Source organism: Papio anubis, chromosome X, assembly GCF_008728515.1.
Source record: "Papio anubis isolate 15944 chromosome X, Panubis1.0, whole genome shotgun sequence".
NCBI classification, from domain to species: Eukaryota; Metazoa; Chordata; class Mammalia; order Primates; family Cercopithecidae; genus Papio; species Papio anubis.
The window spans coordinates 129437342-129499887 of record NC_044996.1 but is presented as its reverse complement, the minus strand read 5'-3'; the positions used below and the strand labels follow the sequence as shown (position 1 = coordinate 129499887).

General features: G+C 40.1%; 1 protein-coding gene across 1 annotated transcript; it reads right to left on the bottom strand.

Annotated features, from left to right (window-relative positions):
* Nucleotides 1-2019: 2019 nt before the first annotated feature.
* On the bottom strand, nt 2020-34070 carry GRPR (gastrin releasing peptide receptor). Its single transcript, XM_003917445.4, has 3 exons — nt 32315-34070; nt 5073-5424; nt 2020-3488 (listed from the first exon to the last, which is right to left on the bottom strand). Exons 1-3 carry the CDS (start codon nt 32725-32727, stop codon nt 3099-3101), a joined length of 1155 nt encoding a protein of 384 aa, XP_003917494.1. The 5' UTR covers nt 32728-34070; the 3' UTR covers nt 2020-3098.
* Between the last annotated feature and the right edge of the window lie 28476 nt (nt 34071-62546).

Genomic DNA, 62546 nt, shown 5'->3' with positions numbered 1-62546 from the left:
ATTCACAAAATTGTTTTACCAGTCCTTGGTCACTGGCTGGCAAAGGCCTCCTTCAATCCTTTCATTTAAGAGTCTCAAAGAAGTAGTAAGATTCGGCCAGGCACGGTGCCTGTAATCCCAGCACTTTGGGAAGCCAAGGCAGGCGGATCACCTGAGGTCAGGAGTTCGAGACCAGCCTGACCAACATGGAGAAACCCCGTCTCTACTTAAAAAATACAAAATTAGCCGGGCATGGTGGCGCATGCCTGAAATCCCAGCTACTCAGGAGGCTGAGGCAGGAGACTCCCTTGAACCCAGAAGGTGAAGGTTGCAGTGAGCCCAGATAGTGCCATTGCACTCCAGTCTGGGCAACAAGAGTGAAACTCCATCTCAAAAAAAAAAAAAAAAAGGTAATAAGATTTGCCTAAGGACACACAGCTACACCTAGACCTCCATCTCCTCACTCTTTGTCCAGAAGCTAGGAAGGAGACCACACACAATCTATGCCATGATGTTAACTGAAGGAGACATGAAGATGAGTTCTGCTCCCAAAATGTCCCTGGAAGCAGGTGGATCAGAGATGCCTGAACAAGTTATGCTAGGTATTCAAAAGGCTATACATGTTAGCAACTAACTAAGTGTAGAGTCATTTATAATCAAGGGTTTTGAAGAAAGCCAAGGGCAAATTGTGGAACACTAGTTCAAGATAACAGATGCATGGAGGTTGAAGAAGGGAGAATAGGAAGAGTACCCTTTGTATAATGAGAAGACTCAGCAATATGTTTTCTTATGTCTCTTTCGGCTCTAACTCCAAAACATAGCAAGCTTGCGGAACATCATTCATGCAAAGTATTCCAAGGGGCCCCTTGAAGCAACAGAATGGCCTGTCTCCTTTCATACCACTAATGTGAACACGAATATAGAATAGTGGTTGAAGGATTTCCAAAGAGTTGTTGTTGCAAGGGTAGCAGAAGTGAGGCTACTGTGACTAAGTGGGCTACAGAAATGCTGCAGAGACAGAACTGGAGATGATGAAGAGACTCAGAATTTTAGCGATAGACAAGACCTTAGCACTGTCTTCTCAGTCTAGAGATGAAAACATGAGTCTAGACAAGTGAAATTGATAGCCAGAGTGATATAGCTAGAGGCAGAGTTGGACTGTCAAGCTAGAAATCTTGGTTCTTTAAGCTGTACTATCTGTCTTGTTTTCAGACTGTTCTATGTAATTATGGACTACCAGGAAAGCAGGCGTGTACAATACAAAAGAGCACGTAGCAAGCAGAATTGACGAAGTTTCACCCCGTCTTGGTCCTAACTCCTAAAGCTCAAATAGACAGTGGGCACTTCTTCATATCAAGAGACAAGAATCTTTTCATATGTGCCATGTGAAAATGAGAGCCAACTGTTTGTGTCTCATCTGGATAGAGAAAACCTAAATTAAAATTGTCTTAGGATTTTAATGTGTAAGGGCACATTTGTAAAATTTGAATTTATTTGAAAGTGGGTTAATATGTTTGCAACCTGTCAAAATTGCCCTCTCTTTGAGTGAAGAAAAACTTCATTCAGAGTTTCTAAAGTAAGGGAATCAAATCTTTTTAAAGCCAACTACATTCACTTAGAAAAAGAAAAATATTTCAGCCAAGTCTTTTTCTGCACATGGGCTCTTTCATAAATACTCTTCTTAAGTAGAAACAAGTCTGTAGCTGTTTTTCAATCAGTTCTTAAAGACCCCTGTGACTTTCTTATACATATTCAGACAAAAAATACTTGTTACTGAAATTTTATTCACTTCCTCCCACAAACGTTAGCAGAACCATACACTAAATATAAACGTGTTCCTATTTCTACTCAGATACAATCCCTTCTTTCTTTTTATTTTATTTTTTATTATTTATTTATTTTTGAGACTGAGTCTCACTCTGTTGCCCAGGCTGGAGTGCAGTGGCGCTATCTCAGCTCACTGCAAGCTCTGCCTCCCGGGTTCATGCCATTCTCTTGCCTCAGCCTCCCGAGTAGCTGGGACTACAGGTGGCCCGCCACCACGCCTGGCTATTTTTTGTATTTTTAGTAGAGACAGGGTTTCACCATGTTAGCCAGGATGGTCCCGATCTCCTGACCTCGTGATCTGCTCAATCCCTTCTTTCTTAGAGTGAAACTACTGATTCAGTATAGCAGTCAAAGACAAATCTAAGTAAATACACTTGACTCAAAACCTATGTATCAAGAATAAATACTGTACTTTATGCATTTATAGATATTTGATTAATTAATAGCATGATTAATTTTTTTCCTAAAAGTATTTCTCTTCTATGGTGGAATGGCACCCTGGATGATTAAAACTGTAGCAGCAAACAAGACCTCCATCAAGTAAGAATTCAGAGTGTGAAATATCACACATAGCCACACGTGGATCTTTATATATGTGTCAATGTGTTTGGTTGTATTTTTGCTTTAAAAGTACGTATTTAGCATTTCTCCTAGGTCCTCAGTAACATCTTTTTTTTAAAAATAAATGCTTAGAGAATTGTTTTATATTAAGCTAGCTTCCATTGTTAGCAACTTGGAGAGTGTCCCTCATACGTGGAGCTCTTTCACAGGATTGACTTTTCATATTAGGAGTGCAAATGAAAGTTATTCCTTGGTTTATATATTACAGACATTCCTGAAAACAAAGTCAAGTCATATTTCTAAAGTACTAGCGTCGGCTTAAAGAAATGACAAGGTGAAGTCTTTCACAAAGTAAGAATTCAATGTATGATTTCTCTGCTATATAAATCTGGTTGTTCATACAGTTTCTATGACATAATTGGTCACAACCGTTTAACAGGGCTTGATGCTTAAAACATAATTTTCTACTTGTTCCCTTTTCTAAAAAGGGAAGGTTTGCTTCACATCAGAAGAAACGTTCACAAGTTGAAATGAAAAACTTAAGACTTGATGGCTTCTTTCGAAATATAATGGTGATCCATCACTTGGGTCTCCCCACCCCTACCCCCACCTACACCACTCACGAGCATTCTGAAGGGTCTTTGGAGGGCACAGACACAACAATGGATGCAAGGGTTACTGTCTAGCCATAAAGCAAAACCGTCCTTCAGGGCGCGAAGTCAAGGGTCAATCTAGACATACCGCTCGTGACAGATGTTTCCATTGATGAGGCTAAAGGTGGCCACGGAGGGGTTGGTGCTCTTGAGGGAGGTCATGCAGGTTGTACTCCTTCCAGTGCTGTGAGACCGGATGATCAGACCAGGCTGGCAACAGAGGAGCTGAGTGTTGAACTGTTTCCTGAAACTCTTGCTCAGCAGATAGAGGGCAAAGGGGTTCACGCAGGAGTTGGTGAAGGCCAGGAGGCGGGCACAGATGCTGGTGACAAAGTGGAGCATGGAGGTGTCCACCTCAGAGTAGTGGTAGGAGCGGTACAGGTAAATGACGTGATTGGGGAGCCAGCAGAAGGCAAACAGGCCCACAAACACCAGCACTGTCTTGGCAAGTCGCTTCCGGGATTCAATCTAAGGAGAGAGTCACATGGAGAAAGAAGCAGCAAGGGACAGTGTCAGAAGAATGCAGAGAGACAAAGATTCAGGCAGAGAAAGAGACAGGGAAAAACAATTAGGGCAATAGATGAATTCACAAAGCCACAGAAAAAGAGTTCAATAGGAGAGGGCAAGAGAGAATCCAGTAAAATGAGAGAAAGGCAACAGAAACAGACAGAAAAGGAAAAAAAAAAAAAAAAGAGTCAGAAACACAGAAATGGATGAGCCAGGAAGCAGAAACCCATGAGGAAGAATAGAGTTAGAACACACCACTGAGAACAGATCTTTAAACAAAGTTGATTACATATTTGACTGGATTGCAACATGAAATTCTAATAAGTGCCCCCTTTTTCCTCAGGAGAGCATTGGTGCAGTTTATCAGCCCTATGACTTCATGTCTTTCTTTTCTCCACAGTTAATAATTTTTTATTCCCTCTGATGCTCAAAAAGAGCAGCCAGCTTTGTTCTTCTTCATTGGCTAAACCAAGATAACTCTCTATTATGATTTTAAAATCTTGAGTTATCTCTGGACTATAGTCTATAGAAAGGGACTGTGGCATCTCCTTTTTCTCCCAACTCCATCCACTACCTCAAGGGGAAACATGTTTCTCCATAAAGAGTTTGGGGTACAATGGATGTTGGCTAATGAGAGGTTTTTCAAGTAGGAAGGTAGTTTCATTGGAAATTGCCACTCTTCCCCCACAATTGAGACAAATACATAAGTAATGAACTTTAAAGGGTAAGGTCTTTAAGTGAGTCAGCTGTTCACTGAAATGGAGTGGGGAGTGTTTCTGCTTTTCCATCATAGATGCTACATGATCTACACCTGGGCTAGAAGGCAAGCCCTGACAAAGAGGAGGAAGCCAGAGCCCTTGCTTTCTACCATTTGTTTGTACCTCAAGGATGAAATTATGGGGTGTTATAGGGAATAAGAGAGAGAGTCTAATCATATGGAGGGCATCTTGCATGCTGGGCACTATAGGCCTTACATATACTCTCTCTTGTAATCTTCCAGTAGTTCTACAATGTAGGGATTATAAGCCTATTTGATAGGTAAGAAAACTAAGTCCCAGAGAGGCTGAGTACATCATGAAGCTTGGACTTGAGCCCAAATCAGTGTGAGCCCATCCTAATCAAACTACTTCTTTTTCTTCAACTGACCTCACTTTCCAGCCTCCTCTGCTTTGTCTCCATGTGGTAATCCTCTTTCTAGGCAAACAATGTGACTGGAGTTTAAAGAAGTCACATCCCATGAGCCTCAAAGCTTTATTTATTTATTTTTAAAATACAACTCTTTTTCAGATTATTTCTCAAAAAGAAACCCACACTGGAAATCTTTCAGGTTCACAACACCTCCCTAGCTTAGGTCTTTAACAGGAGAATAAGATTATAAAGAACATCTTGGGTTTCCATGGCCAGGCGTTTCCATTTAGCATCTGGCCGCACATCACCCACCTCATCTAATTGCAGATTCAAGTGTCATGGCTTGTCAGTGGGGTCCAAAAGAAATGCAAGGGATTATATCCCCAAGAAGGAAATGAATCAATCCTAAGCACCTACCTGCTTCTTGACATGTATATTCCCTTCCACGGGAAGATTGTAAGCACTCTGGATCAGATTTTTAGCAATGAAGTAGTAGTAAACAGAGATGATTGACAGTGGGATGACGTAGAAGACCAGAAAGGAAGCCATGGAGTGGATTTTGGGGTGAAGCTCATTAGAGTGTGGGTATGGGGCACAGCTAATGAAGGTCTGGTTGGTGCTTTCCTCATGGAAGGGATGGAGGTCAGAAAACACAGCCTCTGGAATGGCCAGCAGCATGGAGATGATCCAGATAAAGGCAGCTTTGAGGCAGATCTTCATCAGGGCATGAGAGGCCTGGATATCCATTGGCCGGACAATGGCTTTGTATCTAGGGCAGGGAAGAAGGATCTCCATCAGTTGCATAATATTATTCTGAATACCAGAGCCAGGACTAAGTTGAGGCAAGCGAGACACCCAGGGTACAATATTTAAGGAGGTGCTCACTTTCAGGTCCTGAGGGTGCCGATATTGAGCTCTATGACCCTAAGAGTGAGTGCCTCCTTAAATTTTGTACTCCAAATAACCACTTGCCTCACTCTAAACTAGCCCTGAAGGATGCCTTCTCCTCTCTCCAGAAGTACCATTCCGCTGATATTCTCTTTTCATGTTAATTTAATTTTTAAAAATTAACATAAATTGTATATATTTACTGTATATATACACAACATGATGTTTTAAAATATGTATACATTGTGGAATGACTAGATTGAGCTGATTAACATATACATTACCTCACATATCTTTTTTTTTTTTTTTTTTTTAAATTTATTTATTATTATTATACTTTAAGTTGTAGGGTACATGTGCATAACATGCAGGTTTGTTACATATGTATACTTGTGCCATGTTAGTCTGCTGCACCCATCAACTCGTCATTTACATCAGGTATAACTCCCAATGCAATCCCTCCCCCCCCCCCCCTCCCCATGATAGGCCCCGGTGTGTGATGTTCCCCTTCCTGAGTCCAAGTGATCTCGTTGTTCAGTTCCCACCTATGAGTGAGAACATGCGGTGTTTGGTTTTCTGTTCTTGTGATAGTTTGCTAAGAATAATGGTTTCCAGCTGCATCCATGTCCCTACAAAGGACACAAACTCATCCTTTTTTATGGCTGCATAGTATTCCATGGTGTATATGTGCCACATTTTCTTAATCCAATCTGTCACTGATGGACATTTGGGTTGATTCCTCACATATCTTTTAAAAATGAGAACAGTTAAAATCTACTCTTAACAATTTTCGAGTGTGCAATACATTGTTATTAACTATAGTCACCATTTTGTACAATTCACACTCTCTCTTGATTTTAAGAATACCTCTTAGAAAAGCTGAAATTCCCTTTGTTTTTCTTCTTAAATCATAGAAATTAATAACAAGGCATGTTGTTGCTTAAAGGACACAGAGACAAGGAGGCTGGTTTTTTTTTTTTTTGTTTTTTTGTTTTTTTGTTTTTTGCAAAACCTTCATTTTGAGTATTCAGATCCACTTCAGGGAACCTTAAGTCATTGAGTATTTTAAATATTCCTCTTTTCTTTTTCAAAGTATGCATAATAAATGGTCCCCTGAAAAAGTACAGGAGAATCCCTGTAATTTTCACATTGATTTTTCCCTTGCCTTCCTAATCTCAACTTTATCTTCTCTTGAAGTATTTAGGTTCTTCCTGGTTTGTGAGCTATTTGTGCCCATGTCTTGGGTTGAGTATTCTGGGAAGCAGACACTGAGATGAAGTAAGAAATGAAAGTTTTATTGAGGAGCAGTACCTGTGAAAGGAAAAAGGGGAGGAAGTAGGATAGGAAGAGGGAGCTTGTCAGGTCTATACCAGCGAGGATGACTAAACATCTTGGTTTGCCTGGAAATTTTCCAGTTTTAGCATGGCAAATCCCACATCCTGGGAAATCTCTCAGTCCAAGCAAACTGGGATAGCCGGTCATTCTACGCCAGCCCAACAGGAAGCTTAGGAGCAAAGATTACCCAATGGGGAAGTCCTGCTTTGGGCGGAAATTGCCAGGCCCATGTATAATCACCTTGCTTAGTCATTGCATGGGGTCACCCCAAGAAGAATGTGATCTCAGTTACTACCTGGCTCAGTCACTGGGCAGGAATCACTCAAGAGAACATGACCACAGCTTGAAAGCTGAAGTGGGCCCTGAAAGAACAGGTAGTTGGAGGTTTCAGCTAACCGCAACCCCCGCAGCTGGGCAAGTCTCTTCTTCAAGGGAGGTCTGAGCAGCACATCTCCATGTCTGCACACTCCCCATACGGTCTCTAGCACAGTGGGCGACAAGACAAGGGCACAGTTATCTTGTGTACACCTGTCTGAGAACCCACTAGAGCATGAGCCTTTGGTGGGCAAAGAGTATGTCTTTTTCCATCTTGGAATCTGCCGGCACTGTGATTTGCACGCTCCACACAAGTTTGTTCAGTTGAACATGAGCTACTATAATGTGGAAGTTGATATGAGTTGAGACCAACTACATGTGAGGGTGTTTATTGCTGAAAATGCTGTGTTTAAACTGGGTTCTACCTATGATACTCTTTTATATCATGGACTTCAGGGAAGGGGAATACTTATTTCCACTTGTTTTCATGTTGATTAGGCCTCCATTGGTTTACCACTCTTGGCTGCACCCTGACTCCTCACTTACTTTCCTCCTACCAGGGAAGGGGGAATGAATTATTCGGTGGCGAGTTTGGGAAAAAGAACCTGGCTTGTGCATTGGGCTCAGGGAGGACTATGGTTGTTTAACCGGCCCTGTCTAGAGGAATGGCAAGTGTAATATAGAAGATAAGAGAGTGTCTGCAAGTTCATTATTGCTATAGACCTGAGTTACATTCTCCAAACTGCTTTATCAGACATAGATGCAACTATTTTTTATCATAGTCTCTCTGATTTCTTTATCTGGCTTTCTGTTCTCAAATTAGGTAAGGAAGAGAGGGCTATAATTTATTAGACACCCCAAACCCCAAAATTCCAGAACAGTACTACAGTCCTGCTTCAATGTACCTGTGTTTGCTTTATTTTTAAACAAATACAAATAAAAGTTTAAAAGAAAGTTCTATTTTCTTCTAATATCTTCTTTATTCATTAGCCATTTTAAACATTTTCCTAGCTTAGAATGTAGGCAAGAAATTGGTATCTTTAATTAAAGGTATGTGAACATCTTCAGCCAAAGATGCATATGGCTAAAGATATCGCTAATACATTTGTTATAAATAAAATGATAACTAAGACTTCTGTCTGCATTTTCTGGCAGATAGTGGTCATAATTACCACTAACTCTCTGAGTAAAGGTGATTCACTTAGTCAGAAACCAGAGTAAATGGCTTACTTCCTTCTCTTTTAGGAATCTTGTCTTCCTAGATGCAAAATACCCTGGGAACTATGCTCTTTTAAATTCACAACCTTTAAAATATAAAACATTAATAGTTTTACCAGAAAATTAATTTGAATCTAAATCTAATTAAGCCTCTAGACTTATGTGCCAGTCTTCAGGAAATAGTGATAGAAGAACCTGCTAAATGATGCTATAAGGATACAATCAGCCAAATTCTGAATTGGAAAATCCAGGAATAATTACCCCTTTCTTTTCAACAAATATATGGCATAGAAAATGAGGGAGAATGGTTATAGACTGAAATGTATAAGACATATCAACCAAATGCAATGTGTAGACTCCTTTTGGGCTTTGAATCAAACCAAACAATGATAAAAAGATATTTGTGAAATCAATATTGAAGAAAATCAAATATAAATGTATTTTTGGTGATATCAAGGAATTATTTTGAATGTATTGAGTGTGATAACGGTATTGTGGCTGTGTGTTTCTTAAAAGACCTTGTTTATAAAAGACACATGCTAAAATATTTACCAGTGAAATAATATAACATCTAGTATTTGCTTTAAAGTATTGACATATTCATATATCACTTGTGCAATTAAAAATAAGTTAAAATGCATTGCAAACAATTTTCTGTTACGGTATGTTCCGAACATAGCAAATAAATTAAAGAAATCCCATTTACTAAGCTCTTGCCTTTTTCCAAGCAGAGAATAGAATCTATATTATCTCATTTATATTCCAGACAGCTCCAATAGGTAGACATTATTATCTCCATTCTGCAGATGGGAAATTGAAGCTCAGTTTAAGAGGTGGTAGAGTCAACATTCAATTTAGAACCAATGTTTTTTAGAACCCATAGTTCTTTCAGAAGAGAGCTTTGGGTAAATTCTTCCTAGAGGGAGAGAAATAGACCAGATGTTTCTCAAATGTATATAGAACATACAAAATGTTTCCTGCAAGTCTAATGGTTCTGTATAGCATGAAGCATATCAGTCTATATCCTATTCTGGCCTAGATTGCTCTGCCCAGAGCTCCCAATGCAGGGAGACACCACTGGGTAGTTCCTGTTTAGGAGAGATGGCTGGTTGGATTGGAGTGGATACCCGATCTAAACCAGTCAATGAACTGCCTGGCTAGCTACTAAAGAGTTTCTCTTTCTCTTTCTCTTAAACATTTAAACAGAAAAATAGAGAGAATATAGTTAGTAATAGATGCTGGAAATACAAGATTTTGATGTCAAGGAAAAGATCAGGGCAGCCGTATTTAAACATGTAGAAGATGAATAAGCCGAGTAAAGGGACTGAGAGAAAAAGAATGAAGCAGACATAAGAGGAGAAGCTGAGATAATGTGGCCCTAAGTCGTATAGAGGGTATGGTTTCTGGCTTATGTACTAGTTTTGAATGTACAAGAGGTCTCCTGTTATAATTTTACAATACTACCATCCCCTTTTTACTTGAGTTAGTTTGAGTGGCTTCTGTTCTTTGCCAACAAAAAGCCTTATCTAAAACAATTAGATGTGATAACTCTTGAAAGTTATCACCAGACTTAGTTCCAAGATCATTTTGCATAGATCATTCCCCATTTGCTACCCTCTGAAAGAACAAGCTGTCAACTTTCCATTGTACTCAAGAGATAGACTAGTCTATGCCTCATTCCTAAATTTTCCATTACTTTCCTGTTTCCCTCCTTCTGTCATGCCCAATTCCAGATTCTTGATTCATTTAAATCCAATCCTTCCAAATTTCACTTTAAGTATCATCTTGATGAAACCTGTGCTGACCAATCTAGGCCTTAATAGTTCCCATTCTTTCTCCCAACCTGTCTGACTTTTATGACAAGATTATCAACTCCTCTCATTTTCTGCTTATTATGCACTATCTTGAATTGTTTGCTAGTTTTCTATGGGTATGTCTTTTCCTTCTTTTTTTATGTTTAATTTTTGTAGGTACGTGGTAGGAATATATACTTATGGGGTACATGAGATGTTTTGGTACAAGCATGCCATGCATAATAATCACATCCTGTAGCATGGGGTATCCATCCTCTCAAGCATTTATCCTTGGTGTTAAAAGCAATCCAATTATACTCTTTAGTTATTTTAAAATGTACAATTAAGTTATTATTGACTACAGTCATCCTGTTGTGCTGACAAATAGTAGGTTTTATTCATTCTTTCTAACTACTTTTTGTACCGATTAACCACCACTGCCTCCCCCTATCCCACTACCCTTCCCAGCCTCTGGTGGCCATCCTTCTACTCTCCATGTCCATAATTCAATTGTTTTGATTTTTAGATCTCCCAAATAAGTGAGAGCATGCAATGTTTGTCTTTCTGTGTCTGACTTTTTTCACTTAACATAATGATCTCCAGTTCCATCCATGTTGTTGCAAATGACAGGATGTCATTCTTTTTATGGCTGAATAGTACTCCACTGTGTATATGTACCACATTTTCTTTATCCAATCATCTGCTGATAGACATTTAGTGTGCTTCCTAATCTTGGCTATTGTGAACAGTGCTGCAACAAACATGGGAGTGCAGATATCTCTTAGATATACTGATTTCCTTTCTTTTGGATATATACCCAGCAGGATTGCTTGATCATATGTTAGCTCTGTTTTTAGCTTTTTGAGGAACCTCCAAACGGTTCATGGTGATTATACTATTTTACATTCTGTGGGTATGTCTTTTCTACCTGACTTTGTCTTAAGTTTCCTGAGGTCAGAAGCTTACATCCTCTCCTCTTCTCTTTTTCCTGTCTCCCTAAAAATGTTCCAGGTTCCTTGCTCTGCTAATCACTTATTTCAAAGTAGGGACTCGGCAAATACTTGCTAATTAGTTGATGAATAGTATGTGACTTGCCGATGTGTCTCTTATTTCCAGCTTCTCACAAATGAGTGAGAGAAGTTTCCCTTTTACACATTAAGTCAGTAAAAATCATTCTTCAATAGACTGACAAATTTGCTCCTCTGACAATATGGGGCTCAAACAATTGTTTCCCACTTCTGAAAACGTCTGTGCTTCATTTTTCTTACGCAAACATTGGAAAGGTCACAAAATGTTCTCTGTGGCAAGATTAATGTGTCAAAGAGATTCTTGGCAAGTAGAAGTAGCTGGCTCCCACACTCAGGGTTGGAAACCTTTGCCCACAGAAAGGTATGTCTTTTATTCAAATATGGGCAGTTTGTTTATTTTTAAGGATCCAGCATTTCAGCCCTTATTTGTCCATAATTACCTACGGAAGTCTGTAGGAATTGTTGCATTACAATATTTTTAAACCTCCACTTCAATCCTAATGTATACTATGTGGAGAATACTGAGGTAAAGAAGATAATTAAATGAACCAAATGGTCACTAGGGTAACTGACACATTGCCTGCCTTAAAATTAGAATTCTACCTGATGAGATTTGACAAAACTATTAAACATCAACTGTATTTTCTCCTGAGAAGAGCACCAAGAATTTTTCTGTACAACTGAGGCAATTATTAACTGGCTTGTGTGATGATTATAACCCAGAGCAATGGAATCTTATCTCTCTGAGCTATTACTCCACAAATGGAGAACTTACTGGTCTTTGGTGCCCATCTAACTGTTATCTTTAAGTATGTAACAGATTGCAGTTATGCTTTTCTGTTTTCTCCAGGATAAATATCTCCAATGCTCCTTTTCACCTCTTCTTAATATACTCTAGTTTCCTCTGGGTGTCAATGCAGACCTAGGATCAAGAGATGTAGTTCCTAATGGTGATTCTACCAACTAGTTGTATGGTCTTGGATGAATCGTAGACTTTGCACTTCAGTATTCTCATCCTTGAACAGGAGATAATTCTTTACTGACAGGGAGCTCATGGGGATATGTTAACAAAATAGCTAGAAAGAACCCTCCAGAAATTAGGTATTACATTCCCCATTACTTTAAGAACTGAGGTGCTACACTGAATGAACAAACAGAACTCATATCCCACTTCGCTATTCTACCCTCCGCAAGGGACTTGCAATTCTTAGCCTCAAGCTTTTGAGGAACCTATAAAGAAAGGAGTAAGGAGTCATTATGGTCATTTCAAGTAATATTGACAACATCGATGAGGGAAGACTGGGGAGAAGTGGAGTAAAGTCACATCCTGTTAGAGAAGCTAAGGAAGAGTCAGAAGGTATTCCTCCAATAGGAACAAACAAAGGAAGGAGAACGGGGAGGTTCTAGAACTTTGGGTGGCTTGTTGCATTTGGGGAGTATTAATGTTTGGGGATCTTCATGTTGATTGTTTACTCCGGCATTCCTCCATCTTTTGGCTCCTTTTCTTCATTGCTTTAATTTGTGTGTGAGCACCAACTTCTTGCAAAACCTCTATGATTCAGAGAGACTGAAGAAGCTAAACTGGGGAAAAGAAATGTCTTGGGATTTGCTTTTGGCTCAACAGGGAGAGGTAAAGTGTTGGAGAGGGGTGAAACTCTAGTTTGTCCCACCAGGATGGGTAAAAAAGAGCAGTAATAGAGGGCAGGAGAGAACTTCTGTCCCTGCATGGAGGGAACAAGCTTTCAGCTTTGGAGCTCACAGGACTGAGTGTGTGATTAACAGGGCATGGAGGGGTGAAGAGATCCAGCAAAAGGGCAATTAAATAAATAATTCCTCAACTTTTCTGCTGTCAGACATGGGCAGGAATGCCTGAGGGACTAAAAGAAAAAGAGCAGAATCACTGGGGAAATCAGGGGATGGAAGGAGGGGAAGAGAAAAAAGGAACAAGAGAAAAAGAAAGGAAATTGGAGGATAGGAGAGAAGGAGGCAAGGGAGAGGAGGAGAGGAGAGGAAAGGGGAGAAGACAGAAGAGATGGAGAAGAGAAGAAAAGAACAAAAGTTATATTCCATCTAGCAACACAAGTTGGGCCAGTTCCCTGCAGAAAACATTCATCTGGACCTTGTCAGTCTACTCTGATGCCCAAGAAGAAGCTGGAGTAAGGGTGGTGGGAGGTTGGAGGGGAAGTGGGGGCACTTAGGGAAGTATACCAACTCCCATTCTTTAAAAATCCTTTAAGAACAGAGCTTTAAGAAAGTAATAACAAATTGAACATACAACTACATTGTATGTATGTTAATGTATAAATTATATATATGTACTGCTGTACTAATATATTAGGTACAATTTCATTCTACGTTACCAGGAATTATTGTTAATTTCATTCGATGTGATGGTGGCATTGGGTTGTGTAGAAGACTACCCTTGTTCTCAGGAAATATACACTGAAATACTTAGGGGTGAAAGGTGAGGATGTGTGCACCCTACTTTCCAAAGCTCAGCAAAACAAAACACAACAATATCCACACAGAAAGAAAGAGAGAAAAAAATCTAGAAAATGGTAATTGCTGAATGTGGGTGGGTATTATACAAGAGTTCATAAACAAGTCAGGGAGAAAACATATGCTAAAATGTAGAATTTTTAAAAGATGAGCTAACAGTAAAATAAAATTTTAAAGACTACTTTAAATATTTTTTGTTAAATATTTTATCCTAGTTTATTGACAGTGAACCTTTTGCCATCAGAAAAGCTTATTAAAACTATGATGTGATTGAATGTGTCATATCTGATTAGAGCCTATACCAGGAATGAGGAAAGTGTCTTCTCTGTCATATTCATATTATTCTCTTAGGCTTGCAATTTTAATATCATCTACAATCTGTGGGGTTTTGTTTTGTTCTATTTTGTTTCAGCAAGAATATTTTTAAGCCACTTGCCCATCTGAGGAGGTTAGTTTAATTAAAACTAGATTATGCACAACACACATCAGTCGGCAATGCCTTCTCTTAAGCTAAAAGTGCAAAGAGTAATGGTGTCCTATCTGAGCCTTCTAGATAGTGGGCCACTCACTCCTGCTGCCTGAGCCACACATGGTAAGGAATCCTGTGATGTGGGTGAGCCTCAATTTGGACACTACATATTACTCATGTTTAATTCATCCTTATATTAAAATAAAAATCAATATAAATAGAGGCTTTGGTACTTTCCTCCCTTACCTGTCAGATCAGGCCACATCTTTCCCGGAGCATGTGAAGTTCACTTTGGGGTTCATTGTCCCAGAAGACACTTTCCAGAAAATTTGGCTAAGGCCTCAAGGATTCTCTTCACCCCCATATACACGCCTTGCAGTTCCCTATGGCCTGAGGCCTAGAGTAGTTTCTGGGCTCTTTAAAATATTCAGAGGCCTCAGGGCCAGCAGGGTTCATCTGAGTGAGACCTTGATCTTAGAGCCAAGGTGAAAAATGGCACCAGTGAAGGACTAGAAACCAGAGGCTGGAACAAGGCTAGAGAAAGAGCTACTGACAGTGGGAAGGTACTGATCCTGGGATAGGAGGGATGTAGAAGGTTAGGGATAAAATGGAAAGAGAGATGCAATTAGTTGTTGGACATCTTATGGCACTTTCTCATAAGGAGTTGGGTAACTATTGACCCTTGGGCCAAAAATTAGTTTCAGCAGAGTGATCCAATTTCAGAGCTCGATGCTAACCCTGTAAGGGAGCCCATCAGAAGGGTATATGAAGGATGAAATACTACAGTTGCCAGTGGATATGTTTAAAATGACAAAGGAAAGTAGTAATCCATTTAATTTCAGTAGGTGTTCAAACATCCTGGCACACATTGTTCATTCCTCAAAAATGTTAGGGACGAAGATACATTTATAACTTGTTAAAATTTTATGAGCCAAAATGTTTGAAAAACATTTCGAAATCCCATTTGCAAATTGTAGTTAGACAGAGCCTGCAATTACTCTACTGTGTAGCAAAGAAGCTACACAGAGAACGGGAAAAAACATCACAAAGACAAAGAAAAATCAACCGTGCTCTAGGTGGAAGGGATAATAGATTCAGGGTCATAAATTGCCTTTGTAAATTGTCATTCACCCCCAAACAGACCCCAAGGCAAGGATTTAGGTGCAAGTAATTATTTGGAAGAAGATGCCAGGAAGCACGGGGAGGTAGAAAAAACCAGTAAAGGGTACCACAATGGGCAACTGGGGCACATTCTTGCTGGGAATCCCCTGAGAGACCACTGTGCCACCAAAGGAGGAGGTGGGTGGGGTGTTTACCCACCAACTCTCCTCTCTGGTTGAGAATTGTCTGTTGGTGGCAATTCTGGGGCACTTCAGCCTACCTCAAACCTTTCCTTGGCCAGAGATCACCCTTGGTCAGAGAAACACAGGAAGCCTAGGCCTGTAAGTGACTTCTGAGTTGTGCCAGGGGATATGGATACCACCGCTCTGTACATTTTTTCTCCTGATCCAGTCAATTTATCAAACACGTATATAGAAAATGAAATATCAGAGATAGTTTTCAGTTTTTAAATATATTTCAAATCATTAAGGATAAAAATAGAATTTCTAAATTATCACAATAAAATGCACTATCATTTTTTTTCCAAAATAAGAATCATTACAGCTCAAAAATACCATCATGGCATATGAGTCACTGTGTCTAATTATAAAAATTTTACAGCACTAGATTTAAATAAATGTTTGGGAAAGGTTTTATAAATGGTGAAATAGTGACCCAGCTTTGTAGCTTACTGGGACCACTGGCCCAGGAGGTTGATCCTGGCAGTGTTGGGGAGGCATCTCCGTATGGTGCAGGAGTCCAAGACGGGGAGAGAGGGACTGGAGGAGGACTGGGAACCCTGCATTCTAGTCCCACTTCTATGTTTAACTATTTTTGTGACAACATGTTGTCTCCGTTTCTTTTTATTTTTTGTTATTTAACAAAAACTTATGTAGTACTCACTGTGTGCCTAGCACAAAGTTCTCAACACTTTTCAAGAATTAGAGGAAGCTGGCCGGGTGCGGTGGCTCACGCCTGTAATCTCAGCACTTTGGGAGGCCGAGACGGGCAGATCACGAGGTCAGGAGATCGAGACCACCCTGGCTAACACGGTGAAACCCCGTCTCTACTAAAAATACAAAAATTAGCCGGGTGCGTGGCAGGCGCCTGTAGTCCCAGCTACACGGGAGGCTGAGGCAGGAGAATGGCGTGAACCCGGGAGGCGGAGCTTACAGTGAGTGGCGATCGCACCACTGCACTCCAGCCTGGGTGACAGAGCCAGACTCCGTCTCAAAAAAAAAAAAGAATTAGAGGAAGCTTTTCCTCTATCCCTACATAATAATACTAGAAGATATGTATTACTATTGTCATCTTTTTTTTAAAAAAAAAAAAACACATAAAGAAACGAAGGCACTGAGAGGTTAAGTAACTTGTCCACGGTCACACAGCTAGCAAGTGAAAGAGCTGGGGTTTAAACAGAGACCGTCTAGCTTCTGAGTCCATACTTTAAACCACAAGATTTTGATGCCTCCATTTTCTTCATGTGTGAAACAGAACTAAAGATACTGATCTTACTTACTATGATGAGGAGTTAAATGAGCTAAATTTTTCAAACGCACTTTGAAAAACAGCATTATTTAAATCAGTGGTGCCCAATCTTTTAGCTTCCCTGAGCCACACTGGAAGAAGAATTGTCTTGGGCTACATATAAAATACACTAATGATAGCTGATAAGTTAAAAAAAAAAAAATCTCATAATGTTTTAAGGAAGTTTACAGATTTGTGTTGGGCCATATTCAAAGCCGTCCTGGGCCGCAGGTGGTCCGCAGGCTGCGGGTTGGAAAAGTTTGATTTAATAAAAGGTTATTATTGTATTTCCTGAAAAGGAAAGAGAGTCCACTAGAATGTCAACTGGTCAAGAGTTCTACGACAACCTCTTGGCTCCCTTATGAACATAAATAGCAGTCATGCTAATGGTGCACTCACTCTTTTGACTAGGAATTGTAACATGTCATAAAGAAGTCAACATATATTATTTAATTACAACATTACAAAAATTACAACAGTCCTATGATGATATATTAAACATAGATGATCCTCTCCCCATTTTAAAGATCAGGAAACTGAAGCTTCTAAAGTGATTTGCCCAAAGTCACATACATAGCTCACAACTGGAAGAACCAGGGCTCAAACTCAGACATTTCTTCAAATTTAATGCTTTTGAATTTACCTCCACTATGAATAATAGTGATGTACTAAATGTGATCCCCCAAAATTAATAAATAAAACAAAAGAAAGCAAACAAAGGAAAATGACAAAAATAAGGGGACTTACTGCTTAACGGGCATAGAGCTTCAGTTTGGGAAGATGAAGAAAGTTCTGGAGATGAATGACGGTGATAGTTGCACAGCACTGTGAATGTCCTTACTGCCACTGAACTGTACACTTAAAAATGGTTAAAAGGGCAAATTTTGTTATGTATATTTTACCCCAATACAATTTTTAAAAGAAAAAAAACAAAACAGCAAGAAAAGAAGAAAGGGAAGAAAGATGAAATAGTTTTTAAGCTTGTTATCATGCAACTTCAGGGGTATCTTAAGAACTAACTGAAATAGTTGCTTTGAGTCAGCAAAAGTATCAACAAGGCAGTTAAGAGGCATTTAGCTATTTTGAAGGACATTTTTCATTCAAAAAAAGTTATTATCAAACTACAAAGAGCTTATTGTGAAAACTTAGTAGAGAATTCTAAAAACAAACAAAAATCATCTGTAAGTTTTGCATGTCATGTTTTGATATATTTCCTTCCAATTTTTCCTTTTGTCTTTTGTACAGAATTGAGAGTATACAATTCTGTATCTTTTCTTAATGATCTATAGCATAAACATCTCCCAGTTTCACACAGATGCCCAAGACCCTGCTAGCCAACAGGCAGTGCCCTGCCCTTGCTTCTGGGCACCATGACTTTTCAAAGAACCCTGGTGCTCGCTAGAGGGCAACGTCCCTGCTTTCACAGGTTGTTCCTACAATTAGCTTCAGTGCAACACATCATGCTAAAATGACACAAAGCACCCCCTACTTGCCAAAAAGTAATACCTCTAGTATATACAAATCCAAATACAAAGCATATCTTAAGCAGCTACTTTTGCATGGTCCTGTACTAGGTACACGAGAGTTCAAACAAAGCATAAGCCCTGGACACTCACTGACACTTTTGCTCTTTCCATTTTGGAAATTAAGAAGGTTGATGTACCCTGAGTAATAGGAGTATCAGTTTCTGAAGAGTAGGGTCTAGGTCTTGTTCATTTTCTGCCTACTTTGTTTATGAATTAAATAAATGACTAAAACTAAAAATCTACAACTATTCATCCAATTTGTCTGGCCTATAATGTCTTCCTTTCAGATAAGGAAATGGGTTCAAGATGCTCAAGATAATCCATTCCTCCCCTGGCATGCTCCTAGTCACACACACTCTTCTCACGCCCTCTTACCCAAAATCACTGTGAATACCAACTTATTAGCCTTTTCCCAAGAGATCTCTAGAGCCAAAACACTTGATATTTCTCTCATCATTTCAAGACTAGAAAAATCACTGGGGGTAAACAAAGAAGTGATTCTCCCAAACTCAATTTCTCTTTTTGACAATTTTAAGGCAACTTGCTCACATGAGCCTATAATGAAAAGACCTTAGAGAAAGCAGCACTTTGCATGATGGAGAAACATTAAAAGGAGGTGGTGAGAAGCATCTGTTTACACCTTTACTTCCCCAGTGAACAATTTACAAGGCCCTGCCCTCATGTCCGCCACCCATGGAAATTGGAATCCAGCTAAACCTCCATTTAAAACCCTCTTATTTGTTTCATTTAAACAACTGTTAGCATCACACAGGACCCAGGTCACGCTGGAAAAAACACTTGGCTTAAAGACTTCGGCTTGATTCTCAATTTCACTGTTTGCTAATTGTGTGATGTAGAACCCTCATTTCACCATCTAAAAACAGGGATAATGATAAGGATGCCAAATGATCTAAAAAGTTAATGTTCATGATATCACGGTGCCTCAAAACCCTGAAGCATCACACAGATGTATGCCTCTTCTTCACAGTATTCCTTAGGAAGTCTGTCCTGGCTAACTGGAAAGGGGTCGTGGATTCCCCGAGGTCCTACTCCATTCATATAGGAAATTCTCACTGCTAAATAACCACCCCAGAAAGCATGCACACTGTACATCAGGGACAGTTAACTAAGACCCACTGACCAAGTATGGTCTACTGCCTGTTTTTATATGGCCCGTGAGCTAAAAATGGTTTTCACATTTTAAATGGTTGAGAAAAAAAATCAAAAGAAGAACATTTTGAGATGTAAAAATTTCATAAAATTCAAATTTCAAGGTACATAAATAATGCTTTATTGTAGCATCACCATGTATATTTGTTTACACATTGTGGCAGATTCCACCCTACAAGGGTAGAATTGAGCAGTTGCAATGGAGACCGTATGGTTCACAAAGCCTAATATGTTGCAGAAAAAGTTTGCCAAAAGTTTTACTGTTTCTGTTATTCTCTGACTGTCCACACCAGAGCTGTTGGTTCCTTCTTTAAACAGAGGTAAGCTCATTTTCCATCTCACACAGCACTGTCTGTTAGACTTACTATTTTGTGATAATGAAGATAATAGGCCACTGACCCCTGTCGTTGGTCTTCCAGTACTAAGCACTCATCGCTCAGGATGCTTCGTCTAACAGCACAGTTAAGCACTAATTTGGCATCTCAGGCTCTGCTTGGCACTATGGATATAATAGTTCCTGGCCATTGAGGGTTTAAAATCTAAATGGGGAAGCAAGATACATCTAGGAAAAGCCCTTAATGAACCGTATAAGAATACTGACATACGCCTTTATGAAGAGCTCTTAGACTAGATGCTGCTAGCTCAGCATATAAAGTGCTGCTATCCTGGTACAGACAAATGAGTCTATGTCTAATTACAAATCTGTTTTATATGTAACTATGGAATATAGAACTTAGAGGTCATAGAAGAGGAGACAGACCAGAGACTGAGGCCCAGAGAGGTCCCACAGCCAGTTAGCTGAGAACCAAGACTAGACCTGGGTTTCTTGATGCCCAGGCCAGCAGAGATGTTTATGTTTACCTATAGCACTTTAGATGCGCAGGTCTTTTTAAAGCACAAGTGAAGAATACTTAAAACTAGATATTGACTGTACTTGTCTTCATCCCACAGTACATGTATTCCTTAAATCATCATTTTAAACTTCAATTTCACTTCTGTTCACATCTAGGAAAGAAACGATGCCAAATTCTGATTTTTCTGGTTTTCTATGATGTTCCCAATCATTGAAAGTGTAAAGGGAGAAGAAAAGATAATAATGAAATTCTTAGAAATCTGTTCTGATCACCATTTATTTAAAAAGAAATAAGCATTTCCCATATGTACTCATGGGGTAACTACTGTGATTTTGTTTTTTACATAATTTTCTATTGTTTTAAGATCATATTTAAAGTATTTCTCATAACAGAGGCCTGTGGCTAGTATGAAACAGCCTGACTCAATTAAAAAATAACCACCACCAAAGGGAAAAAAGAAACCTTGAAAACCTTAAAGTTGATCTGTAGTTATTCTATGTATATGTAGACAGCATGAAGAAAGAAGTGAGTCACATACTGTGACATTATTGTCACAGTAAATTCTCCTCACACTGGAAAATAAATTCTTTATGTGACAAATTTTGCATTTTCCCCCTACTTCTTTCCCATGTAATCTTTAGCTATCACCGCTGGCCAGCTGGCCTGAGTACAATACAAAAACAATATTAAAAAAAAGAAAGAAGACAAAGAAAGAAAGAAAAAGTAATAAAGATGTGAAGTTTAAAGAAATGTACCTTAGGAACATTCTGGCTTTTTCCTTCCCATGAAATTTTAGCTGTTATCAATCACTGAATAGCGAAATGTCATCTGTAGCTCCTGCTTATTGGGGCTAAAAGTCCTGGCTTAGTTTAAAGATCCCAGAGGCTTTGATGTACCTACATGCTTGGCAGTGTCCACTGCTGCAGGCATCAGTTGAGATTCCTGACTTACTCACTTTGAGGTAAGCCAGAACTCGCTTCTCTCACTCAGAATTGCTGAGATAATTTGAGGCTGTGAATGTTGATCCCACAGGCCTGAATAGGTAGCTATGAATGCCTCTTTAAAGAAACTGGGTTGTGTGTCGTTTTGAGGGCAGCAGATCAGGTCTTTAAGGGAGGTAGTAGTAGAGGATGTTCTCTTTTTGATAATGGCAAACTGGTTTGTTGCTGACCAACTCTCCTGGAAGGGAAAGTTTTAAAAATCTATTTGAAAACATCAGAGAAATACCGAGGTCATAGGGATTTGACAGTCCAAAATCCTGGAGAGAAATGATGTGCAAAAACATGAAGTTGTTATTCAGCATCATTTCCCCCTTAAGGCATTAACCAAATGTCAAGCAGCAGCAGAGAAAGTGAGAGCTGAGCCCAACTTCCAGGAGTTTTAGGATGAAGGGGGACGATAAGTAGAATCCAGGGCCCACCGAGGAGAGAAGCCCAGGATAACACCTCAGGCTTTTAGTTGAGATGCCCGAAAGGGTAAGCCTCGGTGACAGGGGAAAACTAGAAATAGACCAACTCTCACAAAGACCAAAGTCCACCCTCCAATCTGTGCAATCCCTGACTGCATCAGAGGTAATGCCACTTCCTAATTACCTTCAAGAAGCAAGAGCTAATCTCTTCTGGAAGATAGCACCATCTAGAGCTTCAAATGATCTACAATTCTTTCTACATAAATTTATAGAGGTCCTACATGTTAACAGTTACCAGAAAGGTATTTTACAATGTATTCGGACTAATTCGAGAAATGAGACTACAAGATGGAACGAAATGAAAATTTTCGAATTGCAATATATAATAACTGAAATGAAGAATTAAATGGAAGCTTCAGAAGCAGCCTACACACAACTGAAGAAAGGATTAGAGAACTGAAAATGGCCAGACTGAAGTACGGTGAGAAACAAAAGATGGCAAATACAGGAAAGAGAGTAGGAAATTTATGGGACATGGCAAAACGGTGAAATGAAATTGTGCTTAAAACACTTCTCAGTAATAGAGGTCTGACTCTAGTATGAAATTGCCTGCCTTAGTAAAAGCAAAGATAACCAAAGGGGAAAACACTTTAAAAGCTTAAAGTTAACCTGTAGTTATTCTACTTATGTGTAGCCAGGACGAAGAAGAAGAAGAAAGAGATAATAAGATAGAAGCAATATTTGAAGTGTAATGGTTGAGAATTTTCCAAAACTAACTAAAATGTTCGGGCCACAGATTTAAGAAATGCTATGAACTCCAAGCAGCAGAAATAAAGGAAACCATGCCTAAGTGCATCATAGTAATGCTGCTGAAAATCAGAAATAAAGAGAAAAATCTTAAAATTAGTCCAAGAGAAAAAATAATACTGTTAAAGGAGCAGCAATAAAACTGACATATGACTGTCAGATACAGTAAGAGGACAATGAATGGCAACTTCAATGTGCTGAAAGATAGGAACTGCCAACCTAGATTTCTACGTCCACTGAAAATATCCTCCAAAAGTACATGAAACAAAGACACTTTCAGACAAACAAAGACTGAGAAAATGTGTACACTAAATGAAATACTGAAGGGAGATTTTCAGGGAGAAGTAAAGTGATCTCAGATGAAGCCACAGAGATGCCAGAAAAAATGGAGAACAACAGGAAAGGTAAATAAGTGGAATCTAAATCTAAATCTAAAGGTAAACGTGTGAGTATATGTAAAGTATGTACCGACAATAAAAATAATGTAGGTTTTTAAATCTAGAGAGAATTAAACTAGAGAATCACAATAACCAACAAAAAGGCAAGAGGGAATTTTAAATGAAGTTAAAAGTGTCCTATTATTTTTGCATCTTCCAGGAAGTAGGAAAGTTCCAATTTATAGTAGATTCTAATAAGTCAGGGATACATGCTGTTGTAAACTCTAGGGAAGCCCCTAAAAGAAATTAAGAAGAGTTTGTATAATTAACAAACTCAGAGACAAGGGAAATAGAATAATTAAAATATCTAATTTAAAAGAAAGCAAGAAGGGAAGGAAAAAATATTATGAAACAGGTGAGACCAATGGAAACCAAACAATTAGATGGCAGATTTAAATCCAAATATATGAGTACAATTGAATTTATGAGTGTGTGTGTTTATAGGGCAGAAACATGTAGCCAAATTACAAACAACAAATATATTTGTGTAAAGTCACAGATGTTGTGCATACTCACAAAATACTGACATTGATGGAGATAGCACAAAACTCATAATGTGAAGACATCCATGATAAATAGGTTACTAGGAGTCATCAATTGAATAAGTATTTAAGATTACTCAAAACACAAGAAAACTTGAAATGCTTTGGGTTTTTACAGTCCAGATGAGAAAAAAACTTGATAATGGCTTTTCCAAGTTTGATGTTAATCCTAAACATATATATGACACTACCAATAATGAGATATGAAGCTGAAAGAAAGTTTTTCTAATCTCTCGTTAATAAAAAGCCAATTTTAATAAACCATGCTAGAAGACTGACGTCCTCTTTCTATTTTCTCTATAGAAATGGATTTTACCAAATAATGTCATTTTAAAGGGAGACAAATGAGGATGAAGCCAAAATATTTAAGAAAACAAGTATGACAGAAGTGTGTCAGGCAGTTATTTAATAGATATTATGTTCTTTTTCTGGATTTTATGATGATGGTGAAATTTACCAGCTTATTTAAACTTGTGATTCATTATGATTTCTAAATCTAATGTGTGATTTCTAAAGGTTTAAAAATATCCACTTCTCTTCCTAATTTTGTAGTCATAATTTTATTTGTTTTTTTCTTTTAAAATGCCCCCACCCCAAGAGTCCCCGTAAAATCTGGATAAACTCTTGTCATCTAGGGTTGGAACCATTGTTCTCCTGCAATCACTCTGTTAATCATGAAAAGAAAGGAGCAATGTGATTTACAGACCATAATCCAGTATTCTGGGTTTACCCAGTAGGACCTACTAGAATTCATTCATTCCTTTATTCCTCTCTTCATGCATCCATCCATTCATCAATTCAACAAATGTTTATCAAGCACCTACTACAGGTTAGGGACTATTCTAGTATCAGAGAATACACCGAAGAATGAGATGGCCTCCCACTTTTTTGGAGCTTACATTCCAGTGGTGGCAGACAGACAGTAAACAAACAAATGAACAAAATAATTCTCAAGAAAATAATAATGGATGATATTTACCCAAGAGAAATGAAGACATATATCCATACAAAAACTGTACAAGAATGTTTATGGTAGATTTATTCATAATCACCCAAACCAAAAACAACCCTAATGCTCATTAACTGGAGAATGGATAAACAAAATGTGGAATATCTATACAATGGAATCCTTCTCAGCAATAAAAAGGAATGGATCACTGATACGTGCAAAAAAGTGAGTTAAAAGAAGCCAGACTTAAAACAGCCACATACTATGTGATATCATTCACATGACATTCTGGAAAAGATCAGTGGTTGCCAGGATCTGTAGGTGGAAGAAGGAGATAGATTACAAAGGGGCATGAGAGAATTGGGGGGTGACGAAAATATCCTCTATCTTGACTGTGCTGGTGGTGGTAGTGATGTGACTGTATGTTTGTCAAAATTCATACGAGTGTAAAAAATTTATTGTATATAAACTACACCTCAGTAGACCTGAAAAAAAGAAATTGGATTATGGGATAGTACTGGTGATTTCTTCAGATCGAGAGGTCAAGGAAGACCTCCTATAGGAAATGATGTGTAATATGTGAAATGAACTTGTTCAAAATCCCTTGTTCTATTATTACTAGGAAATAAAAAGAAGAAATGGAGAAATTTTTTTTCTTTTATTCTGAAAAATATGTGTTTTAAGTGAGAGAGAATTTATGCAAACCCCACCCATAGGAGGACTTACAAGTTCAAAAATGTAAATTTAGCCTGTTTTCAAAGGATGTTATTGACAGGCACAGTTCAAAAAACCTCAGCAGGGAGCCCTTTCCGGCTATACTCTCTGTTTCATGATGAAGCTTGTGCTTTCCTTTTTGCCTCTGTGCATATTAAGTTGCCAGAAATGATACTTAATTAGTCACATAAAAGCCTAACACTTTAAAAGATAACATGTGAGAGACAAGGTCAAAGTTCTTTGCTGCCCTTCTCTCCCGATCCACTTGAAAGAGCCTTGCTGGGAAACCTCACTTCAACAGCACCTGCCCTCTCATCACTCCCAGAGGCTGCTGGCAGCTGTGGTAGTTCCATTGCCGTGGAGAGACATGAGTTGAGTTTCCTTCCAGAGAGGGGCAGCATGTGTTTCAGAAAAATCAAACTATACAGAAGTTACGAACTGGCAGCTCATGTAAACTGGTTCCAACAGAAGGACTTTCTTGTAAAGCATTTCTAGAAGGATGCTTTACAAGAAATGAAATTAAGTAAGTCTTCGCTTGTGAGAAAGGGGCCAATCTCCTTGAAATCAATGAAGCTGGGCCTCTAGAGTGGTAGAGGAGCCTTTAGAATTACTGGGGTGACCCCATTAGAAGGGGATTACCCTGGAGTCACTCAGGGTATTTTCCTTCAGAAGGGTAGGTTTTGGCATCAGTAGTTCCCACTGTCCAGAAAAGGGAAATGGAATCAGACTCTGTGTCTGATGGTTTCTGAAGAAAAGTTTCCAGTTCCCCTGAAGGAATTAAGACTTGGAATGAGGATGAAAGGGTTCTTTCTAATCTGACTCCATTCTGAATTTGTTGTGACAAAGTTAAATCCCATCACCTCTTTTGGGCTCTGTGTCAAACAAGGGTGTGAACTTCAAGATGACTTTTACGGCCGGGTGCGGTGGCTCAAGCCTGTAATCCCAGCACTTTGGGAGGCCGAGACGGGCGGATCACGAGGTCAGGAGATCGAGACCATCCTGGCGAACACGGTGAAACCCCGTCTCTACTAAAAAATACAAAAAAAATAGCCGGGCGAGGTGGCGGGCGCCTGTAGTCCCAGCTACTCCGGAGGCTGAGGCAGGAGAATGGCGGGAACCCGGGAGGCGGAGCTTGCAGTGAGCTGAGATCCGGCCACAGCACTCCAGCCTGGGTGACAGAGCAAGACCCGTTCCTTTCTTTTCTTTCTTTAATAAATGACTTTTACTTCTAGCTGCTGGACTTTATCCTTTTGTCACTGCTCAAACATCACCCAAGGTGTCGTTATTGTACTCTTACTGAATGCAGAGTGGGCCTGGCTACTGTAGAAGACACAGATCCCTCTGAACTACCCCATATGATTAAGGAAGTATAAAACAAATCTCTAACAAAGACCTAGTAGTACAGGATAGACTAGGCATTTAATGAACAATACAGGCAGAAACATCTTGGGAAGGGAAAAAAATCAATGAAAGCAAAAGATCAGGGAATGCTTCATAGAAGAGAAAGGACTTGAACTATCCCTTGAAGGACTGATAGGATTTGGGTAGATGGAAAGCACAGGGCCCAGCCATCAGAGAAGGGGAAATGAAGTTAGAGAGGGGAGAAGTCTGGCGGCACACGTGGGAGGCAGTGAGAAGAGTTTGGCTAGAGCAGTGTTTGTTCTGGCAAGTCTTGGGACAGGAGGATATAAAAGAGAGACTGGCAGCTGGAAGAGGACCTACAAGAGAGAATGGAAAGATCAGACACAAGTTCACAGTGGAGACCTGGAAAGCTGACCCCTCATGTCTTTGGAAAGTCTCAAAACCTCATCAATGGGATGCCTAAATTCCCCAGCCCTGTGACTGCAGATGATATGGGGTTGCTTCATTTCTTCCCTCTTCACTTGTGTGTGTCTTCCAACAGAAGATATTTCCCAGCCAGAAAGAGCCTGTGCAGCTGGGAGGCATTTGATATTTGCCTATCTGAGGAATTCCTGATACCCTCTGTGAGAGAGAGGAGTAAGCGTGTATCCTGGGGAAGAAAATTGGACCCCAAAGCATATAGCAAACTGTTTTCTAAACTGTCCAATAGCGCCCTCTGCAATGACTGAAATGTTCTGTATCTCCACTGTCCAACAGAGTAGCCACTAGCCACATGTGGCTACTGAGCACTTGATGTGTGGCTGGTGTGATGAGGAAATGAAATTTTCCATTTCATTTAAATTAAATGCAAATTGAAATAGCCACATGTGGTTAGTGGCTACCAAGTTAGACCATACAGCTCTAGATGTTGGGAAAGCTACAAACCATGTTATCACATACATTCCTTGCAGAAAATTCAAAGAATCTGTACTTCAAGAAGCTTGCAGAAATATCACACCTTCCTGTTTCTTTCCACATTCCAAGTAACAAAGAAACTTATAACCAGTCTTTCCATAGAATCAAACAAGAATCATGTTACAGTGGAACCGCCATATCCATCTGTCCTTAGAATCCATTCTGCCAGCCGCATTCTAGTAAAAATAACACTGAATAATAGCACTGAAGCAGGCTTAATATAAGTTGGGCATTGTATATGTTGTCAACATGAAATTCAGCTTTAAACCTTATTGGAAAAGAAAACACAAACCACTCTCACCCTTTTTCTGTTGAGGGTCCAATTCAGATCTCAAATTTCATTTACATAATAATGAGGCACCTAGCACAAAGGTGGACATCTAATAGGAAGGACCAATATGTAAAAAATATCTCCATCTATCCAACCATTCATCCATCTGTCCACCCATCTGTCCACTCATACATGTAACCCACCCAACCAGCCAGCCAGCCGTCTATCCATCCATCCACCCATCTATTTATCCCCTGAATCTATTTACTGACTCACAAAAAATAGTTTTTCTCTCATCTACCCAGATGAGAGCTTAATAGAGAACAGATGAGCAGATGACTATGTGATACATTATGATTATTATTATTATTATTATTATTATTATTTTGAGATGGAGTCTTGCTCTGCAACCAGGTTGCTCACTGCAACTTCTGCCTCCTGGGTTCAAGCAATTCTCCTGCCTCAGCCTCCCAAGTAACTGAGATTATAGGCACCTGCCACCACACCCGGCTAATTTTTGTATTTTTAGTAGAGACAGGGTTTCACCATGTTGTCCAGGCTGGTCTCAAACTCCTGACCTCAAGTGATCCAGCCACCTCGGCCACCCAAAGTGCTGGGATTACAGGCGTGAGCCACTGCACCCGGCCAATACATTATGTTTCAGAGTATGCTTTCAGATTAATCCTCAAAATAGAATGAAGAATAAGAATGAGGAAAATTGTATGCATTAACTAAACATAATTTTAATTAGTCGGTATTTATTGATCACCCATTTGGTACAAGAAAACTTGTGGGGCACTATGGAAGATTTAAGAATATATTAAAAATCTCTGCCCTCTCACATTCTTAATAATCTACCTAAAAATGTAAAGCAATGAATATGTGAGAGGCTAAAATAAACAGACAAACAAAACAGTTCAAAACAGCAATATAAAAGGTGTCACAAGATAATTCATGTCTCAGATAATAAGTCTGATATTTCAAGGGGGTCAGGAAATTTGAGCTAGAATGGCTCAACTTAGGGTTTTAAGGAGGAGATTTGAATCAGATTCTGAATGATAGAGAAGAAGATAGAAAAAAAAAATCACAAGATTTTAGAACTTGAAGGGACCATAGAAATTGCCTAGCTCAACTCCATCATTTTATAGATGATTAAACTAAGGTCAGAGAGTTAAGTGACTTAGTCCCACTTTCTCATATGGGTAGTAAGGGCAGGAAAATGTCTAAAATACAGGTTTGTTGATACCCATTCCTAGCCCATACGCCACATGGGATGAGGAATACAGTCTGTATTTAGGAAAGGAGAAAGCATGCTGGAGAGTGGGTGGGACACAGCATAAGCCCAGAAACAAAGCCAGGAACACATCAGTGCAACCACTGTGTATGAGGATATCAGTGTGTGTGTAAGGACAGAAAGCATGGGAGGACAGGGAGGATGGGGATCAATATTGAACGTGCTTGAATGCAAACCTGCAACTGCTCAGCTGTGCAAATCCCCAGAATTCTGGTTTCTGGGACTGCCTTGAAGTCTCCCTTTTACCCGGTGATGCCAGTACAAACTTTTCTAGAAACTTGATATTCTTTTCATATTGACAGACTCGAATTCACCCAGTGATGGGGGGAAAGGAAGCTGGAATGAGGACTGGCAATGCTGGGCAACGTATAGGGGGCAGGGATGGATGATTATCACTGTGTGCTCCACTCATGCCTCAGAACCCTGAATTTAGTAGATTTAGGACAGGGCCTAGGAATCTGTATGTTTTTAAAGCTCCCCTGTGATTCTGGTGACCATCTGGTTTGGAGGGTCTTCTGGTTCATTCACTCTTTCACCAATCTACCTAATACAGACTACCACCTTGAAAACTGGCAATATTTAGTAAATATAGGCCCCTATAACCCAGCAGTTTCACTCGCAGACATATACCCAAGAGAAATAAACACTTATGTTCCCCCAAAGACAAGAATAAGAATGTCCAGAGCAGGTTATCGCCATCCCCCAAACAAAAAACAACCCAGTGTCCATCGGTATTAGAACAACTAAATAAACCAAAGTATATTCATACAATGGAACACCACACACAATGAAAAAGAATAAACCACTGTTACACGTATCAATATGGGTGACTATCACAGAGATAATGATAAGCATAAGAAGATAGATGCAAAGGAGTACTTGCTATATGATTCCATTTATATGAGATTAAAGAACCGGCAAAAATAACCCATGGTGATTGAAATCAGAATAGTGATTGCCTCTGTATGGGGGTATTAACTAGGAAAGGGCATAAGAGAAACTCTGGAGGATGCTGGAACTGTTCTGTATCTCCATCTGGTTATGCAGTTCTATAGACATATGCAAAAATGTGTTGAGCTGTTACTTGTTCAGTTTACTGTGTATATAGATTACACCTTGTTGAGAAGAAAAAATATAGAATTTATATTCACCCTGCCAACCTCATGAGATATAAGATAGAAGAATCCCATTGCTTTCAAAAATGAGATGAATAGAAAAGTACAGTCTTAATCATTTAGCTCAATACCTATTCTTTCTGTTGGAATTGGTTAGATGCACTGCCTGTGATTCAGGCAATCCATCAGCTTTTAAAAGACTTAGCAAAACACAAAAAGTTAGCTATATGGGAGCTTCTAGTAATTTCTGAACTTGGCAAAGACAGGTAGTAACTACAAACTTACTGGGAACACACTGGAGCTGCGAAGGAGTGCAACCCGGCTTTTGAAAGAGCTTTCCCTTTCTGTTGATGGTGGACTTGGTCTGCTTTGAAACTCCAGAGTTCCCTGCAGCTGCATCTTTACATTCCATGCCCTCACTTTCCTTTCTGTTTTTCTCTCCAAGAAGAGAGTAAACACCATCTGTACCACTGCACTCCCCAACCCGGAAACCAAAATCTCTCCTTCCCATTACGAAAATTACCCTCATCCTGAAGAGCCCTCGGCCATTGGTAACAAGCCACAGCCCTTCTGCCACCTCCAGAGTTTGCCAGCCATGAATCAGTACATGAAACTGTCTGTGGTCATTGGTATCTGTGGGCAGATGTGCAGGGTAAGAGCAAGCCAAAGGGGAATGGAGGGGATGGAGAAACGCTGTCGAGTCGGTACAATGTGAAAACCTTACATCTATGCTATTACTTTTCAGTCGTTGAAAATGTCGTGTGCTGGGCAGTGTGCTTCAGGTAGCTAAGCATAAACACATGTCCATAAATACTGATAACACTATCTTTATTTGTCCATTACTCAACAAAGCCAGATCACCTGAGGACTGTTTGTTCCTCTACAAAATGAAAATCCAGCACCACATGTATTAACATGTGGCACATTTTCTTCAGACTATAAACTTTCAAGAGCAGCGTCTATGTCTTTTCTGGAACACTCTCAAATCCTTCTGTATCTTTAACACATAACATACAGTTGATTATAAGTGAAAACTTTATAGTCTCAGGTTCATTGCAGCAGTTTTTCTGGGTTTGACCATATGGCCTATGCTGTGTCTGAAAGTCTATTCATTACTATGTCCAATTTCCAGAACACAGAAGCGCATAAAGTATGTTATTTGTGTGAACAATCTGCAGCTATTTCTTGACTTGTTAGTTCAGGCAAGTGTTTTTTTACATGCTAGAAACTTGATAAATGTTCAAAGAATGAATATAAAGTTTTAAGACTGAATAAATGTAAACTTTTATGCAATGTGCTCACACAAGAAATGCAATTTGCAAATATGTATATTTCCCAGAATAAAAAACTGTAGTGAACTCCCTCTTTCTCCCCACAATAAGCCCCAAAAACATGGTATATGGAAGTATTGTCAATAAAGATATTAAAATTAGAAATCAACCTTAAATAGAGTTTTCTCCAGAAAATTTTAAGAACTCAAATAATGCTTGATTTCATTTAAGAGAGACTTAGAAAAAACGGCACACAATTGTTCTATCACAGAGAGTCAAATACAAAACCAGCTGTGAGGAAAGTTAAACTGTCTGAGGAAAATGAATTTCAGAGAAATGAGGCTTATTTTCTCCTCTTGGTTATTTCTGAAAGAACGTTTTGAAGAAATCCAGTGGAACTTTCCTGTTCTCTGAGGGGTTTGAATTGCTTCGAAAAAACATTTGCCTGAGGTGTAAACTCTGTTGGGCGTGATTGTCTTTCTCACTGGTCAATTAATTTTGCAAGGAGGGAGAAGTTAGGTAAAGGCAATGCTAAATAGATATGCCTCCAGAAAAAGACACCTCAGTTTTCTGCTTAGAGATTTTATTTTTCTCATCTGTCTCCTTCTGTCGCCATCATTCACTTACTTTTCTTTCTTAAACCAATATGTTACACTCCAGAAGTCATCCCCACAACAAAAACCTGCCTGGAAGGGAATCCGTGTTGGAGTAAAACTTCCCTTGTGCAATCAGCTCCCTGTCCCGACATGGTAGGTCGTTTACCCAGGCGTCTACCTCCCTTGGAGAGCATGTAACTTTCAGCCTGTACTTACCTGTCTGCCGAGAGCGCCGTGAGTGTGAAGACAGACACCCCAACAGAGGTAAGCTGTATAAAGGGGATCAGTTTGCAGCCAATCCTGCCAAATAGCCATCTGTCAGCCAGGTACCTGCTGGCATCCACTGGAGCACACGTTATTAGGAGGAGCAGGTCTCCCAAAGCCAGACTGGAAATGAACAGGTTTGGAACGTTTCGCATGGACTTGACTGTACAGAAGATCTTGATCAAAGTGATGTTGCCAATGAGGCCTATCAGAATGATAACCCCATAAACTGCAGGGATGACATAGAGGATCCCCGGGTGGGACCAGTCGTCGTTCACGGGGAGTTCCACACTGTGATTGGAGATGTTGCAGTGCACGAAATGGTCCACTTCCAAGTTCAGAAGGAAACAGTCATTTAGAGCCATCTCTAGATTTTTTTTCCACCTGAAAGTTCCCTTAGATGCTATTTCTTAACTATTGATTTTGCAACCGTGAAGATGAAGATGAGATCTGTGCTGGGCTCTTTGTCTTCTTTAATAAAAATACTCTGAGTGCATATATACTAACTATGGTATTCAAAACTCTCTGTCACTATTTTGACACTGGTGCTGCTCTGGCTTTCACATGACCGGTGCAATACAACTCTAAATTCAATAAGTTAACAACAACAAAAACTTAGCCACAGAAAGGCTTAGAATTAAACCCACTCTGCGTCAGTTATTTCTACCTCCATTCTAGTCTGAGTCTCCCTGGCTACAGTTTACTAAGAACTTTTGGCCTGCTATTTTCCCACAGCGTCTTTCCTGATATTTAGAATCTGGAGGTTTAAAGTGGGTAGAAAAAAACTGCACTGAGAAATCCTCAAATCCTATAGGCAGGATGCTTTGCACGTCACGGGCTTCACCAGCAAACAGCAGCTCCGCTGAGCCGAGGCTTTGAAGAGGAACCAGTGTTACTTATAGACAGAGAATGCCAGCCCCCTGCTGGACACTTCAATCACTGCCCAGTTGCCTGCTTTCTCCAGATGAGAAGCAACCAGCCGACTGCAGTTCCTACCTAGCTTAACAGATACCTTTGGCTTCTCATGTAAGCACATAGCACCCAGGGTAGGTATTTAATAAATGTTGCTAGCATTCTGCAAAGGCACTGGAAATCTTTCTGATACTATCCCCATGAATCCAGATGGGAATTTACATCTCATTTTCTCTAATTCATTAGAATGACATGTTAATATTGCTATCAAATGAGGTCTGTCTTTGAATTAAATGCACACTGATGCACAGGGTGTCCGTGTGTGACTTATCCCACTCAGTCTTCCCACTGCCTCTTTGAACAGGGACTGCTCCTCTGAAACACATGCACAGACTCACACCTTAAACCTTCAGCAACTGACATCCGGAAAAGCCAGAAGCACAATGCACACATGCTCTTTCCTGTAGATTTGCCAAGCCATTCCTATTCTGTTTACCAGGGAGAAATTAAATTGGGAACCAGCTGTATTCTTAACTCTCAAAGATCAATAGTCTTTTCCAGAAAAATGGGTCTTTTCTCATCTGATCTAAAAATTTTATGAATTGGCATTTTGATGCAGCTATTTGCATTTTTGAATTGAATGTTTGCCATGTTTTATAGCAAATATCCTCTTTATAGTCCTGTGTGGAAAATAAAGAACTATAGGCCGGGCGCGGTGGCTCAAGCCTGTAATCCCAGCACTTTGGGAGGCCGAGACAGGCGAATCACGAGGTCAGGAGATCGAGACCATCCTGGCTAACACGGTGAAACCCCGTCTCTACTAAAAAATACAAAAACTAGCCGGGCGAGGTGGCGGGCGCCTGTAGTCCCAGCTACTTGGGAGGCTGAGGCAGGAGAATGGCGTGAACCCGGGAGGCGGAGCTTGCAGTGAGCTGAGATCCGGCCACTGCACTCCAGCCTGGGTGACAGAGCGAGACTCCGTCTCAAAAAAAAAAAAAAATAAATAAAGAACTATAAAAGAGTGATAGATACAATACTGAGGAATTAAGGGGGTGGTAAAAGAAGTAAGTTGTAGTTGAAGGAGTGCTAGAAAAAGCTTCATTGAGGGAGTACTATTAGAATCAGGCTTAGACCTTTAGCTAACAACTTCTAAATACATTATTAGAGTGCGTCTTTATGGCTTGTGTGAAGCCAGCTCTTCCAGGTACACGGCGTGAAGCCAGTCACTAACAGGTAAAGTCTCGTTTTTCAGAACCCATAAGGAATGACAAAACTTGCACTTACCATGCCAGGGCCCACAAAGAAAGTCCCCCAAGTGTGTTGTTATGGACATTTCCAGTGGCAGGTTCCAACACTGAGGCTGCTGCCATGCTTCCTATGTAAATATGAAAGACTCAGCGCTCCTCTCTGCCGGCAGGAGGGGGACTGATGCTGCATGGCTAGAGGTGGAAGAGCTTCTCGGCAGAGATCAGTATCACCAATAATGAGCCGATAGCCATGAGCCCAGTGGTGTTGATTAGTTGCTAGCAATGTAGCTTAATGATACAGTACACAAGCCCTGCTTCAATCCTGGCTCCCTCATTTATAATCATGGCAAGTTACTTAGTGTCTTAAGCTCATCTCCTCATCTGCAGAGTGAGGAGAACTTGTGAAGTTAGATGAAATGATTCATGTTAAGACTGCATAGTATTTGCCACATAGTAAGTGCTCAATTAATGTTAGCACTTATTATCATTATTAGATTGAGGGGGAAAGGCTTACTTTGGAAAAGCCCAATGAGTTCAGAAGAGTGATTGACCTCGGATCAATGGGCAAGCACTCATACGAGTGAATTAGCAACTCCTCTATTCACTTGAAAAAAGTTGATCAAACATCTACCAGTTGCCAGGCACTGAGCAAGAGGCTGAGAAAAATAGCATGAAGATGTGTACTCTCACAGCTCTTCAGACCTCAGCCCCTCTCTGGAGTGCAGCAACTACCTTTTCTCCAGAAAAGATGATACCTTTAAAGGTCAAGTGTTGACAGGGTCTTTTGAATGAAGAAAATCGTATGTGCCTAGGATCAAGGCATAAAGGAAAGAGCAGGGCATTGAGCAGAGGGACATCTATAAATCCAGAGGGTCACCCAGATTGGAAGACAGGGGTGGAAAAAGAACAGCGTGAAATGCAGCTAGAAGCAGGTTTGGGTGACATTGTGATGGATCTTGTATTCTTGCTAAGAAGTTTGGTCTAAAGGGCATATTTTTGGTTCACAAAGATAACTTCTGGATGTTGTTTCCCTTTATTTCTTTAGACACCCCCGTGTCCTGAGTCAGCCTCACTACTTAAATCTAATTGGGTGGTTAGTGTTTCTTCCAATGTAAGTGAAGGGGATGCTGATAGATATTGATTTCTCATAGCTGGTGTTAGCATTATGTGTTCCACAGCACTATGGATTCTTCTAATGATATTTTAGGAGTAAAGGTATGTTGAGGTTTGACATCAAATATTTTCTGGAATCAAGGATGCTTTAAAAAGCTAATTCTGGCCGGGCGCGGTGGCTCACGCCTGTAATCCCAGCACTTTGGGAGGCTGAGGCGGGCAGATCACGAGGTCAGGAGATCTAGACCATCCTGGCTAACACGGTGAAACTCCATCTCTACTAAAAATACAAAAAATTAGCCAAGCATGGTGGCGGGCACTTGTAGTCCCAGCTACTGGGGAGGCTGAGGCAGGAGAAAGGCGTGAACCCGGGAGGCGGAGCTTGCAGTGAGCCAAGATTGTGCCACTGCACTCCAGCCTGGGCGACAGAGTGAGACTCTGTCTCAAAAAAAAAAAGCTAACTCGATATTTTCTATGTCATTTCAACTAATTAACTATAATGACTCTTTCCATCCCTACCATTATGTGTCACCTTCTGGCAGAGCACCAAACATATTCAGACATTTGCTTAGCTTTTTATTTACTGGTCAGCATGAGATGCCTTTGACATGTGAACATGACATGGAACAAATGTAATATAAAATCTCTGTCCCCAGGGAGTCCAATTTCTGAATAGAATTGGAATATGACTCAGCATCTTTTCTTGTGTGTTGGGGCAGGGATGTCACTCTGACATGTGAACATGACATGGAACAAATGTAATATAAAATCTCTGTCCTCAGGGAGTCCAATTTCTGAATAGAATTGGAGTATGACTCAGCATCTTTTCTTATGTGTTGGGCCAGGCTTGTCACTTCTGTTTCTATTTCAGTCAATAGTCACCTTTTTCATCCTTCCAAAAGATTGGATTTTCTGTGGGGCTTTAATATGAGGTGGGCAACAGTGACTTGATAGAATTTAGGAGAACAGGTAGATTCAATGGGACCACGGAGTGTGGAGACAAAGCCTCTTCCCACTGGCTATGAGCAAGGTCAAAAGGGAAGCCACTCTGAAGGGAAAGGCTGAATTTGGCTTCAGGCATATTGAGTTTGCTAGATGAACAAGGGAATGTAAGAAAGCCAATGGAAAATGAGAGGTGAAGTCTGAAAGCATAGAAGTAAATAGTGAAGAGGACTGACTCAGGACTAGAACCCTGAACGCCAAATAGTTTAAATGTACAGTAAAAGAATCACAGAGAATCAAGTGAAGTTAGGCTTTGAGAGGAAGATTATGTGGTAAAAGTCAGTGAAGACTAAGGGTGATTTCAATATTAGATTTGTGACAGCACCATGGAGAAGTTGCTCAAAAGATTGCAGCAACTATTGCTTGAGAAGAATCAGAGATGTCAAATTTTAGTACTGCAGCAGCAACAAAAAAAGAGGCAGATGACTCTATCCAGATCCTGTAATGCTGGGATCATTTCAAGTTCCCTTTTCTTTTCTCAACATTCTGTGACTTTTTATGGGGCTTAAAAACTTAGAAGAAAGATGAAGGGAGTCTTCTGGAAGGAAAAAAAGAATCGGGTTTCGTTTTGAGTCACATGAAACTGCAGAAGTAAATGTAGATGCCAAAAGAAAGCCTAAAGAGGAAGACGAAATTCTCAGATACTTGTGAGGCTAGGAGAACACCTGGTGTGGTGGTTAAAATATATTCGCCAGTTCTCAGCACTCTTTGCTTCAAGAGATGTAGATTAATTTAACCCCCACCTCCACCCCTTAAGTGTGAGCTTTACTTAGTGACTTGCTTCTAACAAATAGAATGACACAGCAGAAAGAGTGTATAACTTTCAAGACTAGATGATAAGGGGCATTGCAGCTTCCTCTTTGCCCTCTCTCCTTGGATCACTTGCTCTGAAGGAAATCAGCAGCCATGTCATGAGGATACTCAAGTGACCCTACGGACAGATCCACATGGTGAGGAACCGAAACCTCCTGTCCATAGCTGTGTGAGTCAGTCATTTTGGAAATGGATCATCCATTCCCAGTCCAGCCTTCACATAACTGCAGCCCCAGCTGACTCTGACTGCTGCTTCTTGAGAGACCCTGAGCCAGAATCACCTAGCCAAGTCACTCTTAAATTCCTGATCCACAGAGACCATGAGTTAATAAATGTTTGTTGTTTTAACCCATTGTTTTACGGTAATTTGTTATGCACCCACAGGTAACACCTGGTAAGTAGAATGGATGGAGAGGAGGAAGAAAAGAAAATCACCCCAAAGACAAAAGAAAACAGAAAAGGAAGACCAGAAAAGGCAAGTGCTTTAAACCTGGAGTGGTTATACAGGGTGTAAGGGAAGGAAAGTATAGTCAAATCTAGAAAGGTCGTGCACAGTGAAATTCATTTGTCATTCTGCAACACCAAAGTTTCTTATCTGGATCGAAATATGTATTTTTAAAATATTGTAAATGAGCTGAACTTTCTTGCTCAGCCACCATGTACCTGGAAATTAGACCATTTACATTTCATTTCTGCATCTGCTCAGTGAACTTGGACAAGTAAAATAAATTCAATGAACATGATTTGTCACTGAGCTGTTCTGTGCTATGGATTCTCCATTCATAAAGTACAGGAACATTTTCCCCTTGCCTATGCCCCAGGACAACTTGATGCATTAGCACCACCAGGAGCATGGAAGGCAAATGAGAGTGGTACTGTTTCTCTACCCTCAGCCATCTATTTCTAGCCTTTTCTTCCTCTCCCCTGAGAGTGTTTGATCAGCACAGTCCTAGACTCCCTGAAATACATTCCTGTGTTATTTCCACCTCCAATAACAGATGTCTGACAAGAAAACATGTTGCTGGCATGGATTCCTTTTTAAATGTTAGATTTTGAAATGTCTTTCAGTTTATGGAAAAGTCACAAAGACAGTACAAAGAGTTCCCGTATACCCCTGATGTAACTTCCTCTATTATTAAAATGTTACAAAATGAAGAAATTAGCATTGATATAACACTATGATCTAAACTACAGATTTTATTCAAACTTTACCAGTCTTTCCATTACTGTCATTTTCTGTTCCAGGGTCCAATCCAAGATACTATATTGCATGTAATCAACATGATTCCTTAGCTCCTCCTAGCTGTGACAGTTTCTCAGACTTTCCTGTTTTTCCTGACCTTGATATTTTTGAAGAATATTGGTCAGGTATTTTGTAGAATGTCCCTTCATTGGGGTTTGCCTGGTATATTTCCATGATTTGACTAGGGATATAAATTTGGGGGAGAAAAACCATAAGAGGTAAGGCACCCTTCTAATCACTTCCTATCAGGGAGTATGTATTAGTTGCTACTGTAACAAATTACCCCAAACTTAGTGTCTTAAAACAAGAAAAATGTATTCTCTTACAACTCTGGAGACCAGAAGTCAGAAATGAGCCTTACAGGGCTAAATTCAGAGTGTTGGCAGGGCAGGCTCCTTCTGGAGGCCCTATGGGGAATTGTTCCTTCCTTCCTTCCTTCTGCTGGTCCTTCCTTCCATTCTTTCGCTTCCTTCCTCATCACTTTCCTTTCTTTCTTTCTTTCATTTTAGTCAGAGATGGGGTTCTCACCATGTCTGCAGCCAGGATGGTCTTGATCTGCCTGACACTCGTGATCCGACCCGCCTGTGGCCTCCCAAAGTGCCCAGCTGGATTATCAGGTGTGAGCTTCACCATGCTCCAGATCCATTTATATTAAGTTCCTTTCCCAGACAGTCCCAGCTCTAGGTCCCAGAAATACAAAAATTAGCAAACAATGGTTCCTGCCCATCAGGAGGTAGCTATATTTGGGAGCCATAACTTAGGCTACAACAGTTTTCAATGTATTGAAAGAAATGCTATTATCAGTGGTAACAGATAACCATGACCACTTGTTTTTAAACAATGGAACCTACTCCAGTAGAATTTCACATACTGCAGAATTTAAGCTTCTGCTTTCCCCACCACAAGATATCAGAGTCTGAATTATATTCGAACTGCTTATTAGCTGCCTGCCTTTGATGAAGTTACTTTTAAACTCTATGCTTCCATTTTTTTTCATATATAAAATCTGGAACCTGCTTCAGCAAGGACCTTTGATTGTACAGTAGGTTTCAGGTCATATAAAAATGGAAACTAATGTTCTTAGAGTTTCCGAAGTATGATTGGACTTTCTGTGACTATTTTCCACTTTTATATGCTCTCTTGGATTCTCTTCTCAAAGGTGTTACCATCTCACGGACAAACTAATAAAAATGCCATCAGGTTTCTTATGAGAAAGTCTGGCTTTTATTTTGTTTCCAGCCAGCTTTATGGGACCAAATGGCCAGGATGCACCCCCAGACTCTGGGTGCTCATGCAACTAAAATGAATCCAAACCTCACATTTCACCTTTTGTCTTTGGCCTGTAAAATAACACACCACGTTCTTCTCTAAGGAAGATGCTAGAAAACAGGCTTATCCATAGATTTTTCTCCAAGCGCCACCATGGCACTTCAAACTCAGAGTGGTTCCACGGGAACTCTCACTCAATATAAAAACCTGTTTTTACTGCTTGAAGGAGACTCACCTTAAATTAACTCCAAGCCATGTCTGAAATATATATCCCATATCAGGTTCTTCAAGTCAAATACTCTTGAAATGGAACAGCTGAGAAATACACAGGGAATTTATCATTCACATATTGCAGAATTTAAGCTTCTGATTGCCCCACAACAAGGTATCAGAGGCTGAATTCTATTCAAATTGCTTATTAGCTGCCTGCCTTAAACTCTACTCTTCCATTTCTTCATATATAAAAGGGATTTAAATGATACTAGGGTTCTCCTTCTTAACTCACAGAGACTGTTGCAAGATTCAAATGAGATAACAAATATGAAGGCATTTAAAAAGATGTAAAGTCCTAAACAATTTTAAGTGACTTTGTAGTAAATTATCACAATTTTTTTAGGTGTGATAATGGTATTGTAGTTGTGTTTTTAAAAGTGTTTTTAAAGCTTATCTTTTAAAGCACAGGTGAGCATGCTTCCTCTTAAGGGGCCAAAGAGGAAATATTTTGGGCTTTGTGGACCACAGGGTGCTGTCCCTGCTGGGAAAGCAGTCAATAGACAATAGGTAAATGAATGGATGTGACTTTGTTCTAATAAACTTTATTTGCAAAATAGGAGGTTAGCCCACAGGCCAGAGTGTGCTGATTCTGTTTCAGAAAAACTTGCTGAAATATTTATGGGTAAAATGACATGATAGCCAGGATTTGCTTCAAAATCATTTGGAAAGTAGAGAAGTGGGTAGGGACAAAAATGAAACAGGATTGGCCCTGAGTTGATACTTGCTGAAGATAGGTGAAAAGTATGTGGGTGCCCATGTTATGCATCTATTTTTGTATATGTTTTAAATTCTCCACTATAAAAAGTTTTTACAATGTCTAATAAATGTAATTAATTATTAACATGGTAAATAATGCCAACCGAGTAACTATTCACATATCTTTGAGGTCTTGGCTGCATGGTGTAAAGTGAAACTCTTCCCTGAAAGGGTGGTGGTATCATTCCAGCCATTCAGATATGCATTTCCTCTCCTCCACATCAATCAACCTGGAGGTCCAAGATTGAAGTGCCATGAAATGCACATGACTTAAAATGGAATTGGCTTCAGAGTAGCTGGTGGCTTGTCAGCGCAGGAAAATGACTCTTCGACGCGGCAGGGAAGTAGACTGATTTGCCCTTTTTACTGACCACCCCAATCTTTCCTCATTCCTCCCCATGGACATATTAGTGTATTTTAAATTCTGCTAGTGTCCCGCAGAAATCAAATATATATCCAGATAGATAATGAGTATTACAGCATCTGTGGAAAGGGGTGAGGGCAGAGGATATAATAATAAAGCCAATATTGATTCCAGATGCTTTACGTGTGTTCTCTCATGGAATCCTTACAACCACCCTATGATACAGGACTATTTACATCCCTTTTGCAGATGAGAAAATGAGGCATAGAAAGGGCAAACACCTCACCTGCAGTTACATGGTTAAGAAGTGTGTTTCTGTAATTGGGTGCGTAACCGCTAGACCACATCATCTCTCAGCGGACAAGGGAGAGAACCAGAGAGATATTTATGACTCAGAGTTCTCCTGAGAGGTGAAATGGACAAATAGGAAAATGAAGAAAAAAGTGCACTGAAACAAGAGTAAGTAGAAACTAGGGATAAAGAATTAGGGAGCTGAAAGACTGGTGGAAAAAAAACCAATAAGGAGAATTCAGCAGCTGTGGTTTCTATTTCTTTCTCGGCAATGGTATCTTGTGTTTTTTGTTTTTTGGGTTTTTTTTTTTCACCTCTAGGGAAATAAACAGGATGCTCAGTTCCTGTCTCATGTCTACAGTCACATTTCTTTAATATCAAAGTAATTTAAGATGTGGCATAGAGAAAAGCAGAAACTCACTAGTTCCCAATGATGACAGGTCCTCAACTGTGCTTCCTCTTTCAATAAACAAGATGAAAATCCTCATGGAAACATGAAGCAAATTATGCAGTGTTTTACTGAAAACACTGCTAGGCTTCAGGGTGACTCTTAGCAATAATAAAAATGCCCCCATTTCTGATCCCATGGCAAAGAGGCTTCTCATAGGATTAGCGCGAGGCTTGCTAAGTTGTATTTCATCTCCTTCTAGTGCAACCCTCTCCCTGTCCTAACCCCACTTCTACATCCCTTCACCAGCAGTGAAGTGCCACCTTTCAAAATGAAGAGCTAATTTGCTATGTTGGAACTAGAGACTTCACTATAGTCATCCAAAAATGTTCACTCCTCTTCTTTCACTTGTAAACTCTCCTTCTGATGATTATGATTGATGATAGTCTTCCTCTTTGCGTTTTGTACCATTAGAAGCACTTACCAACACACATTTTCTTTCTTTAATCAAAGACCTAGAAGTGTGGAAATGTTGCCTTTGAAAAGAGATTGACCAGACCCCTCAGGCTGTAAGGCTGACTTAAGGGTGAAGCCTCATTATGTCTATAGCAAAGAAAGCCTGGTTGCCAAGCATACGAAAAAAATTTTTTAAATAGAAAGTTAATAACTCTGAGTAGGTTACAGAAGGCTATGATGTTTATAGGTTTCTGAAGCACTTTGATTGAGATTCAGTGACTTCAACTGGTCGGGGAGGCAGAACTCAATAATTTTTGTTTTAACTTTCAATTAAATTGTTGAGGTAAAAACCATCAGAGCAGAAAAAGAATGAGAAGAGGCTTTTGTTACTAGGCAATCCAGAAGCAACACAAACTGCACTCTAAAAGAGACATGCTTTTTACCCTTTCTCGGAAACTAGGACACACGAAAAGTAGTACTAAAGTTTTTCCTTAGATATAGCTACTGCCAAACCTAACACGGACACATTCACCCCTTAAGTTCTCACTTCAAAACCCAGATTTATTTAAGAGTATTTGTATGTGGGAACACGTATTTGTAGGAGGGTAGGAGTTAGAATTAGCATTTGCTGAGTATTCACTCTGTGCCAGGCACTATTGTAAATGCTTTATAGCTCTTTAGATTTTAAACCCTATTAGGAAGGTACTATTATTAATTCCATTTTAAGAATGAGGAAACTGAGCTCCAGCGAGGTTTTATAATTCACCCAAGATGACACAATCAGTCAATTCTAAAGCCTGGTTTCAAACTCAGGCAATCTGGCACAGATTTCATGCTCTTAATACCATTCTAGTTCCATGCAATTTCTGAATAATAATTTTTGCCATCTGAAATCAGATATTTTTAAAATTTCAAATAGATTCCCCCACCCCTTCCTAGCTGAGAAAACTGAGATGGAGAGAGGTTAAGAGACTGTCACAGTACAGTATTTATTTTTATCTACATTCTTAATGTAGTTTTGTCATCCCAGTTTCTACGACATGCAACATCTTTTAATCATATTATAGAGCTTGTGGAATGCAAAGACCTTGTCTTATTTATCTTCACATAAACCTAATTTTAACACTTCTCATATAGAGTATGACAAATTGTGAAAATGTACACATATTCTTCATCACTGTATCCATACTTACTTGAAATAAGACCTTGACACTCTTCCCATTAAAATGTAGAGACTAACTCTCTATTTATTCTGGCCTTTATGACATTTTTTCCCCAGCAAAATGTGCTAGAAATAGCCTTGTGCCAGCTATAACCTAGGTCTCAAGAATCCTAGCATGCTTAATTTTGCCACCACCTTGTGGCTGAAGACAGGCTGGCCTGCTGGAGAATGAGAGGCCACATGAAGTAATGGCAAGCAATCACATCTGAGGTTGTAAACACCAAACATCCCTCAGCTATCCCAATCACTAACTATAGATGCATGAATGGGTCCAACTGAGACTCACTGAGAACTACCACCTGAGTCCAACCCAAATTTCTGACTCACAGAATTGGAAGCTAAATAAATCATTGTTGTGTCAAGCCACTAAAACGAGAGAAAGAGACTGTTACAGTAAACTAATGTTGGGTGGTGGTTGGAAACCAGGTCTCCTGAGAGTTTACATATTTCTCTCCTTCCACCTCCCCCATCCATAATGCTCTCTCAGGAGACATTTCATCAGAGGAACTATGGCATCCACAGAGATGCACCACTCAGATCTCCCACCAAGAAAAAACATGTTGTTAGCAGCAAAGAGTACAGTTTGCTAAGAACCTCCAGCTAGTCAGTGCCTTTAAAATCCACCTGAACTCTCTAGCTGAAGCCATGATCTTCCGAGACAGCCCTCAGCCAAAGACTCACCTTGGCAGGAGACCTACAACCTGGTCATTTCTGCCCAATGGGAGACTCTTCTAATGGGCAGTCTTTGCCACAGAGCTTCCCATTGGGTGGTTGGAGACTTTGTCAGAGCTGCTTCGTTATCCAAGGTTCTCCCTAGCCAAATCTGCTTCATAACGCTTTTATCTTTCACAGGTATCACCTGTGCAACGTACCTCTTTCTTACCTAATTCGAATTCAGTTTCTGCTTTCCAGGGAGGACCTACCTGGCAGAGGAATAAAATCTACTTCGCTGATACTTCTAACATTGAAGGTGGAGGAAAATAATCAAATTTAGAGGCCAATCATTTGAACAATGTCTTTGCTCCTCTCTCGTCTTTCTTGTATGTGAGGTCTCTCAGTACAGATGATCCCTGACTTAAGATGGCTCGACTTAACAACTTTTTTACTTTACGATGCTGCGAAAGCAATATACGCGTTCAGTAGAAACCACACCTCCAGTACCTATACAGCCATTCTCTTTTTAACTTTCAGCATGATATTCAATAAATTACATGAGCTGTTCGGCACTTTGTTATAAAATAGGCTTTGTGTTAGATGATTTTTCCCAGCTATAGGCTAATGAAAGTGAGCACGTTCAAGATAGGCTAGACTAAAGCTATGATGTTCAGTAAGTTAGGTGTATTTAATGCATTTTTCACTTAATGATATTTTCAACTTAAGATGGGTTTATCAGGAAGTAACCCCATAGTAAGGTAAAGAGCATCTGTATTAAGAGAAAACGTTCGTGTTTTCAATAGCCTTTTCCATGAAGGTGATTCTCAAGTTAACATTCCCCTTTAAGAAATTCCTAAGACAATCGGCCAGGCATGATGGCTCACACCTGGAATCCCAGCACTTTTGAGAGGCCGAGGTGAGCGGATCACTTGAGGTCAGGAGTTCCAGACCAGCCTGGCCAACATGGTGAAACCCCGTGTCTACTAAAAATATAAAAGTTAGTGGATGTGGGGGCACGCGCCTGTAGTCCCAGTTACTTGGGAGACTGAGGCAGGAAAACCTCTTGAACCCAGGAGGCAGAGGTTGCAGTGAGCCAAGATTGTGCCACTGTACTCCAGCCTGGACAACAGAGTGAGAGCCTGTCTCAAAAAAAAAAAAAAAAAAAAAAAAAAGAAAGACAATCAAAAATGTAGTGAATGCAGCCACACAGAAGTGCTTGTTATTTTTAGGTAGGCTCTTTCACTGCCCTGTAATTTTTTCTCACATGCTGCCTGAAATGCCCTAAATAGTCTTCACTCTCTCCTTCAGCTGGCAAGCTTCTCATTGTTTTATGCCAAGCTGAAATGTCACTCTTCTACAAAGCCTTCCTAGAGTTCTTCAGACAAAATTGTCCCATCGCATCACAACCACCATCATGATCAATTTTTTTATTTATTTTTTTCATCATGATCATTATTATCACTATTGACATCGACTGAATATGAATGCCAGGTCTTGGCTTAAAGCTACATGTGAATTATTTATTTGATCCTTACAGCAACACAATGAAGTAGGTAGTATAATTGCATCCATTTCACAGATGAGGCATCAGAGGTACAGAGAGGTTAAAAGTCACATATCTAAAAAGGAATAGGGCTAGGATTCAAACTCAGCCCATCTCTTAAGTACGACGCTATGGAATACGCTGTACCTGAAAACAGCAGGCCATGTTCTATTCTTTTCCTAGACACCTCTTCTTAAGAAGTGAATAACTTGCAGTTAAATCTGATTAATAGTCAACGGGCCTGGCAGGAGAAAGAGTGAGAAGGAAAGACTCTGGTTCTGCCTTTGATAAAGTTAATCCTGAGATTTCCCAGAGCCCTCTTCTCTTCCATTCCCTTTTTTTTCTCACTCCTCAGTCTCCTCTCCTTTCTAGTCCCTGATTTGCAAAGTGGAGAACTGAGATAGTTTTGACTCCTGGTTTCAAGCTGTTGATGTTATTAGGACCTGTGGATTGGGGAGTGGGGACACACTTACTCCAATTTTTCTCTGTTGAAAGCTTTGGTGTAGGAACAACGTAATTATTTCCTAGTTCTTCCTCCTTGGTGGTAGCCATGTGTGCATCCCAAGATAAGGAAGAAAAAGCATGAGTGTGAACAATGTTGAATTGATAACAATACTGCAAGTGTCAATCTTGGTTTCCCCATCTGTGACCTTGAGCAAGATTCAGAATCTCTATGTATTTATATTTCTTTATCTATAAATAATAACATCTTATTATTTATCAAGTAGAAATAATAATCTCTAACTCACAAAGTAGTTGTGAAAATTAAATGACACTTAGAAATATTCAATAAACAGTAGCTCTTTTTCCCAAGATCATTGTCAAATTTTGCACTTGATATTCAGTCAACTCCATTGTGGTCTCTTGAGCCACATTTGTATAAAATTAGCTTTTTCCGCCGGGCGCGGTGGCTCAAACCTGTAATCCCAGCACTTTGGGAGGCCGAGACGGGCGGATCACGAGGTCAGGAGATCGAGACCATCCTGGCTAACATGGCAAAATCCCGTCTCTACTGAAAAAATACAAAAAACTAGCCGGGCGTGATGGCGGGCGCCTGTAGTCCCAGCTCCTCGGGAGGCTGAGGCAGGAGAATGGCGTAAACCCGGGAGGCGGAGCTTGCAGTGAGCTGAGATCCGGCCACTGCACTCCAGCCTGGGCGACAGAGCGAGACTCCATCTCAAAAAAAAAAAAATAGCTTTTTCCATCTTTTATGGGAAAGTTTGTTTTTTTCTCTATAAGCACACTGTATTTATGTGACTAAATAATAAATATATATAAATATATAAAATATATATAATAAAAATTATATGCCTCATATAGTTTGGATATGTGTCCCCACCCAAATCTCATGTTGAATTTTAATCCCCAGTATTGGAGGTGGGGACTGGTGGGAGGTAGTTGGATCATGGAGGTGGATTTCTCATGAATGGTCTAGCACCATTCTCTTCATGCTGTGCTTGAGATAGTGACTTCTCATGAGATCTGGCTGTTTAAAAGTGTAGCACCTTAGGCCAGGCGCAGTGGCTCATGCCTGTAATCCCAGCACTTTGGGAGGCCAAGTCGAGAGGATCACCTGAGGTCGGGAGTTCAAGAGCAGCCTGACTAACGTGGAGAAACCCTGTCTCTGCTAAAAATACACAATTAGCCGGGTGTGGTGACACATGTCTGTAATCCCAGCTACTTGGGAGGTGGAGGCAGGAGAATCTCTTGAACCTGGGAGGCGGAGGTTGCAGTGAGTTGAGGTCGCACCATTGCACTCCAGCCTGGGAAACACGAGCAAAACTCTGTCTCAAAAAAAAAAAAAAAAAGAAAGAAAAGAAAACAAAACAAAACAAAAAACAACAACAACAAAACAAGTGTAGCACCTCGCGCTTTCTCTCTTTCTTGCTCCTGCTTTTACCATGTGATGTGCCTGCTCCGCCTTTGCCTTCTGCCATGATTGTGAGCTTGCTGAAGCCTCCCCAGAAGCTGAGCGGATGTTGGCACCATGCTTCCTGTAAATCCTGCAGAACCATGAGCCAATGAAACCCCTTTTTTCAATAAATTACTCAGCCTCAGGTATTTCTTTATGGCAATGCAAGAACGACCTAATACAAAGCCATAATCAGTATTCTGTTTTGGACAGACAAAACAAATTATTTGATAAGGAGGTTTATGTGTATTAATAAACCTGACTGGGAGAAATACATCTTATTGGTGAATAGTAGAAATTTTGTTCTAATTCATGATATGATGAGAAGGGATGTTAAAGTTCTAATAAGGCATGGAATGGTAAAATGACTATTAATTGAATGTGACCCTTGGGTAATTTATGCCTGTAAGGAACTAAAGTGTCATGGAAAAATGACTTTTTAAACTGCTATTACATTTATTCACATATCCACTCACTCATCCATGTACTTCTTAATCTATTATTCATCTGTCCTCCATCCATGCATCCATCATTCCACCCATCCATCAATTTATTATCCAGCTATTCATCTATGAATACATCCATCCTTCCTTTCACCCACCCATTCCACTGACCCACTCAAGGTAATAACAATGCAGTGCATGTAAACATATACAAGAAATGGTCTTTACCATATGGAAACTTTCTATGTATTAGGGGAGAACAGAAGATAAGAGGAAACATTAGCTAAATCACCCCAAGAGTTGTATAATACATCTAGAGAGTTCCCAGGCATGAGAAATTATATCTTAAGGGCGAGAAAGAAAAACTTCTTGGATGGAAGAGACAAAATTTACTTTAGACATTGAAGATTTTTGAAGAATAGGTATAATACCTGTCCTAGTATTTTCAAGCTACTATACAAAATACCTTAAACTAGCTACTATACAAAATACACAACAGAAATTTATATCCCACACTTCCGGAGGCTGGAAAGTTCAAGATCAAGGTGTCTACAGATTTGGCGTCTGGTGACAGCTCATTTTCTCGTTCATAGATAACCATCTTCTCACTGTAATTTCACATAGTGGAAGGGGTGAGCAAGTTCTCTGGAGTCTCTTTTAAAATGACACTAATCCCATTCATGAAGGCTCTGCCCTCATGACCCAATCACCTCCCCAAAGTCCCCATTTCCTAATACCATCATGCTAGGGGTTAAAATGTCAACATATAAATTTGGGGGTGGGGTACAAAAATATTCAGGCTATAGCATTCTGCTCCTGGCCCTCAAAATTCATTCCCTTCTCACATGCAAAAATGCATTCATCCTATTCCAATAACCCCCAAAGTATTAACTCATGACAGCATCAACTCACAAGCCTAAGTCTTACCTAAATATAATCTAGGCTGGGCGCAGTGGCTCATACCTGTAATCCCAACACTTTGGGAAGCCGGGCAGGTGGATCACTTAAGGCCAGGAGTTTGAGACCAGCCTGGCCAACATGGCGAAACCCTATCTCTACTAAAAATACAAAAATTAGCCAGGCATGGTGGCACATGCCTGTAACCCCAGTGACTTGGGAAACTGAGACACGAGAATTGCCCCAGGAGGCAGAGGTTGCAATGAACCAAGATCACACCACTGCCTGGGCTACAGAGTAAGACTCTGTCTCAAAACAAACAAACAAACAAACAAAATTAAAACAAACAAAAACCAATATAAATACATAAATATAATCTAAATCAGATATGGGTGAGATTTAAGGTAAATTCCTCTTCAACAGTGAGCCTGTGTTATCAAACAAGTTATGTGCTTCCAAAATACAATGGTGAGATAGGCACAGGACAGACATTCCCATTCCAAAACAGGAATAGAAAAGAAGAAAGGAGTAACATGTCCTGAGCGAGTCCAAAACCTTAAGGCTTGAGAATAATCTTCTTTGCCTCAATGCTTTGCCTTCCAGATCCACCAGGGTGAAGGTCCCAACTTACAGACACACTGGAGAAAAAGGCCCATTTTCCCGACACACTGGACTGGAGGTCCTGCCTCTGCAGCTTTGCTGGGCGTCGGTTGGACCTGCAAGACTCCAGGAAGCCCTGTTCCCACGGCTTTTTTGGATGCAACACACTTTGTTGCACCCACTCTTGCACCCACTCAAGCCATACCTAGGGCAACTGAGGAGGGTGGCAGTAGAGCACAGGGAGCAGAGCCCACAATGTAAGGCAGCAATGGGCAGTGGCAACTCCACGTTTGAAATCATTCTGCCCCACCCCACCTTCTTGCACTCTGGGTCTGTGATGGAAGGCACAGCCCCAATGATCTCTGAAAGGCCTTCAGGGTTATTCTTTCGTTGTCTTGAATAACAGGTCATGGCTACTATTTAGATGACAGACTAATCTCCCCATTGTCTTGATGAATAATTCCTAGTTTCTGTTTAGACGGCTGATCTAATCTCCTTGTCAAATTTGGCCATATCCTTCATGTTCTTTCCTGCACAAGTTTTTTCATTTCTTTTAATATGAATAGGCTGAGACATTTCCAAATTTTTAAAATCTACTTCCTTTTTGATTAATAATTCTGTCTTTAAGTTATTTCTCTCTTCTCACATTTTACTGTAAGCAGTCAAGAGAAGGCAGGCCACTCCTTCATCACTTTGCTTGGAATTGCCTCAGTCACATATGCAATTTCATTGCTCACAAGTTCTACCTTCTACAAAACACTACAACATGAATGCAATTCAGCTAAGGTGTTTACCACTTTATAACAAGATTTGCCTTTTCTCCAGTTTCCAATAACGTGTTCTGTATTTCCATCTGAAACCATATCAAAATAGCCTCTACTGTCAATATTTCTACCAATATTATGTTTATAACTGTTTAGGTATTTTCTAAGAAGATTGAGGCTCTCTCTACAGCTCTACTCTTTTTTTTTTTTTTTTCCTGATCCCTCAGCAGAATTATCTTTAAAAGTTTGATATGGTTTGGCTGTGTCCCCACCAAAATCTCATCTTGAGTTGTAGCTCCCATAATCTTCACATGTTGTGGGAGGGACCCAGTGGGAGGTCATTGAATCCTGGGGGTGGGTTTTTCCTGTGCCATTCTTGATAGTGAATATATCTCATGAGATCTGATGGTTTTATAAAGGGCAGTTCCCCTGCACATGCTCTCTTGCCTGCCACCGTGTAAGACGTGACTTTGCTCATCCTTCATCTTCTGCCATGGTTGTGAGGCCTCCCCAGCCATGTGGAACTGTGAGTCCATTAAACCTCTTTTTCTTTACAAATTACCCAGTCTAAGGTATGTCTTTATTAGCAGTGTGAAAACAAACTAATGCAAAGTTCATTCATGGCAATGTTGGCTCTTTCTAGCATGTACCTCAAAACTCTTCCAGCATCTACCTATTACCCAGTTCTAAAACTGCTTTCACATTTTTAGGTATTTATTACAGCAGCAGCCACTTCTTGGTATCAGGGCATGATGGTCTTCTTGATACCATTAATAAGTTCAGTTTCTAAAGAAGCTGACCTGAGATACAGATTTGACTGCAAATAATTTATTTGGCAGATAATTTAGGATGTTCTGGTAGCTGAGTAGGGTAGTATGTCACAGAAGGGAAGGGGCCAACAAAGGCTATATTATCAAGAAAATTTCCCCTGTGAGTAACTAGAATTCAATCGCACTGGGAAACTCTGGGAGTCAGTATAAAACAAACAAATGCCTGAGAATTATTCTACTGGAGAGAGAAGGGAGTGGGGGTGTTTATATGTCAGCTTTCATTGGATATTGTTTGAGAACTGTTCCTAGGAAGATGGTAATTTCTTGGCACTTTTGGCCTTCCATGTGCATGGATAGAGAGGGCTTCAGTGGCCACAGAAAATCCTCAGGAAAAGAGATGACATGTTGGCAGTTAGAAATTAAGCCCTCCCACTAAAATGGTAAGGCCCAAATAGATATGGGGAGATACAGACAGTGGATGCTATATTAGTAGAGTCTAGAAGAACAGCACTTATAAAAATGCCTGGGGGCAATGCTTTTGTACAAGGGTGAATCAGAGTATCTGGGAGGCATGTATAGTTTTAAAAACCATATTTAATATAACATAATTTTATGTTTATAAAATAGCAATACTTTGGGTTTTTGTCTCTTTGGTTGGTAAATATAGAGACAAGATAGTAAGTTTCAAAAGAGTTCAGCATAAAATTATAACATTGAGACAGATGAGTTTCAGAAGGGTCATTTGAAATGCTCATGTTTGCTTTTGGCTTAAAATGTTTGAGAGGGGTTAAGCCAGATCCCTCATTACAATGTGCTACCTAATGAGGAAAGTGTTTGCTAAAGAGGTTCTTCCATTTTGTTTTTCAAGGGTAAATAAGGTACAGATATATAAACTGAAAAGAAAAGCTGAAATTGGGATCGCCATTTCATCCACATCTTTAGAGCCATATTGAAAATGTATTTCAGCACAGAGAAAAAATGGCCTTTGGCAGAAGCATTTAGCAGAAGATTCAGTTTCTAAATACGTTCTCAGCAAAATTAAATGGATTTGCCATGTTCTAATTCAACTTAGTCATGCCCCATGAAATTAAGAAGTTTTCTATAAATTGCATTTTAGAAACCATTAAAAAATCCTCAAGTAATAATTTCTAAAAGAGAAAAACCAAAAGAACTACAGAGAAAGTCACTAAAATCAGCTATTAATCATTAATTTTTCTTTCTTAATGAGAATGACTGACTAACTCATCTGCTGAATTCCACTTTGGGCAACAATATTTTTAATGTTAATCTAAGAGTTCATTCTTCAAACAAAATATACTGATAAAGTCTTAGTTTAGGTGTAAACTTTGATGTGAATATCTCTAGTGAATTAATATCTATAAAGTGATTTGCAAAGCATCCTTGGCTGAGGAAGAGGAAGTTTGCTCTAGCACCTGGGGAAGAGTCAAAAATAGTCTTTTGAATATAGGCCTCTAGCTTGATAGCTGAGCTTTCTGGAGAGATGGGCTAATAAGAAAGTCTGAGGAACCCATGGCCAGGTGCAGTGGCTCATGCCTATAATCAGCACTTTGGGAGGCTGAGGCAGAAGGATCACCTAAGGTCAGGAGTTTGAGACCAGCCTGGCCAACATGGTGAAACACCGTCTCTATTAAAAATACGAAAATTAGCCAGGCATGGTGGCAGGTGCCTGTAATCCCAGCTACTCGGGAGGCTGAGGTAGAAGAACCGCTTGAACCCGAGGGGCAGAGGCTGCAGTGAGCTGAGATCGCACCACTGCACCTCAGCCTGAGCAACGGAGCGAGACTCTGTCTCAAAAAAAAAAAGAAAAGAAAAGAAAGAAAGAAAATCTGAGGAATCCATTTTAGTGAGAAATCCTGAATACACAGGTCACAAGCAGCATTGTACTATATACAGCTCTGCTGAGGACAGTGAATGAAGGCTGCAGGGAACATAATGTAACTTTGGTGACTTGAGAGTTCACAGTTCTGGAGTACCTGGGACATCAGCACTCTCCCAGAGGTGCTGACTGTGGTGATCAGCAGCGCCAAGTAGCAGATACCCTTGAGGGATTTGAGGAGAAGACAATGGGAAGGCTTCTTACAAACTGCCAGAAAGAGATTTTGCAAAACCAGTGAAATCTGGACTTTTCTTTTTAATATGACCACTTTAGTACTCACAGGCTGGAGAAACTTGGGTTGACAATGAATGAAAACAGTACCAAGTTTAACATGCATCAAAGTTTCATAAGCCTTTGCAGATCATAATTACGGAAATCTATGAATGGCTCTTAATAATCACATGGACAGAAAATAGTAAATCCAGATAATATAAATGCAATCAGTTGTGCAGTGTTGTGTCATCTTGATAAATTACCTTTTCCAAAGAGATATTTTAATATATCTATTGTTTGTTCCACTGAGTGCATGCCTGGTTAATGGGGAAACTGTGGATTTGGGGATTAGGAGCCCTGAATTCCAGTGTCCTAATTGGGACAATGGCTTTATGAAACTTAGGCAAATTTTGGGTGAAGGATTAATTGATTGCCTCCAATTCATCACCCCACCCCCAGTCAACACCCTTGGCAGGACCTCACTGTGGGCAGAGAGTATTTCCCTGCCCCTTAACTTTGGCTTTGGCCATGTGATATACCTTGGCCAATGACATATGAGCAGAAATTACTTCAGTTCCAAGTGTAAGCTTTAAAAGTCCTTGTCCATGTCCACTTGCCCTCTTGTGCCTTCACCATCACCATCAACACCACCATCTAGTTGGCCCACTGGTTCAAGGAAGATGAGAGTCATAGGCAGAAAACCACAGAACTGCCCTAGCCACAAAAGCCTAGATCAGCCAAAACTCAGCTAGTTCAGAGATGCATTAGCTAAATACATGCTTATTGTAAGCTGCTAAAATTGTCTGGTTGTTTGTTACACAGCAATAGCTAACTGATACATCTTGTTATCTTTCTGGACCTCAGTTTCTTTATCTGTAAACTGAACAAGTTTACCATTTAACTTCAGAACTCTTCTAGCTTTAATCTTTTTTTCTAAAACAAATTCCTCCTTATGTATATGTAGCTGAATTTTTAAAAAATCTTTTCTTATAAACCTAAAGCACACTCATTTCAGGAAGTATTGTTCCTCTAGCTGGATACATCAGGTCTGTATTTAATGACACCCACTAGGTAGCAGAAAGTCTTTTAACCAAAGCTGAAGAGCAATATAAAATATGCAGAGGTTGAGCCTCAGATAAACAGTATACATTTAATTTCTAGCTTTCAAAGTAAAAGCTTCAGAGTGAACCCCTTCTGTCTTTATTGAATGAAAACAAGTAGGTCTCCTAGACAGACAGGTGTGAGGGAAAGGAAGGACAGCATCTTCTAGACTTTTGGGAAGCATTTATATTTTTGGCTTATAGAATTCAAGCCAAAAGTGTCCAACCAGGTTTACCTTTGAGGACCAACAATGATTAGCCATCTCTCTGGCAAGATATGTCTACACTCATTTTTATAACAGCTCCTTGACTAATCATATGATTTACATGTGATTTTCTATGTGAAGAATTTCCTCACATAGAAAATAAGAGTATTCAACTTCTTTCAATATGGAAAGTTAACATTCTCCTTTGTTTTTCTTCCTTGTCTTTGCTCCATGAGAAAGATCTACCAAAACCTACTTCACCACTAGCACCACCACTAGTGGAATGCAAACATAGCCCTCTCCTGCTGGGGTTTAGCTCTTCAGACTAATACATTTTAAGATTTGAGGTCATCAAACTTTACTGAGGAAGCAAACGGGCTGGGGGAGGAGTGTGTGTGTGTGTGTGTTTGTGTGTGTGTGTGTGTGTATGTGCGTGTGCAGATAAACCGGGTGTGGAGTTAAACCCTGGAAGGACTAGGGGAAGGCAGGGCAAGATACATTAGGCTGGAAAATGTCTCCCCCACCCCAAATATATAACGTTCGAATCCCTAGAACCTGTAAATGTTGTTACCCTATATAGAAATAGGATCTTTTCAGATGTGATTAAGCTAAGGATCTTGAGATGGGGAGATTATCCTGAATTATCATGGTGGGCGCTACATGCAGTCATATGGATACTTATAAGAAAGAGGTAGAGGAAGGTTTGACAGACATGCAGAGAAGGCAGTGTGGCCACAGGGGCAGAGATTGGAGTGATAAGGCCGCAAGCTAAGGAAGCAGGTAGCCCCCAGAAGCTGGAGGAGGCAAGGAATGGACCCCCTCTAGAGACTCCAGGCAGAGTCTGGCCCTGCTGACACCTTGTTTTCAGTCCAATGAAACTGTCAAGATTCTTAACTTAATCACATCTGCAAAGATCCTGTTTCCACAGAAAGTAACATTTCTCTCTCTCCTCTCTCTCTTCCTCTCTTCCTCTCTTTCATCTGTCTCTTTCTGTCTTATTTCTCTTTGTGTCTCTCTCTTATTTGCTGCCCAAGCAGATGCCAAACTGGAGGATGAGATAATGGATTCCCCTACTTTTAGGTATGCTAATCTCTTTTAGGTATACTAATAATTCCATCTCTAGGAATTATTTTATTCCTCTCCTCTCAACACTTCACATGGTTTCCCATGTGGAAGAGAGGAAAACATTTTATAGTTATTTCTTAAGTTTGTGGGGGTTTTTTGTTTTTGTTTTTTGTTTTGAGACAGAGTCTCACTCTGTCATCCAGGCTGGAGTGCAGTGGCTCAATCTCAGTTCACTGCAACTTCTGCCTCCCGGGTTCAAGCAGTTCTCGTGTCTCAGACTCCCAAGTAGCTGGGATTACAGGCATGTGCCACCATGCCAGGCTAATTTTTGTATATTTAGTAGTGATGGGGTTTTGCCATGTTGGCCAGGCTGGTCTTGAACTCCTCACCTCAAGTGATCCACCACCTGCCTCTGCCTCCCAAAGTGCTGGGATTACAGGTGTGAGCCACCACACCCGGCTAAGTCTTGTTTTCTAAAACAAGATTGAGAATATAGGTATATGTATTCTTCAACTGGCCGAACTTACAACGCCAAGATACATTTACATTTTTTCTTTTTTTTTAAGAATCATTACTCATGTCCTAGCTTAGAGACACTCAGGAGGTATGGTCCAATCCAGCTTTTGTCCATTGTTCCAGTGGCTCTGAACATTGCCCAGAAGCCAATTCAGTTCTGCATGGTTTGTTCAAGGACAATTAGAGTTCAGGCTTATCTTTTTTATCTCCCTAATTGTTAGCAAGCACAAGGAGTCCTGAGGCTGTCCCCAAATCTGGCAGTCTGCTTAATAATCACTCCTCCTCAGCTTCTAAGCACTTTTGAGGGAGGAGGAGATCAGTCACTGGCAGAACCAGCTACTGTGTTATGGATTTATTAACTGAACCCCTTCTGAGTGTTCAGATAAACTACAGATGCAAAGAAGACTTTTCAAGGCTTAGAGGAAAGCTCTATAAACTATACATTGTCAACAAAAGTCAATCAAATTCACATTCTCATTCTTCTGCTTGTCTTTAAAATCCCAGATTGACTTTTGCAGAATTCACAGTGTCACCCAGGTAATGCTGTTTCTAGATACTTTATTAAGGAGTTGTTAATAAAATAGCATAATGTGATGCCGCTTTGCAAATTCAACAAGTCTATCACACAAAAGGGAAGCCCTCCCCCAAACGCACATACAGCTGTTCTGGGGAAAGGGGTGTAGGGGTTGTGTGTGTGTATGTGTGTGTATTTCTTGGCCCAACTCATTTCTCCTGCCCACTCCCTTTTGGTCGTGCACCTGCAGTTTGATCCTGCACTGTAATAACTCAATTTTGCTTAATCTGATTACACTTGACTAAAAATGAAAAGCAGAATCTATATGATATATTGAAGGATTTGTAAGGAAAAACTGTTTATCCTTCTAGCAGATTGTAACAGTTTAATGCAGGGTTTCTTAGCCTTGTCACTGTTGATATTTTGGCTGCACAATTCTTTGTTGTTGGGGGGAATGTCTTGTGTATTTTAGGATGTTTAGCATCATTCCTAACTTCTACCCACTAGATGCACGAATGTGCCAGTAGTACCTCTTCCCCTCGTTTGGGACAGACATAAATGTCCCCAGATATTGACAAATGTTTCTGGGGCGGGGTCTGGGCAGTGGAGAACCACTAGTTTAAATTGTAAATTCATTTTTTAAAAGATTCTCAGAGCAGTCCAAGAGAGACTGTGTTGAAAATGTGTATTAGAAAATTTGGTAGCCAGCCTCCAAGAGAGCACTCAATGATCCTGCTCCCTGGTATTCATGCCTTTATATAAGCCTACCCACCAACTGAATAGGGCTGGCCTATGTAACCAATAGAACACTGTGGAACTGACACAGTGTGATTTTCTTCAAGCTAGGTCATAATGCCACAACCTGATGGGTTCATCTTGACTGCTGATCCCCACCACCAAAAACAATGTGAACAGCAGTTTATTGTAGCAAACAAAGAGTTTAATAATCACAGAACTGGCCAACTGGGGAGAACGGGGAGAAATTTCTCAAACTTGTCTCCCTGAGAATTCAAAGGCAGGGTTTTTAAGTGTATTTTGGTGGGCAGCGGGTTGGGGAGCTGGAAAAACTGATTGGCTGGAGATGAAATCACAAGGGCATCTAAAATTGTCTTCATGCAGCTCAGTCAGTTCCCAGGAGTGGAAGTCCAGGACCAAGTAGTGTCTCTTGGTGTGTTGAAATGCTAAGTCTGAAAAATATCTCAAAGACCAGTTCTTTCGGTTTCACAATAGTGATGTTATCTGTAGGGGTAGCTGAGTAAATCACAAATCTTGCAACCCCTGGTTACATAACTCTGGGAAACATGCTAAATGACGGCAGGTCATTTTTTAACTATGTCTATTCTTTAGCAAAGTTTAAGCCTCTACTATAATTTTAACCTTGCCTTATGAATGCGTGTGTTAGGCCATTCTTGCATTGTACCTGAGACTGGGTAATTTATGTTAAAAAGAGGTTTAATTGGCTCATGGTTCTGCAGGCTGTACAAGAAGCATAGCAGCATCTGCTTCTGAGGAGGCCCCTGGAAGCTTACAATCATGGCACAAGGCCAAGCTGGAGCTTGTATGTCACAACGGGAAAGCAGAAGCAAAAGAGAAAGAGAGAGGAGTTGCCTCACACTTTTAAAAAACCACATCTTGGCCAGGTGCAGTGGCTCACGCCTGTAATCCCAGCACTTTGGGAGGCCGAGACGGGTGGATCACCTGAAGTCAGGAGTTTGAGACCAGCCTGGCCAACATGTTGACATCCCATCTCTACTAAAAATACAAAAATTAGCTGGGCATGGTAGCAGGTGCCTGTAATCACAGCTACTTGGGAGGTTGAGGCAGGAGAATTGCTTGAACCTGGGAGGTGGAGGTTGCAGTGAGCCAAGATGGCGCCATTGTACTTCACAGGAAAAAAAAAAAAAAAAAAAAAAAAAGATCTTGTAAGAACTCACTCATTATCATGAGAACACCACCAATAGGATGGTACCATTCATGAGGGATACACCCCATGATCCAGTCACCTCCCACAAGGTCCCACTTCCAACACTGGGGATCACAATTCAACATGGATTTGAGCAAGGACACAAATCCAGACTGTATCAGTGTGGCTTCAAGCTCTGGACAAAGAGGGAGTCAATTTCCCTTACCTCAATGTTTAACTATACACTAAATTCTTCTCATAATTATCTTGTCTGTGCTAGAATAAGCAAAACAACAATTTAGCTTGTGAGGTTAGAAGCAAGATGAAGTCAGTCATGTTAGATTTCTCTCATTATGTACAATTCTGCAAAAGGGTTTCAATAAGACCACTGATATTTTAGATTACTTACTCTAAGGGGAAACTAGCTGCCATATCATGGGGACACTCACAAGCCCTGTGGATAGGTTCACATGGCAAGAGCCTCATGAGATCCATGTTGGATGTGGATCTTCCAGCTCCTGTCAAGCTATGAGATGACTACAGCCCTGGATGACTTCTTAACTACTACTTCATCAGGGGCCCAAAGCCAGAAACACCCATCAAGCCACTCTTGAATTCCTGATGTACTAAAATTGCATATTGTTTGTTATAGTTTACTATTTTTTAAGCCTCTAAGTTTGGGGGTAATTTGTTATATAGCAATAGATAACTAATAGAACTCAGAACAAATATCAATTTTGAGCAAAGAAAACATTTGTCTATCCAATATTTGTTTAATCAGAGAGACACCCTTTGTTACTTTTGTTATTAAAATCTTAAGGGTAGAGTACTATGGATCATAGCATAACTAACAGAAGGTAGACAGAAGTAGGTCAAGAGATAAAGCTAGAGTTTTTGTTAGGAAGAAACAGAAAGTTTCCTTTGATTGGCTAATATCCCTAATTCCTAAAATAATGGGATTAAGCAAATAAACACTTAATTTACTGGATAAATGCTTGTTTTATCTTTGTAAATGTTGGATTTCATTTATTAATAAATTGGGTTCCATTTAGAATATCTTTGTAGGTCATTACAACATTAGTCCTTGTTTAAAAATGTGAAATAATCACAGTTTGTGTGACATCTATACATGCAGTTTATATAACCATGCAATTGCCAGATTATTTGTCCATTGATGTTTCTTAAAATGGTGCATAAACTGGCCCTCTCACATAGGAATAAATTTGAGGGATAGAATTTCCTTACTGCTAAAATTTCCTTGCCCACAAAATAATTTTCTGAAACCATTAAAGAATGATGAGCAATTAATGGATAAACAAATCATGGTATATTCATATGATGAAATACTACTCAGTGATAAACAGGAATGAACTGTTGCTACACATAAGATCTGTGAATATCAAAATAATTATGTTGTGTGAAAGAGGCCAGACAAAAAGAGTGCATACTTTATGATTTGATGGGCACAAATTCTAGAAAATGGAAACCAATCTGTAATATCAGAAAGCAAGTCAATGGTTGTCTAGGAATGGGGGTAGAGAGGGGCAGGAGGGAGTCATTATAAGTGCATAAAAACGCTTTTTGACGGTGATGGATATGTTCGTTATCTTAATTATAGTGATGACTTCATAGATGTATACATATGTCAAAACCTATCAACTTGTACGCTTTAAATATGTACAGTTTATTGTATGTCAATGTTACCTTGAAAAACTGTTTTAGGCCGGGCGCGGTGGCTCAAGCCTGTAATCCTAGCACTTTGGGAGGCCGAGACGGGCGGATCACAAGGTCAGGAGATCGAGACCATCCTGGCTAACACGGTGAAACCCCGTCTCTACTAAAAAGTACAAAAAACTAGCCGGGCGAGGTGGCGAGCGCCTGTAGTCCCAGCTACTCGGGAGGCTGAGCCAGGAGAATGGCGTGAACCCGGGAGGCGGAGCTTGCAGTGAGCAGAGATCCGGCCACTGCACTCCAGCCTGGGTGACAGAGCGAGACTCCGTCTCAAAAAAAAAAAAAAAAAGAAAAACTGTTTTAAAAGTGATGGATGACATACCATGTCATAAAAAATGAATGGTGGCATAATCATACAGAAAAAGCAAAGAAATAGAACATAGACAAAAGTAGTTATCCTGTCATCTGAATTCCTAAAAATCTTATTCGGTTGCCCAAAACAAACAAAAAATGCTGGACTCCATGTGAGCTTAAGTTTGCTGTTCTGCAATTCAGCGGTTCCATTCAAAGATATTGGGAAACAAGTAAGACTGTAGGGTTCCCAGACACAAGACAGATTGCTTTCACTGCAGCAGTGCTTGCACACCCCTCCCCCAACTCCAGGCAACACAGCTTGCAGCAATGAAAGTGACTTCTTTCTTCTTCTTGAGGAGAGGAGAGAGATGATTAAAGGGGACCTTGTCTTACATCTTGGATACCAGCTTAGTCACAACAGGATAGAGCACCAGGCAGATTCATGACGCCCCCATCCCAGGTCCTGGCTCATGGAAAACATTTCTACACATACCCTGGGCCAAAAGGAAACATGCTACCTTGAAAGGAAGTACTCAGTCCTCGCAGTATTCATGACCTGCTGATTGAAGAGCGTGAATAACCAACAGTACTACCCAAATAGTATGCCATGGGCCTTGGGTGAGAGACTCTCAGATGTGTTGACTTCAGGTACCACCTGAAGTACAGTGGAGTAGAGCACCAAGAAGGCACTTGGGGTCCCTGAGTCTAGGCCTAGGCTCTTGGACAGCATTTTTAGACATGCCCTGGGCCAGAGAGGAGCCCACTTCCTTGAAGGGTGAGTCCCAGGGCCATATTCACCACAAGCTGACTGAGGAGCCCTTAAGTGAGCATCAGTAGTGGCCTGACAGAACTCTCTGTGGGCTGGTGGTGGTAGCCATGGAGACAGGATCCTCTGCCTATGGAAAGGGGAGGAAAGAGTGGGAAGGACAACAGCCATACACACACACACACACACACACACACACACACACACACACAAATACCTAGGAATTAGCCAAAGAAGTGAAATATCTCTATAATGAAAACTATAAAACACTGATGGAAGAAATTGAAGAAGAAACCAAAAAATGGAAAGATATTTCATGTTCATGGATTGGAAGAATCAACATTGTTAAAATGTCCATACTATTCAAAGCAATCTACCAGATTCAATGCATACCCTGTCAAAATGCCAATGTCATTATTCACAGAAATAGAAAAAACAATCCTAAAATGTAAGTGGAATCACATAATTTTAGAATAGCCAAAGCTGGCTGGGCACAGTGGCTCATGCCTGTAATCCTAGCACTTTGGGAGGCTGAAGTGGGAGGATCACAAGGTCAGGAAATCGAGACCATCCTGGCTAACACAGTGAAACCCTGTCTCCACTAAAAATACAAAAAATTAGCTGGGCATGGTGGCACGTGTCTGTAATCCCTACTACTTGGGAGGCTGAGAAGAGAATCACTTGAACCTGGGAAGCAGAGGTTGCAGTGAGCCAAGATTGCACCATTGCTCTCCAGCCTGGTGAGAGAGTGAGACTCTGTCTCAAAAAAAAAAAAAAAAAAAAAAAAAAAAAAAAAGAAAAGAAAAAAAGAATAGCCAAAGCTATCCTAAGCAAAAATAACAAACCTGGAGGAATCACATTATCTGACTTCAAACTATACTACAGAGCTACAGTAACCAAAACAGCATGGTACTGGCATAAAAACAGACGCATAGACTAATGAAACAGAATAGAGAACCTGGAAGCAAATTCACACACCTACAATGAACTCATTTTTGACAAAGGTGCCAAGAACACACACTGGGGAAAGAAACAGTCTCTTCAATG

Excerpts from the sequence above, each read along its gene's own strand:
- GRPR (XM_003917445.4), bottom strand. The coding sequence starts at position 32,727 with ATGGCTCTAAATGACTGTTTCCTTCTGAACTTGGAAGTGGACCATTTC. Across the intron at positions 5,425-32,314 it reads ACGGCGCTCTCGGCAGACAG|ATACAAAGCCATTGTCCGGC; the intron begins GTAAGTACAGGC and ends TCCCTGCCCTAG. Across the intron at positions 3,489-5,072 it reads ATATACATGTCAAGAAGCAG|ATTGAATCCCGGAAGCGACT; the intron begins GTAGGTGCTTAG and ends CTCTCTCCTTAG.